Source organism: Epinephelus moara, chromosome 1, assembly GCF_006386435.1.
Source record: "Epinephelus moara isolate mb chromosome 1, YSFRI_EMoa_1.0, whole genome shotgun sequence".
Taxonomy (NCBI): Eukaryota; Metazoa; Chordata; class Actinopteri; order Perciformes; family Serranidae; genus Epinephelus; species Epinephelus moara.
The window spans coordinates 43053197-43122706 of record NC_065506.1 but is presented as its reverse complement, the minus strand read 5'-3'; the positions used below and the strand labels follow the sequence as shown (position 1 = coordinate 43122706).

Sequence of the window (69510 nt, the reverse complement as noted above, 5' to 3'; positions counted from 1 at the left end):
ATATATATATTATATATATATATATATATATAAATTCAGATTTGACAATAAACCATGCCAAATATTACACACTGGCCCTTTAACAGGAAACAGCGGGGTATATGTTTGTTTTTCTTCTTTTGAGCATTGTCACAATAAACCAAGAAATTAATAAAAAGTAGAACTGAATAACTTTCGCCCAGCTTGTTGAAATATGTAGTTGGCTTCATACAAGAGGGTCTGTCTGATGACTACCAACACCAACAACAAACTATTTATATAGCATCTTTCATACAAGAAATGCAGCACAAAGTGAATAACAATAAGGGCAGTATAGACACTAAGTGCTTCACATGAAAATAGACACATTAGACATAAAACAGACAAACAAGGCAATTCAATATTAAAGGACATTTTAAACAGTTTAAAACATGGCTTAACTGATTCATAAAATCATAGTTGTAAAACTATAAATCATAAAATCAAGTAAAGTTTTAAATGAGTTGCAGCAGCGTGAAGCGCAAATAGAAAGAGTTTCAGGCCTGAATCAGGAAAGTCAGAGCTGGTCAAAGACTAAAGTGGACAGATATGTTTTTAGCTTTCTTTAAAAAGTATTTAGTGAGTTAGCTTCCCTGATATCTACAGGTAGTGTGTTCCATAGTTTTGGGGTGTAATTGACAAAGGTGCATCCATGACCTTCTTCTGGCTGTTGCTGGGAACCTCCAATAAACCAGCAGCAGACGATCACAGTGTTCTTGGAGGCAAACAGTTAACAAGAATGTTAGCAATGTAGCTCAGTCCCAGCCCATGTAAGGTTTTATATACAGGTTTTGTATACAAGGAATAGGACCTAGATGTAACAGGACATCAGTGCAGAGCAGCTCAGAATGGCCTGATGTGCTCTCTCCTCTTGGAGAGTTGTCTCAACTGCAGAATTGCTTTCCCCCTCTTTTTGCCCCTTCAAATGAAGGCAAAAAGCCCTAAAAAAATATCTTAAAAATAAATATGCCTCCATTGTGATACAACAGAGCAACCTTGTGGGTGTGGCTACATCTGACATTAAAATACATCTATCAAAGCAATGCATCCTGTTGTTACAACATGACCGGTTCAATTCAGTAGCAGTCATTATCGCCTATAGGCCTCCAAACTCTCCCTAACAAACTGCATTATCACTTGGCAAAACTCAACACACACACAGTGAAGCTGGCAGCAACCACACGCTACAGTGACAAAGTCAATGTAGCAGGGAAAAAAATCCAACTTTGCCCCACCTATGTGATGCGTCACTGCCCCATGCAATTTGGCTGTTAGATGCAACAGTTGGTCTTCATCGTAAGCTCTCTGTCCCACCTCTTCTCTACTGTGGTTGAGGGGCTAGGTAAAAGGTGTCATTGATGAGTGCAGCGTTTTACTCACAGTTGAACATTTTTAAGCTCACAAAAGAAATGAAATGTTAAACATGCAGCACTCTATACAGAATAGATGTTTAGCGCCTCGTCACACTGCTGGCATTCACAGCATTGTGTAATTATGCAGCGCTCCTATTGTAAAGAATTACCAAGATATGCTGGCCTCTTTTCAATGAGGTGAGGAGGAGCTGTTGCTGTAGTTGCGCCTGTTGCCGTCTTCCATGTGTTGTTCTTTTATGCTGGTAGGTGTTCCTCCTCTTCCTTTGATAACAGACTAGAACACTTGTAGGTGTATATGTTGCCTCGTCAGGTCTTAGGAATTGCATCCCTGATACCTACAGCACAGGAGAAAACTGAGCTCTGTCACGTTTTCAGAATCTTGGCAGCGACATGGCACCAAGGTATCAATTCTCATGACATCCCTTCTGTCAAGTTACCCTGTGTGATGCCTGTAAACTGTCCTCAGATTGTTTCGTACCAAGTTCCCATCTTAACTCAATTTCTGTTGGTCAGTAATTTAATGTACCTGTTTGTTTTGCCAGGACCTGCTTATATAAAATTAATTAAAGCACACTAATTCTCACATCATCAAAAGAGCAGGTAATAATTTATGCCCAGCACAATCAGTCTGTTGGACAAAATGATGAGATAAATTAATTTATTTCCCTGCCACGCACATGCCCGTATGGAGCTGGCTGCTCTGTGTAACTCCCACTAGTCCAGATGGCCAGTTAACCTTGGCCACACATGTTGGCACATGCACACACAAAGTTTCCTACTTTTCACATTATCCATCTCATACGCTGAACAAAAATAACATGTCCTGCCTTGAACATATTGACAAGCTGTAGGGAGCTGTTAGCAGGAAACTCTGCTGCACAGTGAGGTCAGACTACACGTCCACTTACTCTGTCAGGTGAAATTGGTGTCTCCTTATGGATGCAGCAGAATCCTTGTCGAGTGTAATGAAGTGCCACTCTGCTCTGCCTTTTCAGAAACTGTACCAAGACAAAAAAACAGTCTGACTCTGATGTGTCTCCCTTGTCGCAGGTTCATATTATCGATATTCCTTTCCTTATGGCGATGCTTTACAAAAACCTCTCATGAATGGTCTCGTGTCTCAGAGGAACTTCCAATTACTGCCATCATTTTACTTTGTTGTATGACCTAATTCTGTCACAAGTATTCCACCGTAGACAGTTGTAGATAGTTATGACAGTTTGAAAGTGGTTGAAAAAGTGTCTGCTTTATCTTGAAGATGACATATACTGTTTATTTCAGAGAATGGGTGGAAAAAAGATGTTTCAGAAATGTAATTATATAAAATGGTATAATAAAAAAAGAGAAAGCGTATTTATTTAGTTCTCATTTACACTTCATACATTCTGGGAAGACCATAATTACTATCCAGTGCTGAGAACCCAGTACAGCTGTCAGCAGCTAAGAACAATTACAGATAGATTGCTGTCTGAGGTGGTTTGAGAGGCTTTCTAGTCTAATGTCTCTCCAGCCTTTACTTCCCACTGTTAACATCCATAAGTGGTGAATGGAAGAAGCCATGCTCAGGGACGTGCCCTTGTAATAATGGCGAGTGATAATGACACTGAAATTATGTAAAGGCTAGATAAATAAATAATTTCAGTTTGGCAGCAGAGTGTTTCCAGTGGTTTTAGTGCTCATGGTTACACAGACAGTAAGGTGCTGTTATATGTGGCTTTTATCTCACTTCCTGAGCAGTGAATGAGTGCCTTTGGGCTGAACAGATCTTTTGCCTCGCTTGAAGTCGATCCATGTGAGTCATCTAAGTGTTTGTTAGTAGATGGTTGGTTGTTAGCCAGCTAGCCAAACTTTTTATTGCACAAGTTATCCAGAAACATCAGGCAGCTAATGACTGCCGCCTCTTTTGACATCTTGGCAAACAGTTTTCGGTGCATTACCTCCACTGTGTTGACTGAAGTGTGTTTCGCCCCACTTAGATTTGCATCTAGCATGAATAGATGCAAATTTGATTTCTTATCTGGCTAATGGAGACACATGTGGCACGGTGTAGATGAATATGTATAAAGATTTTATCTGGATTTAAGACAAATTAAGCGACAGGAGATCTAATTGATCAAAAAGTGAGATTTTGAGTGTTTGGCCTGCAGTTTTTAAGGCCCTCTATCACTAAATTGATTTCAAATTGTTGACAGCTCATAATAACCCCCAGATGTAGCTCCCATCTCACCTGTCAAAGAGAAAATGTAAAGACCTTGGGTGTGTGTCTTTCTCCTGCTTCATTATTTACTGGTGAAGTGTCTTTTAGTTTTTACCCCTTTGGTTGTTTCTTGGCTTTGTTATTAATCTTGCTCTCCTACAAGCTATAGTGAAAATATTCCAAATTTTTCTTTTATGTAATTGTTGCCCCTCTTATTGCCAGAATACGTTTGCAGACAGATTGGTTTCACAGCCCTAAAACTGTACATCAAGTTGGTCCAAATTAATTGAAATAGTCCAATCTGCCAGAGTATATGTTGGCATTTCTGCAAACCGCAGATATGCTACATTTGTTCATTTTATATGTATTATATCAAGAATTCTAAAGTGACATAGTTCTGATTACGTGTATATGAGCTGACTTTGTCATCAGGGGGTAAAGGGAATGGTGGATAAACGCAGGCGAGATGGCTGCCAAACTGCAGACCACTGTTTGAAACCAACAGACAACAAAGCCAGGTGTTTTTTAGGGAGATATTGCGGCATTTCCAGCCATCACTGTGGCACCCAAACAGGGCATGATCTTTTCCAAACCATAACCAGGTGGTTTTATGCCTAAACAGAACCACACGTTAACAGCAGCATCGTTAAAACAAAGAAACCTACAGTTTTTAGCATATCAGCTTCTCTAAACTGAGATAGTTCTGATTACATGTATATGAGCTGACTTTGTTGTCAGGAGGTGGAGATGATGGCCTGTAGTGTGAAACCGATGGAGAAACTGATGGTGAGACAGCTGTCACACTGCAGACCACTGTTCAAGACCACCAGACAACAATACTGGGTGTTTTTTTCGTGAGACATTGGGGCATTTCCAGCTGTGATTGTGGCACCCACACCAGGTATTGTAAGCCAAAACATGGTCTCTTCCTAGACATAATCAAGTGGTTTTATGCTAAAATAGAACCACACGTTAACCACAGCATTGTTGAAACTTAAAGAAATGTATAGTTTCAGCTTATCTGCTGCAAATAATCAATGTTGTCACCGTGCATATCTGCACACTGCAGATATCTGTGGTTTGCAGATATGCCAGAATCGATGTCAACATTGATTCTGGCAATTGAGTTGATTCAAAATGTTATGACTCAAATTTTAAACCAGAGCATTTCTTAATCAAACTTGGAATATTAAACAGACAGACCTGACATTTCTTTTTCTTTTTCTTTTTTTTTTTAATGGAAGAATGTTTTGTTGGTTTTGTCTTTAACAACAGTTTGCTGTGTGTCCTCACCAAGCTGTGCCTCAGTGCCGGTTTGTGTATATTTCTGCTGCCAGTAAGTTGCTTATTATTGATAAAGAATGAACACGCCTCATTCATCCATATCAGCCTCTTTTTTTAGAGCTTCTCTACGCTGGTTTCATTACAGAATCGATTTTAAAGTTTCAGTGATTACTTGGCTCAGCAATGTTTGGCTGCTTACTGCTTGTCTCTTCACGAGCCCAGAGTGCAGCTGTAATTCTATAAAGTGTGGCCCCGCAAGTTTCTCTTGCTTGAAATTGAGGTATGAATAAAATTCTATCCTTTAAACACTCTCACAAACCATTTACTGTACTGGACAGTCTAGTAGCTGTCGTGTTTCCAGTGCACCTGCAACGGAGTGTGGTAGTGGAATAAAACCCTCATCAATCATAGTAGATGGCCAGTTATGCTGTCAGCCTATCAGTGGTAAAGAAAATGGGCTGCATTGTAAACATAGAGTTTTAAACTAGTGTACCACAGTCATACAGAGAAAACGCCATCATAGAGGACAAAGTGAGGGATTTTTCTCTTGTTTCAAGAAGGCAAAAAGCATCCTAACATAAAATAGTTTTGCTGCCGTATCTTGCTGTTGTCAATAATGTTCCCTCTGCTTTCATGCTTTCTTGCTTTTACGAGTGTTACAGTTATTGCTATCTTTATTGCTCTATCCATCTGAGCATAAAACCCAGATGCAACAGGTCCTGGCGAGCTCTCTGGAGCATGTCAAAAAGCTTATTTTCAGAAAGTTGCCTCGCTGATACGAGAAAAAAACCCCCTATTTGGTCACTTTTTCATCTTGAAACTGTTGGCAAGCACAGAAACCTGCAACATTCATTATATACTGTATGAAGGGAAAAGAGCATAAATGACAAAGGCAACAAAATTGCAGGATTGTTGGTTAGTGTTTGTCAACACGCTCGTCAGCGAAAGTGAATGTAAAAGCCAAGGCCAGATTCACTCGTTTGGCATTTCGCCTTGCTATGTTTGCATTTTTTTCTTTGGCCCTGTGTCTCTTGGATTCCTGCTGCTTATGGTTTAGTCATTTCCTTTTTATAATGCCTCGACCTCACCTGAGCACTGTGGGGGTACAAGCTCGTAAACATCTCAGAAACACAATATAAGAAGAGAAGAAGAAAATAGAGGCAGTGGGGAGAGTCTCTGTAGAAAAACACACTGCCACATACTTCTTTAGGGTCATAAGAGATGATTGAGAAGGATCACTACTGTATGAGTCTATATATTGGATTTTAGGAAAATCCAGGATAGTGTCGGCTATCTGTAAGGAATGCCTTGCTGTTATTTTAACCATATCTCCATGTTGCAGAGATAAAGATAAATACACAGTGCTGTAAGCCAACGCTCTTTTTCATGGTATAACTTGATCCAGAAAACCCCAGCTATGATGCAGTGTTATGCTGAAATGAATGCTTCATCCACAAAATAATACATTTGTGTATCAAGTACTCATCCTGTGTGACACCCCTGTTCATGAAGAAAACTTTGCTTTTCTCACAAGCCTCCACTGTGAATGAAGAATTCAAAAACAGAGAAAACTCTTGATGAATCTGAGTAAAAGGGGGCCTGTATTTAAAAACAGCAAAACCATATCAAACGTCTCTTTACAAACTCTCACCGGACTTGTGCATTATAGTCTAATCCAAATCTAACACAAATGGCGCACCTGAGCATAGACTGTGTAAAAATAATGGACCTAGCCACCGCAACATCACCCAATGATTTATGGACGGCATCTTGCATTTTTGGAGCCAGAATGACCATGTCTGAATGAGAGATTGTAGCTGTGGAGGAGCGAAGGGTAGATCTGACTCATAGACTGTTGCGATGCCTCACAGTATCGCAGTCTTGTCACTCAAAGCACACCTGGCTTTAATTATGTATAACTGTAAGCCTTTATGGCGGCACGGTTGTGCAGTGGTTAGCATTGTCCCCTCACAGCAAGAGGGTTCCTCTTATTGACTTATTGAGCTGTTTGAACACCAGGGTGGGGGAGCCCATCTTTGCAGAGTTTGCATGTTCTCCTTGTGTCAGTGTGGGCTTGCCCTTGGTACTTCGGCTTCCTCCCATGATTCAAAGACATATTGGCGAGGTTAATTTGTGACTCTAAATTGGCCATAGGTGTGAATGGTTGTCTGTCTCTGTGTGTCAGCCCTGTGATAGTCTGGCGACCTGTCGAGGGTGTACTCCGCCTCTTGACCAGTGTCAGCTGGGATAGGCTCCACCCCCCTGTGACCCCTAACAGTGTTAGTGGGTACAGAAAATGAATTCAAGCCTCAACAACATTTAAATGGGTGAGTTATATTAAAATTTACCCCCTGTACGGTTGTCAAGAAGCTATTGAGACCAAAACTGTTTTTGTACCAGGCTGTAAACACTATATTTCTGCCGTTTAGCTGGGTATTGTAACAAGGGTTTCTGTGGGATTTGATTCACTTTTGGAGTCAGCCTCAAGTGGCCATTAGATGAACTGCAGGTTTTGGCGCTTCTGCATTGGCTTCCGGGTTGCAGCTTGGTTCATATACATGTGCTTACCAAGGTGAGTTATTCGTATGTGGTCTCCTTTTACACCAATTCATCAAGATTTGTCTCACTTTTTGGATTTTTAGTTTACCATAAAGGGCATGCAAGACAAACAAAGTTTTCTTTACCAATTTAGCTAACACAGAATAAGTATTGGCATACGAATGATGGGTAAAGTTTTCCTTAAAGCAGATTCATAACATTTAACGCTGCCACTAGGGGCAAGAGTCAGAGATGGGCTCTGTGTATCCGAAGCCTCATTTCATCCACATAGCTGTGTTAGCCTAATGAAAATACAGAGACATACAATATATAATGCTATGACCTTTTTCATTCAGAAAAGTGTGAGCTTGGTTAGCTAATGTTACACAGCCCTTCAGAAAGTATCGCTTCATGTTGCTCCTGTTTTAAATAGCAATTGGCAGTCATTACAAACCCGTGCTTAAATTCTTACACTCCTTTCCTGGAGTCAGTTTCACAGCAATCTTTACCATTTTACCAGTGCAATGAATGTATCAATTTCATGTGTGGTGCTCTGAGTAGTCAGAAGTCACCACAGGCCACTTCTCTTTGAAACATCACCGACATAAGCTCTGTAAATCTGTCATGCATTGTCACATTATGTCACGTTTATTTCATGTAATGAAAACCAGCTATTTTACAAACCTGTCCACAAGCAAACACACTCTTCTGTGAAGTCCTTGTGATGTTGATCGGGCTGACAGTTACTCCTTTAAAACAAAACCAGGCGTCTTTATGCCTCCAAGCTCTCAGTGTAATGTTGTGTCCCCAGTGTCGAGCTGACAGTTGAATGATATGTTTCTGTTTGGAGCATCTGTTGTCACTACAGCCAAACATTTAATAGCACTCTGCTAACACAACTTAGGACCTGTCACAGCTAACACACTTACCGTGCTTACTATTCAGAAATGTTGTGTGTCCCAGATAACACTCCATAAAAATTTGTTCCCCTCCAGTACTTCTTGTGACCTATGGGTACACATTAGCCTCAGCTACACATGTAGACTTATTGTGCACCATAATCGTAAATCCTGCTAACATAGTAATATTAGCATTAAGCTCAAATGACAGCTGAGGCTCACAATATGAGTCAGGTGTGACAAGAGAATACCATGGTCTATGAACTCACTTTGGCATGTCATTTGGGTTTACAGTGCACAAATACATATCCCTGGCAATTTGGAGTGTATGCTTTAACATTACCACCAGGTGTAAATGCACTATATGACATTTTATGACCACAGGCAAGTACCAGCATTAAAAGACTGCAGTGAGATAAGTATTTAAGAGGTATTCAGTGAAGTGTGCTTCACTGTGAGCCTCCTAAGTAAAGCACCGAGCTCCGTGGACATTACTTTGCTTCCAGCACAGAAGATCACCTCTCTTAGAGATGAAAAATGTGTGTTCACATTCATTTTTATAGCAGATTAGCATAAAATAAGCACCCCGTAGTATAAAATGTTATTTATTTTAATAGAATTTCCATCTGCCCATCCCTTTTTAAACAAGTATTTTAAGAGTTAATGAACACATTATCTTCAGAGCAGACCTTGACTGTGAAATTAATTAGACAACATAAAATCCTTATGAGGCATAAAACTCCATTTTACGCATAAATATTGGGTATTGCTCAGCTGAAAGCTCGAAAATGGGTTACCTAAGGCAACAAATTAATAATGTCAGCGTTTTCAAGATGCACCGGTGTCAATATATGTCGGGACTTGGACAGAGTGCTCGCACTTATTGAGCTGCCAAATGGGTAAACAAATTAACTTTGTTACACTTGATGATAAATTGTTTATCTGATGATTTTTCAAGGGTGCTCTTATTCACTCTGACAAGCTGTAACACTCTTGGTTTAGCCCAATCAAAAACTTGGATATTTTAATCTGCTCTTTAGATTGTAATATGTTCAAAACTCGCAGCCATTAAAAGCATTACTATTGTGCCATATAGCATAATGTACAAGGAAAGAATAAAATACAGAAAAAATATGTATAGCTGAACATGTTAATACATTTAATGACAAACCTCCTTTGTTGGCAGAAAGGAGCACATACTGTAGGACTGGCTTATTTTTCTTTTATTCAGTGTGTTAACATGCACACTTCTAATTTGACAAAGGGGATACTGCAGTTGTTTTATCTGACAGACGGTAAAAACATCCAATCGACAAAATTGCTTGTTTGTGACATGTAACAGCGATACAGGCTACTGATTTATTTTTTTGTACATGTTTTTTTCCAGGCAGCAGTGCCGAAGTGTGTGGAGAAAACATCAAACACAATTTAATGATGTTCGAGTCCTCTGCTCACTGACACGCAAAGGGTGGTGAGGTACACTGACTCATCTGTGTCTAATCCGCCAACTGACTCTTAATACTGAAATTTCAATTTCAGAGAATTGGGCTCCCAAAATGTTTTTTAAAACATGACATTTTCTGATAATGTTACAACTCTCTCTCTTAACATTATAACCTTGTTCTGAAAACTACTGCTGCAGCCTTGTAATACTGTTATTTTCCTTTTTCAAATCATCACGTTTAAAAGTTTATCTTCGTAATTCCATGACTTCTTTCTTGAAAGTACATCTTTATCCTCTCAAAATACAACTATATTTTCTGTCTTTTTTCTTCTATTTATCTAAAAATACCACAAACACTCATGTCTTTCTTGTCAATTGCTTGTGATGGGGCAATATGAAACAAAGAAAATGCTTTCAAGTTAGCATTTCAAGCAACAGAACTTGGGTCCTAATAATGGGTTTTTGTGCTTTGTACATCCATCAAAGCAAACGACAAGCAACAAGATCCTAACAAGATCTTTCTTTTATTCTGTGCTGATAGAAAGATTATACCTGTAGACTAATCTCCACATCCTTCTTAAATGTTACCCATCTATCATGTAAACTTTTATTTATGGAAATCCATCCATGTGCTTCATTCAAACTGTTACCTCAATTTTGTTACACACAGTAATCGGGTGGTTGAGTGCATGTTAACATACTGATTTGAGTATTGCCAATACAAATTTACAGAAATTTGAATATTTTAAATTCAACATTTGCTTTTAAAGATTCAGTCCCTGAAGTAAAAAAACAAACAAAAAAGTCGAGGGTATAGTGTCAAGATGCGTTTGCTGCTGTGCAATTTCTATCGCTCATAAACTGAGTACATATTTGAAGCAAAGATAGTATGCATCCTGACTGCAGTTTGTAAGCTTACATGGCCTCCATTCGAGGTTCACATGATTTTCATGTTGAATTGTATGGGTGCCTCGGTCGGACTGGCCTCCTCTTGTTCCTCTTTACGTGGCACATATTCAACCTCTATACTCGACTTAGTATTGTCTTTCCCTCGACTCCAGAGGAATAATATTACAAGACAGAAGAGGACAACTCCGAGGAAAGAGATAAATCCCATGGTGGTTGCAATGATAAGTGTCTTAACATCAAATGGAAATGGAACTGTGGCCCGAGTCACATTAGCACCTTCATCGTTGGGCTGGTTGGAAATGAAGGCAAATGTCTTGTTTGGTTGGTGGGGCCAATTGGGGGAGTAGCTATGCACAAAAAGGTGAGCAGCTTTGGTGTCATTGCCCGCTGCATTGCTTGCAATGCACAAGTAAGTGCCGTTGTCTTGGATTTGGGCGTAACGCACCTCCAGTGTGCCGTCATGAGACACAGAAAGTCTTGACCCAGCAGTTTTGGTCGTGATGTATTCCTTCTTGGGGGATAGCCACATTATCACAGGGGCCGGATCACCCTCAGCATGGCAAGCGAAATGAACCGTAGTTCCTTCATCTACATGGCTTTCTTGAACCTTATAATCCGTGATCTTTGATTTCTGGCAGATGAAATAGTCAGAAGGAAGGATGTCTGGGAAGTCCTTGAACTCTTTTCCTTGAACTACCTCAGGCGAAGCACACATGGGCTGTTGTCTGTTAAAGTTGAGCCTCCACCTCCGACGGAAGACCCACAGCAAGCGGCAGTCGCAGGCCAATGGGTTGTCATATAAAGCCAGAGTCTCCAGGTTCCCCACTGAGTGAAAGACAGACTCCTCCAGGGTGTTCAAGCTATTGCTGGATACATTGAGGACACGGAGGTGGTTGAGTCCTCGGAAAGAGTAGGGCTCAATGGCAGTTAATCTCCCACCAGCCAAATGAAAAGCCTGGAGCTTCTGTAGATTGAACAGTTGGTTCCCTTCCACTGTATGAATAGGATTAAAAGACAGATTCAAAAACCGCAGATATCTTAGGTGACTGATGGCTTGGTAGGGGATGACAGTAAGATTACAGTTTGTGACGGACAATGATGTGAGGTTGAGTCCAAATAAGCATTTTGGCGTCATGGTATCCAGGGCAGGCATTTGAGAAATCTCCAGCACTCTGAGCCGATACAGCCTCTTAAAGGAGTAATCCCTTATGACAGTGACATTGAGATAGCGTAATCGAAGTGACAACAGGTTATGCAGATGGCTAAGGGCATCAGTGGGCACTGAGGCCAGATTGCATCCCTCAATGTTGAGGCTTTCAAGGTTGCTGAGGCCATGAAATGATCGGGGTGAGATGAATACTAGGTCATTGTCGCCAACCTCCAGAGCCCTCAGGTTGTACAGCTCCTGGAACATGTAGTCAAGCAGAATGACAATTTTGTTCTCACTAATATCCAGCTGGGTGAGGTTGGTCAGGCCTGTGAACACCCCCAGCTGAATGAGCTTCAGCTGGTTGTTGCGCAAACCTAGAGTTCGAAGATTCATAAGGTTGCCAAAAGCCCCAGGCTCGATGGATGAAATTGTGTTTTCGTTAAGTTGCAGCTCCTCCAGCTGAGGGTAATTAATGAACTCCTCAGGCCCAAGAGTTTTCAGACGGTTCTTGCTTAGGTCTAGCAGCCTTGTTTCAGTAGGTATGCCCTCGGGAAGAGCTGCAAGTCTCCGTCGATGGCACACAACTGAACGCTCCTGACCGTTGCAGTCGCATCGGGAGGGGCAACCGGTGGTGGAGCCAGAGAGGACGGTGCCCAGCATGAGGATCAGGATGGGCTGCCAGCATGCCACCAAGTAGCTGTGCCCTCCTGCCTCCCCAGACACCATCCTACTGCTTACCTGTGTAGACAAGGAAAAAGAGGAGTTATTAAAGAGGAGTGGTGGTACACAAAGGGCTTTGACAATTTTGAACAATGTCATGTCATGCTCTCAACAGATAGAAAAAGAAAAGTTTTGAAAATTATAGCTAAAGCCCTGTTTGCAGGGGACTAGTAAAACCAGGGGACCTCAGGTGATTTAGACATCACAACACATCTTTAGACATCACATCTGTGTTTTATGGGCCGCATTCGCACAGGAAAAGTGAAATCTGTATTTTACCCATTCTTGAGAATTGGGACAAATCATGTCCCACCAAGAAAACCCCAAAATTATAACTAACCAACACACTAATTTCATTTCTGGGGTGAAATGTTACTTTTAAAGGAATTGTATGCAAGAAAGGTTTTGACCAGTTTTCATTTTTTTAAGTTCTGAACTTGCTCTGTGCCAGAAATCACCCTTGCCCCAGACAAGAATTCACAACTTCAATTGAAAAATCAGTTAAAGGCCTTTAAAATCTAAAACTAACAGTACACATTGACAACATTAGTGTAAAAAAAATCTGCTATAGCCATCTTTGCTTTAAAGGAGCTATATGTAAGAAATCTAAAGCAAATAGTCGTAAAATCATCCTAATATGTCACAGAGACTAAGGAATAATGTTCATATAACATACTGATCTCACCGACAACAATAGTACGGCCAGAATATTTGCATCTAAAAAAAATTTTTGCGGTCCGCAAATCATGTTTATGTTTTGAATTTGTGTTTTGGCCTGCTGCGCCATCCACCGCCGTCTACCAGTCACGCAGTCAGTAGAGTCTCAGCATCAATTACAGTTACGACTGAGCTACAGCAGCACGGCAAGCAGCATTAGCAGTGTCCCAGCATGAGCAGCCGGCTTCTCCTCAGCTGTATCCCGGCAGCAGCGTTAGCAGCAGAGAAGCCAGACTTGCTCGAACGGTCCGCTGGAAAACCGAAGATCAAGGACGCAGCGACGCAGCTCTGCCACGGCAGCCGCCCGTGGGCAAACAAATCAGTCTCCAGCGTGCTGCTGTCCAGCAACCTCGAATCTGTAGGGGAGGGGGGGGCGGACACGACTCAGGGCAGTATTTTGAATTTGAGTGCAGTAACCCTTTTGGCCACATTCTTACATACAGCGCCTTTAAATTTTTTTAAACGTTTTTGTGAAAATGTTGCCCCTTTAAGGATGTGTCCCACTTTTTTGTCAACTCCAATCAGATTTCTACGAAAAACATAATCTTATTGGGCATAAAACGTGGAAGCTATATCCCAAGGACTCCTGTCCCACTCCCTGGTTTCCAGAAAGGCAGGAATGCTGCTCAGGTACTGGTAAGCTTTCTATTTTTTGATAAATCCATTGAATAGTAATTGCTCTCAGGTGTGTCTCAACCAACATGTCAATGCCATAGCCCTCCTAAATTGAAACTAAATAAGAATTCTTATTATGGTTTAAAATAAAATGCCCACTCACTACAACTTCTGTGAAATGAATAAATAGATAACTTTTTGTCAACTCCCTAAGACTACAAATCAGTCAGATCTTACTACCTTAGATTAAAAATCGAAACCACAAGTAAGTAAGGTTATATCCTAGTTCTCAAGAATGAGTGATTTACTGAGTGATTTACTCCACTTCACACAACACAAACACTACAGTGCACCACCAGTGGTGATGTACAGTGTTAACTGCCTTTTTCTTTTACATGTTAGTGAAACAAACAGAGCCAATTCTGCCACACATTATCTTATGTCATTTATCACAGATTTTGCTTTTCTGGGTTCGAGCTTTCTCTTTCAGTGAACGGGTCTCCATTCCGTGCAGTGACATGAGCCTTCTGCGCCCAAAATGCTGTCAAAACATTCATTCACATTTGCCAACACAGCCTCCACAATTCTCAACCTGGAAAGAGGCAGAAAAGAAGCGCAGAGAAATCAGACCACCTAAAAACGTCATAAAATCACAGAGATGCCAATTCGCAAAGGACTAATATTTACAAAGGCCCTTTTTTTTTTTTTTGGCAAATTGTGGTAGTCAAATTGCAATGAAATTTTTATGTGACAATTCACGGAAATGGCAGATTTGCACAGGATTACAAAAAGTTGCTAGAGGTCCCCAGGTATTACTAGTCCTGTGTGAATAGGCCTCATGTCATTAGTTTTTAAGAGAAAGAAAATGCACCAAATCAGGATTCCATTCAGCCGGATATCATGTTTTGAGATGAATGAATGCTTGAATAACTATCATGTGTCATAATTCCAACTGACGACATAAAATGAAACAGCTTTCAGGAAGCAAAAGCTCTGTCTTTTGACTAATAAGGTTTTCATTTTCAGACAGATCCAGCTGGATATGGCTGTCAAAATGTATAAGAATAACAATAACACATTTTATTTTCAGTGTTTAGTAATTGTTTCCTTAAAATACTTTCCTTAGATATCATAAAAAGATCTGAAATATCCTAGAAATGCTTTCATGTTTCATAACATACCAAAACAGTTTAATGAACTATTGTTTTGCAATTCACAATTTCCATGACAATACACCATTTTCTAAAACTAATGAGTCCTCCCAAGTCTCAAGCCCATTTTGGCTCCTTTCTTAACAGTATGAGCTGAATACATTTCTTACATCATGAAACCCTTTGAAAAACCTATTTTCAGAACTTTTGCAAAGTCAGTGGAAATCACAATTGCGCTTTTATCTGCACACCTTTACAAAGATATAAGCCCCCTTCCCTCTTTCCTTGCATAAAATTCCATTATTGTGACTTTCCTCACAAGTAATGAAATCAGCCAATCAATAGAAGGGCTTGGTCACACAGTATAACCACCCTGCTGCGCTTTTGACTTCTGAGCATGCTGAAAAACAATTACTGCCAATATCAGTGACACGTTGCCTCCGCTAGCACAAATGGTTTTTAATTAGCAGCCAAAAAATTCCATGGTATATCTTCAAATGGCTCCCTGAAATATTTGCAAACTTAACACATCCCATGCCACTGCTGAGCTGTTGACCTTGCAGTGATATAAAACAGAGATTGCTGCCAAGCGGTGATAAATGGAGAGAGGGAGATTGTCAGAGGACTTTAAACCCCTATTTGATTTTGACTCAGGGGAACTTTAACTTGCTAAAACCTTCAAGCTCTACTTCTCACATCAATCATGCGATTTAAGTCGCAGCTATGTCTGTGGGACACACTCTTAAAAGAGCCTCATGCAAAGTAAGAGAAATTACACTGTGATTTGTTTTTCTTTTGGCATTTTATCTGAGCCGAAAAGAATCTGAAAAATTAAGCCAAAAATTAGAATAATGTGATAGCCAAGTATTAAACATCGATCAGCCAAAACATCAGACCACTGACGGGTGAAGTGAATAACATTGATCATCTCGTTACAGTGCAGTTTTCTGCTGGGAAACCTTGGATTTTAAGATTTATGTGGATGCCACCTGACATACAACACCCACCCAAACACTGTTAAAGTCCAAGTAACCCCCATTGTGGCAACAGCAGTCCCCCATGGCAGTGCCCCCCACCAGCAAGACAATGCACTATGCCACACTGCAAAAAACTGCTCAGGAATGGCCAGAGGAATATGACAAAGAGCCCAAGATGTCAACCTAGCCTCCAATTTCCCTAGATCCAAATCCGATTGAGCATCTGCGGGAGGTGCCAGTACCACATAGGACCATAAGTCCAGTCCGCAGTGGGGCCTCTACCCTGTCAAGGCACGGACACAGGACCTCTAGTGGTGTCCTGTGGTGTCTGGCACCAGGGCGTTGGCAATGGATCTGTTGAGTCCTGTGGGTTGTGAGGTGGGGTTCTGCCACCTCCCATGGATGCGCGACAGTATTGGGATCTGGGGAATTTGGAGCTCAGGTTGATACCTTGAGCTCTTTATCACATTCCTTGGGCCACTACGGAGTAGTTTTTGCAGTGTGGCATGGCCCATTAGGGAGTGCTGTTGCCGTGAGGAGGGGTGTTTGGGTGGGTGCTACACGATAGGTGGCATCCACATGAATGCCAGGACCCGAGGTTTCCAAGCTGAGCATCGCATTGTAACAAGATTATCAATCTTCTTCACTCCATCTGTCAGTAGTTTTAATGTTATGGCTGATTGGTATAGATTGCTTTACATTCGGGAAACTAAATGTTTGAATTTATTTAACATAAATCAGTGATGTGAAGAAATGTTTCTTTTATTTTTCAAATAGGAAATTCCATTATGGGAATATAATATAGTCTACGTCCGAATATTCATCATGTTGTCATACGTGGGAGCTGAATAGGCACTGTGTGTTCTGTCTGTAGCTCATTCACCGGAGGAGTGTTTTTGTAAGAGCGCTTCAAATGGTCGGTGTAGTGCTTTTTAGAACCTCTCTGCCTGTCTACCACGCTGTCATGGTGTTAAAAAAATATTAAGCTTGATAGTGAAGATTAGACTCATTCTGCTTTTATTGCACCAACACAAATTAAACATCACTCTCAGTGAATTAAAGTCATGGGACTGAAGCAGCCTGGATTGTGGTCTGAGTAGCTGCAATGGAACAGTAATTGCAGCTTCCGTTTTCGCTTCCTCCAGAACTGTTAATTTCTGCTGCACATGTCAGACACATCGGGCATCAGTCCAGTGTGTATAGAGCATTGTGAAAAGCAGACTGTCAGAATGAAAGCCTAAGTGTCGATCGGTGGCGCCTTTGTGACCCTCCCACTCTGTTCCATCTTCCACTAATTACGTGAAAACTACAAATGGATAGCATGTAGCCTCATCCAGTGGGATGGTGAAATGTTTTCTAAAACAGACAAGCACGCGTTTTACTTTGATCCTCTGTGACAGATGCTAAACCTTCGAGTAAAATGAAACCCTACTAAGATAGTCGATGGAGAAAACGGCTGACATGTTTATCTGTTTGACACAGAATGAGATTTTTGTCTTGTCAAGTCAGGCATATGAATGAAGATGAGGCTCACTGATGTCCTTGCTAATCGAAAACAAGCAAATGCAAATGCAGTGGTGATTTTCTTACCAGAGTATCATGCATGATTTATGATTCAGAGTGTAGTAAGGGCAGGGGTACTATCTGTGTAGTCTGGCCTTACAGCTCAGATCTGCTCGCTGTATGACCATTTTGTTTTGACCTTGAGCTTAAAAGATAGAGACTTTGGCAAATAACCTCTCATTTACTGTCTTTACATACACTGCTTTTACTCTTTACATGTTCAGAGCAGGGTTTAAAGTCGTCTTTCCAAGGTAAAAAAAATTGAATTTTAGTCCTTGATCCATCACTCCACATATTTTCTGTCCCCACTCTGATTCTTACTATTTCTCTTTTTGATGGTATTGTGCAGGGGAGGAAGATGACTGGAAAAGCCTTTTCTCTCCTGCCCCTCTATGACTGCTTGCATTTTCTCTGCGGACCTCTCACCCTGTCATAGTCCTCTTTCAAAAGCATGTCTCGGCTTACCATTAGTCTCTTGTTGCCTTGAATCTCTGCATCTCTTCTCTTGTGGTGCCATGTGGTTTGATACAGGGCAAACTGAAGAGAGGTGTGCACTGCTAATGGGTCACTGAGTTTCTGCAAGGAGCATGCAGACAAATGAGCTTTACGCATCAGTGCATGAATGCCCTTGGGTTGTTTTTAGTTATTGTTAAGTACGGTTGTTGTGCAGCATAATGTTTGAAGGACTGTTGGGATATTTACATTAAAAAGGGAACTGGGCCATTTAATGATAAAGATTATTAAACATTTAAAATATACAGGAGACAAAAAAACATAAGTAGGTCAGGAAAAATGACTTCAACTCTGAAACACATCATAGGTGCAAATACAAAGCTTTGACATTAGTTGCAAACCAATTAGCATTATTTTTCAGTTGCCTGTACTCTGTATTTGTCTATTATTTCCCTGTTGGATAGTTTCAACTTGTGACCGCTGTCATGAATCATCAGTGCTGCTTGAGTTCTGAGAGTGTTTCCCTTGATAGAGTAAATAATTCAGCTTTCAGTTTGGGCACAGATGATTTGTCTTTTTTGTTTTCATAGCTGACAAATGCTGAAAATCAATCATATGACCAAGTCTTGTTTCAGCGATTGTAAATGTGATTAAATTATGTCAGAGTTAAAGTCCTTTTTCATAAAGGTCCTACGTTTCCTTGTCACAACCCTGTACACGTGAGCATTGAATTTTTGGGAAAGAAGCTGTGATGTCTTTGTGGACAAAGTTATCAGTTTATAGGAGGGCTGTCTTGAGTACCAGTTCTGGGGCTTTGAAGCTTAGTTTTGGAATGGTAGATGAGAGGACATTATTTAAGAAGGTTCAGTCATTGCATCTACAATAATGCGACAGTTAGCCACTTTGCCAAGCTGGTTGTAGATATGTGATATGCCAGTGTCCTTTGGCATCATTGGTATATCTGGCACTCCACTTTTTAAGGGTCATCTTTGTAGATTTTTGAAACTATTCCAGATGCTTGTGAGTCTGTAAGCTGTTCACAGGTGGTCAAACTGTCGGAGTCACAAAACTAGGTCTATTACTAAGTTAAAATGTTCTTGTCTGAGAATATTTAAGAATGATTGTTAATGTATAATCAGTTATGTTGCATTACTGTTCCTTACTTATTGGGCTATTTGGGATTTTTGGGGTTGTGGTAGAAAAACGATGCATTCAAATAATATTATGTTTTAAGTGTTGTCTTTTTTCTGGTTTAATGGCCTTGACGCACCAAGCTGACGGTTGGCCGTGCGTCAATGTTGGGGGTCCATGTCATTGGTCCGACAGCCCATTGGTTCGACATCCCATTAGTCCGACTGTCCGCGGTGCTGAACGGCTCGTGGCGGGCGTATGGTGCGCCGCGACCGGCTCTGGGTCAGCTGGGAAAGGCTTGAGGCGGAGCAGGCTTACGGCTTATGTATGTATATTTCTGATGTGTTTGTCACTTTCTTTTTCATTTTAACCCACACCATGATCTTTTCCTGACTCTAACCAAGTGGTTTTTGTGCCTAAACCTAACCAGACCTTAACCATAGGGCATCATGATGATTTCGGAACGGACTTCGGAACAATGGGTTTAATATGGTCGGAACAATGGGCTGTCGGACCAATGGGCAGTTCCCAATGTCGGGCTGTCTGTGAGTGTCAGTAACCCTAGGTTTTGTGGTGTATCCTGCACCTCTGGCGCTGTCAGACTTTGTCGGCTATATTTGAGCGGCTTCAGCATGTTGAATTGGTGTCCGATCAGGCAGAGCACGCAGTGAGTGAAACCACTCTGTTTAGCAGTTAAGCTCAGTGCACGCGAAGAAAAATGGAAGTGAGGAAAGGAAACAAATGGCTAATGTCAAGAGTGCGAAACAGACCTGTTTTATTAGGTTAGATTATTTATTAGTCTTTGAGCTATTGAGCAGACATGGATCATAATTGTTGGTGATATTGTTCACTAGCGCACGATACATTTTTGTTCTGTAAACATCTGGTTGTTTTGGTAATGTGCTAATTGGCTAACTTGCGTCTTAAATCTGCTGTGTCGGTCTTCCAATTTCCCTTTTTGAATGATGAATAAACTACTGCCGCCTGCTGCTATGGAGAATTGTCTCCTCTCAGGCAGGTTCAGAACATATGCTAGTTGGCTGTTGGCTGTAGTATTTCTGGTGTGTTCAAGTGCAACTTTTTGATCGAGACACAGGCAACGTGAGGCGACACAATAGTCCACCTCCATTGCCACTTGTTTTTTGTTGTCAGTTTAGCTGTTCTATTATTTGGCTTTACCTACGTGGCCATTTTAACCACATTACTGATAATTATTCATCAAAACTCTTACTAAAATATTTTGTGAAAGCACCAATAGGCAACCCTACAATATAGTGGCAATCAATATCAAAGTCAATATCAAGGTGTTTGGTAAATTTACTATCATATTTGATTTTCTCCGTATCGCCCAGCCCTAGTTTACAGTATGTATTAAAATTACAATCTTCTTAAGACAGTCAAACATATGCAATCCATAATTTATCTTGTACATCTTGGATATGTCTCAATCAGTGATGCTTTTCTGAATTTCCCCCCGGGGATCAATTTCTTCTCAATTAAGTCTTATCTTATATTTTATTTCTGTTAATGACAGCTGCTGATAAATGATTGCAATCTCTGGACGACTTCTAGCTTCAGTTTTCTTCATTACAGTCATGAGCAGTGTGCTCATTAGCATCTCTCTTAAACATAGCTTGATGTTGAGTGGCAAACATTTCTCCAACAACTTTCATTATGCCGTGACTGTTTAGAGAAAAGCAAGGATGAAACGGAAAAGGGAGCTACAAAGTAACAAGTAAATATGTATAGGATTTAAGAGATGGAGATTGCTTTCACTGGTGTGTTTGTGTTCGGCTGACAAACTTTAAAGCAAACATTTAAAAGTCAAATAGCAAACAAACAAGAAAACATTTTGGGCTGCAGAGAAGTGACAATGTTTGTGGGAGATCACAGTGGACAAGTCTCTAGAGTCTCACTCTTTTATGAGACTGCACTGCAATATTTAATATCTAAACAGCAAACATTTTCTGTGTTTTTAGTGCCGACTGCACAAAAGGTTTCAACATATATCGTTTAATTTACTTTGTAAATTAAAATTAGTTGTTTAAATCTATTCTTGAATTCATCACATTATAATTGGCACAAAGATATTTAAATTAAAGCTAAATCTCTAGCGTGCGCAGATCTAGGCATGCAACTGCTTAACATGCCAACAGTAATGCTACAACAGATATGCAATGACCTGCAATAATGATTGTATTACATTTAATACTTGCAGGGTAAACCTGGACACTTAAGAACTGTATTGCCTGCTAATCTACATCCTCTAGAGGATTGAGCAGTCAGATATAAGGGATGAAAACAAACCCTCCATGGAAGCCTAAGATAAAGCAAACAACCCCTGTAAACCTAAAAAGACACTGCATGGCCTGATGCTCCACCATGCCAGGATCAAATGCTTAGAGAAAGACAAAATGGTTCAGTGCATGCATGGGAACTACTCCTGTTGAGATGCAGAAACACACCTGCATGGGGTCAGCAAACTCCCGATCTTTCTTTTCTTGACAGCAGTATCCTCTAGCTCGCTGGGCTCTCAGCCACAAAGGCATACACATTTTGCCTCAGAAGTTACTGCACAGAACATACCCACACCCATACTTATCATGGAAGGAGATGGTGTCAAGAGAGATTAGAGGAGTCCGGATAATTATAGTGATCACTGTGGAGGACACGGAAATGCACAGAAGCCTCTTTTTGAAGGACTGGTTCATGCAGAAATGAAAGTGTTAGACGGTATTTAATTGCCTGCGTCAGTTTGTATGTCTTCATAACGGACAATGAATTCTCATGCTGTGGTTCTCTGAAAGCCTACTTCAAAACAAACCTACTAAAAAAGCCTCATGCCCCATAATCCAGCATAATAAGTGTTCAGAAGCCAAACAATTGCACTGAATCCAAAAGATTTACACCAGCATTCAAAGCATTTTTTCATTAAAACTAGTTTCCTGCAGTGTTTTTGCATAATGATTTTTCGGGCTGTTTGAGAAGCAGTTCACGGACGCTTAAGAGGTGGGGAGGTGTGCGCCTGCAGAGCTCTGTGTGACTGTGGAAACAATTATGACCACAGAATCATAATATTGTATGTAACGTTGTGTTGGCACAAAAGAATGTAGGGAGAGGAGCTGAGGATTTACAATGATTTACCTCAAAATCTTTTTGCGTTCTCCAAACAATTGCACGGACATAAAAACATGAGAATTAGCCAGACAGTTCGTGCTGGTTTTGGAGAATCGTAAGGTGATCTAGAGCAGAGGTCTAAAGGGTGTTTATCCAACAATTTCAGGCACATACTGAACCTTTGGCATTCATGCTGGATAGCTTTCAGTTTGACAGCTGACGCTGTAGATTAATGGTCTTGAGGATGCCAGCGGACATGGAGTAGTTGATCATAGAAGCCTGTTCACCACCTCAACATTACTGTGGTTAATGGAACTGAAAAGAACAGTCTCCATTAGGCTGTCTATTTGACTCTGCCTGGTTCAAAGTACCTCTACTGCACTCTGACCAACACAGCATTCATCCAGTTGTCACAAGTCATGGCTGGTATGTTGTGAAAGGTGGTCAAGCAGGTTGGCTGCTTTTATTGTAATGTAATACTTATTTAATCCCAGATGTCAGTATTAAAGTGCACTCAGAAGACCTCCACCAGGCGACTGCATCCTGGCTGCAGCATGGCTGCTGAAGCTAAGCCTGGCCACTCCAGACAATGCTTGTGGTGCAACTACGATGGAAATTGTCCCTCCTGATTTATTCATGTTGTATGGTGGAGGTTGTATGGAATTAATCTGCAGATGCTCGGTTCCGAGACCAAGCTTATATGGATGGGGCTTGGGCAATATATCAATATTATATTGATAGCGTGATATGAGATTAGATATAATCTTAGATTTCTAATATATTAATAGTGTTGTCTTTTCCTGGTTTTAAAGGCAGCATTACAGTAAACTTTCATTCATTTTCTGAACTTAACAGACTGTTCTAGCTGGTCTATTGTTTGTCTACTTTATTATATCCACATTACTAAGGATCTCTGTAAAAGCACCAATTGTCAACCCCACAATATTGTCGCAATATCTATATTGAGGTACTTGGTCAAAGATATCATGATATTTGATTTCCTCGATATTGCCAAGCCCTGTCAGTTTTTTGACCACAACAAAAGTTAAGAATGTGGCCTGCTCAGACTAGTTAAGCCTTGTTGTTTCTAACTGAGCCAATTTGATAATGCATTTTGTGCTTAGCTTTTGCTGCGTCATCTCATTGAGGACTTGTCATCCCTACTGGCTGGTTAAGAGAAGTGAGGAGTCAGCAGTCAGTGGCATGTAAAACAGTCATTAAACATGTCTTTCAACAAATTTGAATTGCTGTAACCTTGAGAAGTCCACACAAAATATTAGGCTGATTGTTCCAGTAGTTTGTGAAATTAGCTGTGGACAGACAGATACACAAACACAACGCGCAAACACAACCAAATGTATGATCCCCTTCAAGCTAACACCCAGCAGAGATAAGAAAAACCCAAACTATTTGTGCCATCACGTGAAAGGCTGTTTTTCATTTATAACTACACATAAAAGGGGGTATTTTCTCTGTGTGGTATTTCTCGCACAATAAAGCAATAACTAAAGCGAGCTTTTAACAGTGAGTGCTGCAACCCATTTCACTGCTCACCTTGCTGCATACGTGGTTTTGGAAATGAATTGTTCATGCTCTGCTCCTGTCAGGGCATACCCCCTCAGGTTAAGATTACAGACTGTGTATGCACCTCCAACAGGACGGGTGCTATGTTCAAAGGCACCCCAAGGGTGCTGGCCAATAGCAAGTCTGTAAGAATTGCATCTTTCTCACATGTTCATCCTCTACACTACTGATCTGGAAATAACCAGCTTGGAGATCAGAAGGTGTCTGTCATCTCCTGTGTAGTCAGCGGACGAGACTAATCATCTTTGATCCTCCATCTTTGTCAGTGCATCTAAAATAATTATATGGATCCTTTTTAATATGTCGCACAGTCACCTTATCATGACCTGATGAGCGGCAGTTCATCATTGGCTGCAATAACATTTCTCATGATAAGTGCCCAGGTCAACTCGCTCCAGTATTTTAAATTATCAGGTGTTTTTCACAGAAGACATTTTGACATATCACAGTAGGAAAAGCACATGGTTAAAAATAATGATGGCTGAAATCCATTTAGGTGCTTCGGTTTTAGGGTCCTACTATTGTGCATCCATTGTTTATGAGATTAGTAACAACAGCTTTTTCTATGACAACAAATCAAAAAGTCTGCTGTGAAAAAGACCCCTTATTATTCCCTAGAATTACAACATGAGATAAAAGAAGTGATGTGGCTCACCGCAGAAACAAGCATAAAGAGACACCCAGTACCACAGTGCTAGACAAAAACCCTAAAACACTGCAAAAAAAAAACAAGACCAAAAAAAAAAAAAATTCACATCACTCCAGCAACAAGAAAGGCAACACAAGACTTGGTAGTCTTTGTTGCATTGCTCATAGGTGCAGCAAAGACAACTTCGGTTCCACATGCCACAACAAAAGTAAAACTTGTCACACAGTTCTTCCCCAGTACATCATACGTGCGTCATCGTGGTGTGATGTGTTTTTAGTTTTTATGGACGTGCCTTTATGCTCTGATTGGTCCGCACCTCACGCTGTGTGCATTCTCAAAGTTTAGAAATTGTCAGTGTGCCACAATCACACATAAACAGGTCACAGGACCCTCTGGCATGAATGCAGACAAAGACTCATAATCCATAAATTTTAAAATGTCTAATCCTTACGATCTTTGTCTTTTGAGAACAATCAATAAAGTATGTTAGCATGGAAACGAGCAACTGGAGCGCTATCAAAACCTTTTGTTTCAAGAGAAAAAAATCATTAAAAACAATCTCACTCAGCAAACAAAGTTGGTGTTTGGAGTCGAGGGCTCAAGGCATGTAAAAAAAACAAACAAAGGGGAAATCCTAAGCACTCCGAGTTGAGCTGACACCTACGTATCACGCCCTGAAGACGACTCCTGCTGAAACGTGGGTGTCAGCCGTGCTTGAATAAAAGCTTTTTACTACACGCAGAACTCTGACTGCATCTGAGTTCTCTGTCTTTATTGTTCGTTGAATGTATGTCAATGTAACAATAAGCATCTGTCTTGACAGAGATCATTTTTAGAGCTGTTGACCCGGAGTTTTAGGTGACTTGTTTCTGCCGATCTAAAAATAATGATCACAACATCACTCGTAGGGAAATGGCTCATCCCGACTGGCTGAGGATTGACCTATGTTCATCAGAAAACTCCAGCTGTGTTCATAGATGTGTTGTTACAATGTGTAACCATTATTATTGGATTTCAGTGGTTGGATTATGTTAAATATTAAATATAGGTTCATCATGAGATTAAGATCACTTATTTTGTATTTGGTAATTGAAAATATGCTTGATTAAACTTAAATGATATTCCTTAAAAGGGTCAGATCAGGATGGGGCTGATATTGAGAGTCAGGATTTGCATGACTCCACTCGAGGGCTGGATTTAGAAGCATAGGGATCTATTTATGATTAAAGGTTCAGTCAGTTTGTAGGATTTAGGGGGATATATTGGCAGAAATGGAATATGAAATAATAAGTATGTTTTCTTTTAGTGTAGAATCAGCTGAAAATAAGAATTTTTGTGTTTTGTAACCTTAGAATGAGGTGTTTATGTCTACGTAGGGAGCGGGTCCTCATTTAAGAAGTCCGCCATGTTGCACCGCTCTTGCTCTTGCTCTAGATAGAGACGAGAAACTGCTTTAATCAGTTTGTTTTGGAGAGGAAGAGACCTCTGCAGATAATTTGGCTCCTGGTGAAAACCTCCTGAACTTCTGTATTTCAACTTATTAGAGAAAATAGCTGAGCCCACTCAAAGGTGCTGGGCTAGTGGCCCATCTGTGACGAGCTAAACAGCATTAGGAGAAACTCTGTTTTTTCTGTGGTGAGGAAGAGACCTTTGAAAGTAGTTTGGCTGCCGTAAAAACCTCCTGAGCAATGAACACTGAAGGAATCCTAACTGGGACTTAATGCTCGACGCATGGGAGAAATTTTAGCTGGTTGCAATCTCCAATCCTCACCCCTGAATGCCACTACACACTGCTCCTTTTAAGGTGTATCAACAAAACAGACCATAAACCAAAAATTCAGAAGTGTTTTAAGATTGGACTTCCATAATGCCCTGTTATTTTATGTTTCAAAATTGAAGCTGCATTATAGTAATTTTGAGCCAGTAGACTTAAAAATGAACCCATAGCCTTTAAGTACTGTGATGTTATTGTGACTAATGTGCTGGACTCTGCACTTATATTCTTCAGGGCAGTTTGCTCGGCCTTGTGAGAAATGTTCCAGTTATCACTGTTACTTGAGCCCTTTTGTGTGGTCTTTCAAGTCCTGATAAAAATCTCTCTTTAGGTTCCTCGACGTTCGACCGTCTTTACCAGGCACTCGACTCTACACAAGATACTGGCTCCTACTCTACTATTTCACACTGGGCAGGTAGTGTACAATCAGCGTGTGGGAGCTTTTGAGCGAGAAGCTTTTGAGCTGGGAGCAGCTGCCCACGGTTTTATATGGGGGGTCAGTGAGAGCCAGAGGGACTCAACCAGACGGGCTGGTGAACCAAAACAATTAACTGGAAGAGCCTGAAACCTGCGCAGAGCTGCAGACTGGGCTGTTCATTCTCTGAGATCAGCAGTACTAATAACCCGTTTACAGTCATTTGATTTAGTGTTGATATGGAAAATATTGCTTAATGGAGTTTTAATTTGCCAACCAAAGACGTTTTTATTCTACATTATGTTACATTATTTATTATATCAAGATCTAATTAAAGACGCTGAGATATTTTCATCCTGTTGGACTCATCAACAAGATCAGTCAGATTCACGATGAGGGATGTTAAAGCAGCTAAATGATCCTGATCCCTCATTAAAATGGAGGAAAAACAGGGGCCTCGAATGAACCTTGCAGTATTTTTAACCTGTTATCCACTATTACCATGCAGATCTGTTTCTTGGTTCAACTAAGTCTAACAGTAATACTACAAAAGAGGCTCCTTTCTTCATTAACACCCATTCGTCCTGAAAGTCAAGTAGGATAAGCTGGAAATTACACAAACCTTTATCCCCGACTCATCATCAGGGAATATAAGATGTTTTGGACTGGAATTGAAAAGAAAGGGCTAAATGCCACGCTAAAGGCAATTTTACCTCAGACAAGCCTCTTACGGCGCCTCGTGAAGAGCACAATAGGAGATTTTGAGAGATTTTCGTACCAAATCACTCAGGCAATAATCACCGGCCATGTTACACATATGAAGTTAGAGTACCTCTGCTTTTTTTTTAGCTGATGCAAAGAAACTTAGACAATTGATCCGAGTTGTGTGCTCGGATTGCTTTCTTTGAGTTCTTTGTCTTGGTGTCTTTTGCATCAGCCTTGGTGTTGTTAGAGAAATGTGGTATAAAGATTTCCAGAGACTTAATTACTTACTGCCCCGGTCCTTACAGTTTTGAGAATGCAGACATGCAGAGCAATAATCCATCATGTCCTTTCTTTCAAGTGAAAGAAACCAGACCACCGGTGTCAGTTATATTATAAATACCCGCCAGACAAAAGGACGGGATGACAGATGAACGGGAAGAGACTTCCAAGATTTCCACTGTGATGTATCACATTGTAGGCTCTGCTATCCAAGAGCTTGAATCCAGTCAGGAGCACGAGCATGAGGCAACCTCAGTCCTCCATCCTACCAGCCCCTGACTGTCTCATATTTAGCATAAAGCTGTTATTATTAAATTTAAATGAGGAAGGCTGCTGCAGAGCCGCAGGACTGTGACCTTCTGAATACATTTGTAGAACGCAAATTTGAGTATCCTGTGACAGATCTGCCTCTGTCTGTCACCTCGCCATCCAGCCGACACTGTATAAACACGTGGTCTGGCAGTCTTCACCACAATCACGCTCACCATTTCCTCCTCAAGGTGGCTGATGTTACCCATAATGTGGCAGCATCTGGATTCCAGATGGATCTTGTTTCAAGAGAATGCTTTAATAGTAACACCCTAGATGTTTTGTGGCCACTTCATACATTGCTCCTTTCTGGGGCATCGCAAATGAACTGTTATGTGCAGGAGTGCCCTAATTTTAGCTGTAAATAAAATGGGCTATAATTAGAAGCCAAAATCTTACATGGGAAAAATCAACCATAACAGAGCCCGCAAAAGCCTCTGATGGAGGTTGCGTTAATCATTCTGTATCAATCACAACGTTTACACGCACAAAATAATGTGGTTTTGGCTCTTACTCCATAGAAGACAATATTCCTACTAATCTGTTTACATGGCAAATGAAAATGAATATTCCACTGATATTACCATTTACATGCAGCCCTGTATACTCAGATTAATGTGCCCTTATGTCATCTATCATGTCAGTGTGGAAATGTGAAACGTCTTTGCATCAAACCTGGATTTTTTAAAGTTTTCTACCGCTGGCAGACATGTTAGATCGTGCAAACACAGCCTTCCTCGCTCAGTTGCTTCAGCCACCTTCTTGAAAAGGTTGGCATTGTGACATTTGTGCAGATCCAAAGGCTTCTTTCATTTAAAAGTTGCTGTGTTTCTTCCTCCGACCAGAAATGTGGGCTTTTCTTTTGGGCATGCATCTCTACAATCTATCCGTGACAATGCACAGAGCTGACCATAAACACACAAGAGGCCATGTGTTGCAAACTGCGGTAAAACCCCCAATTTAGAGGCATAGTCTGAATCTGATACAATTTAGAAAAAGTCCTAATTTGGAATATCTAATATATGCTGTTTACATGACCTTCGTCAAATTCAGAATATTTGTCATATCTGGAATAATAGTGGAATATTAGCGTGCTTGTAAACATAGCCATTGTTACTCACATATAGCCTACTGTATGTAGTTAACTCTGCTTTCATTTGAACATCCTGATTTATGCCCACAGATATTGCTGACTGTAACTTCCTCCAACATGTGATTTGTCAGTTTGACTATTATTCCATTTGAACTGGGAAGGAAACTTAAATCCATCTGTAAACACATTACTGTGGCTTTGATGATCCCCATTTGATCCTACTGTGAGAAAATTGGCTATTGTTCAGTGTTATGTAGACCGCTACGACACAGAATATTAAGCATATGACAGCGATGAACAAAGGCCTTTGAGAAAAAACAAACATGAACAGCAGCACTGCTTTGATTGTGCCTAGCTGTTGTGTTTTGTTTGGATTGGAAGATAGGCTCGATAGTTTTTATTGCATGTATGCACGTTTTCTAAATAATTTTGCTAGTATTAATAATTGTATTAATAGGGCTGGTAAAATGATTGCACAGATTTTTGCCTGTAATAAATAATATATGAGCTCCCGCAGAGAACCTGTTAAGCTTTATTTTCCTGAGATGTCTGAGTGAAGTGAGTTCATACTCCTGTGTGCTTATTATTTTTCAAGTATACACCATTTCTAAGCAGCCTATAGGTAAAAACCTCTCTGGATCCTACAGACCCCACAAGGTTTCTTTGTTTCAGTGTTTGTAGATGATTCAAATATATTATGGACTGCTGTTGGCCACTGAGCATCCTTGGAGGACAGTGGAAGTTATATGCCTCATACAAGTAAACAATAAGCATTTGAACTAAGACCACCCCAAAGTGTCTGTCATTCATAAGCAGCTGTTGTGTAAATTGAAAATGAGTAAACACACAATAGGTTTGTTTCTTAACAGGTTCTCAGGGATCACATGGATCATCTATAAATGCTCAAAATAGCTAGTACCATGCAAAACGATTTCACACTGTGCTCTGTTGTGGAAAACATTAAAAGCAGCTAAACTAGATATTTCTCTGTTGATGAAATTGCATGTGAAAGGATTCACTCATAGCGATGACCCCACGGAGAATGATGAACTCTGCAGTTCCCCTCCGTGTGTTGTAGTGACTCTTCGCTCACTGTTTTGGTTTAGTCTCATCAGCCTGGTTTCCAGCCTCAGCAGGCAGCTGTTTTCAGTAAAAATAGCTCTGATAGACCCACTGAACACTACCTGCCCAGCACCACATGGCATAGAGGCAAAGTTTGTGACTACAGAAAGACATTCAGGACTTGAAGAGCAAAGCCGAGCTAAAAAGAGTGAATGTTTATCAGGAGGATAATCTCCATATGCAGATATCTGCATATATATGCAGAATCTGTCGGCAGTGGGACAGGGTTTTGGTATTGAATGCATTCTGGTTTCTGTTTGTAGTCAATTATTGTGCAACGTGGTGTTGCTTAATCATGTTTGAGCAGGCTTATGTTGCATGCAGGTAGACAGTAGAGGTGGGGATAAAGAAGGACACAGCATAGTATCGCGATATTTATTATATTTATCGCAATATTGTATCGATACATGGATGCCGAGTATTGATACTTTTATTATGTAAATTGTTAACATTGCAAATACAAATTAAACTGTTGGAAGCCTATTAGAACAATACAATCAATTTTTTTAGACTACTAGATGCATGTTGCAATAAAAATGATTGAAGTGAGATGAACAAACTTTTCTTAATAGATAAAAACACATGTTGACCAATTTTTTCCTTAATTTGCAGTTTACAAAAAGTAATTAATTGCAGTATACAGTCTCTGTGAAGACTGACAGAGGCGGACAAACTGGCTGAAAATCAGTTCAGTGGAAATTCAGTTGAACCCATCGGCTATTGTCTGTAGACAACTTGGCTTTTTATTAGCTTTTAAAAATGTATCTGCTTTTATATGCAGATATCTGTTTGTAGAGATTAGTGCACAGTCAATTCCAACTCCATTCTCAGGTCCCTGGTTCCCAAGGTCATGGCCAACCTGGAAAAGTCATGGAATTTCACAATCTTCCGTTGATAACCTTCCATGTAATGTGACATAACGCCAAATTTATTTTCTGTAGCTGTTGACGTAACATTGTTCTAATATGTGTCGATGTGTGACAACATTTTTCTTAATTATCAAATTATGTTCCTTCTCGCTTTTCATGTGTGCCGGCTAACTGAAACTATGTTTCAATAGTTTGAATCTGACATGTTCAAAAAAAACCTGTCAAATGGGGCAAAACCTTTTTTTATTTTATGGAAAAGTTTTGAAATTTGTTCCATGAAAATTTGTGGGAACCCTGTGGATCTCAAGTTGCCGGACTGTAAATAAAGACATGGAGGAGGAAGGCCTGGATATCCGTTGGCTACCGGAACCCCCAGAAATATTGCCTGTGGCCCTCAGAAGCTAAATCATCATCAGACCGATAGTCGATGGGTTCTGAGATTGTTGGGAGGATGAAAACACGACTCCAATTCTTATGTTGCTCCGTATCTGCTGAATGTGTAAACATGTAATATTTGCAAATTTGTCACCTCTTTATATGGTCATAATATGTCAGAGTTGTGTTTGCTTATTTAGATCCCCATTAGCCGCTGTAACTTTGCGCTTGTGGACAAGAAAGGGAAGGACAGAAAAATCACTTGATGCAGGTTAAGTGTTGTGGTAATGCAAAAATACTTTGATACAGTGTATATTTGCATTATTTTACCAAATCAATGTTGATTAAATTGCGATGCATAATAATACTAAGTGGGGTACTTATAGATATGCCAATGAGACAAAGTGATACCGACAGCATGTATACTGTTGAGAAGCAGTATGCTCAGTAACAGTGAGTTTGTTTTAATCACTTATTCCTTCACCAGATGTAATCAGAAATTCCAGTCATAAAAATGCCTCGCTCATTTCAGTCCGTTGGAATTGATTTGAGTGCTCTGGAGCGGCAGACGTGCACACACAGTGACACGCATTAATAACTACCGGAGGGGAAAAAAAAAAAAAAGAAAAAAAAAAAGAAGATTCCAATCAGGTGTCATAACCTGATTACAGGGCCTCAATTAAGAGCTGCGTATGGCTCATAAAGCCTTGACGTGAAGAGCAGACCCTTCACTCAGAGACTGTCAGGGGTCTGTGGCTTGCAGAGGTTGTTACTGCACTGTTAAAAACAGAGTCCCCTCATCGATGTCTGCCTGCTGGAGCATTGCAGCCATGATTATAAAGATGCAAATGTAACAGGCAATAGAAATTAAACAAGGGGAGATCGTTTATTTGGCCTGCATAAATAATCATAGGGCATCATTCCCCCTCACCTACCCTCCTCATCACTACCACTGCCACCCATCCATCTAACCTGTGGCAAATCAAGCACCTGCATAGGATCTCTCAGACCCACTGGAAACAGCCAAGAGCAAAAAGGCTCCTGAGAATGAATAAGTGTGAGTTGAGATGAGTTTACTGGCATTTGAAGGAACATGAATGTTAATGAGGGCAGATTAGGAAGCAGCAACAACCACCCTGGCAAAAACACTCAGGGAGAAACACAAAACAGGCACTGCTCAGCCTCACACCTTCAGCTGTGATATAAAGAGGCAGGACATAGGTACATTCATCCATACACACACACACACACACACACACACACACACACACACACAATATTTACTAATAACTGTATTTAAAAGATACACCATGAAAAATACCCAAGCTTTTTCCTGTAACATTCAGATGATGCATGCACACGTACTGTACACTGTATGTGTGTGATCCCTACACAGTACAACCCCAGATTGCATAGCACACAGCAAAATGAAACCCATCTGGATGACAAAGCACAAATAAGATCTGGAGCCCTCCTCAGTGAATAATGCTCCCTCTCTCCGTCCCTTCCATTTGCCTATGATACACAATTTTATTCCTGACATTAATTTGCTCCCTGGCGATCCCCTGGCCCCACCACTGCACCATAATAAATCTGATCCAATGCCTCAGCGCTCAAAGCCCACCATAGAGACAGAGTACTTACCAGGACTGTCATGCAGAGAATTCTAATTCAGGCAGCTCCATGTTGCCAAGGAAATTCAAAATGCCTCCGAAAGCATGGAGACAGGGATGCAGGATTCAAGACAGGCTAGATTCAAATGGGAAAGAGGGATATATGCAGCGACGAGAATCCCTTGTCTGAGGGGCATTTGAGAAATGCCTTCGTCCTCTCCAGATGCGCTAAATCCGGCAGCACTGATAGGCTGACATGTAAACACACAGGCGGCTCTGCTGGCTCACACGCGCTCACATACATGCTGCACCTAGCAGAGACAGAGAGGGACGAGGGAGGGGCAGCTGATGAGAGAGGTGGAAGGAGGAGCTGCAGTGTACTGGGAGAATGAGAGGCACAGAGCACAGGCAGAGAGGGGAGTTGAAAGAAATGGAGAGAAATGTTCCCTGATTGCACTGGCAGCGTCCTCCTCTGCTTCTTTGTTTACCTGTACTTCTCCTGTTTATGGAGATATTGGAATGATGTGGTTAACAGGAATACAGGCTGCTGTTTGAGAGAGGGAAAACAATTAGAGTGATGTGTCTGTGTGTGTGTGGTGACAGAAGAAAGGAGGTTAGAGAGGGAGAACGTGCAAATAAAGCAGGGGAATGAAGACGAGCAAAAAAAAAAAAAAAAGTGACGAGGGGTTATGAAGGGGAGGAGGGAGTGATGAAACTACAGGGATATAGAGCTAATGAAATTTCTGCAGTATGCAAACCTCAAGCAACTCAAGACTGTGGTGGAGAGGGCTGGTTGAGTACTTTGTGTTTTAAACATTTCTTTGCCAGAGTTGAGGATTAACGCCACCCATAGTGCAACGTGAGGTAATCATCGCACAAACTCACCTTTGCTGTGAGGAGCAGGGGCCCGGGGTGAGAAGCAGAGGCTTAACGGTGCTAATGGGTATAGGGGGCTGGCACACACATGCTGGCAATGCCAAGGAAGCTCCACGGTCAGGGAGTGTTTATGGGAGATTAGGGGGCTGAGGATTTAGTGGAGTGGTGGTGGACATGAAGGGCTCCTGGCCACAGAATGAACTGTGTGACAAATGTTGTAAAGGCTTAGAAAAAGACATCACTATTTCATTTTATACATTTCACTATTTTATTTTTAAATCAAAGAGGTTTGTTTAATTTCTTTAACCCTTTAAAAACCGGCCCCCCGTGGACGGCCGCAGGAGATTGTTGTTTGCATGACATGATCGTGTTTATACAGATCTAAAACAACAACCATAATAACTGGAGCATTCATTCTTTTTGTAGCAGAAAGCTAAAGCTTGTGTCCTTCCTGTCATGGCGTCATGGGCTTATTTTACCTTACCTTACATGCCATGCAAACATGGTATTTTGCTACAGTTACATGGGTATTTTGCCATAATGGCTGCAGGAGGTTGTTGTTTGCATAATCCTGGATATATATGAGTCTGAAATAAAAAAAAACATACATGTTGGAGCCTTTATTCTTTTTGCAAGAGAAAGCAAAGGCTTCTGTCTTCCCCATCATCAAGTCATTACCTTATGTCACTTTACCTTACTGCGGTACAAATGCAGTATTTTGTCATAATTATGCTGGATATTTCACACAATGGCTGTGGGAGATGGTTGTTTGCATGATCTTGTTTATACAGACTCAAATTAACAATCATAGAAGCTGGAGCGTTTATTCTTTTTGAAGCAGAAAGCTAAGGCTTCCTCTTCTCCGTCATCACATCATGACTTTATCCTACTTTACCTTATGTACCGTGCAGACGTGATATTTTTGCAGTAATAACGCTGGTATTGTACTGTAATGGCCATGGGGGTTGTTATTTGCATGAGCCTAGATATATATATCAATGTGAAATAAAAATCACAACAGTTAGAGCATTCTTTCTTTTTTCAGCAGAAAGTGAAGGCTTCTGTCTTCCCTGTCATCAAGTCATTACCTTGTTACCTCACCTAACTGCGGTGCAATGGCAGTATTTTGCTGTATTATGCTGGAATTTCCCCTGGAATTTCCCTGTAATGGCCCTGGGAGATTGTTGTTGCATAATCCTGGATATATATTGATCTGAAATAAAAACCATTATAGCTGGAGCATTTATTCTTTTGTAGCAGAAAGCTAGGGCTTCTGTCTTTCCAATCATGAAGTCATTACCTTATGTTACCTTATCTTACATTGCAAACAGTACTTCGCCATAATTATGCTGGAATATCCACAGGAATTTCCCCTTAATGGCTGTGGAAGATCGTTGTATGCATAACCATGTGTATATTTATCTAGAATAAAAACCATAAAATCTGGAACATTCAAAAATGAGGATATCTCAAAAACTTAATAATGTACATTGTTCAAATAACTTATGGACTGTTAGGAAATATTGTCTTTATCTTTCTGCATTTAAAAATCTTGTGGATCATTCGTTTTTGTATTTTTATTATGTCATATCTGATTAAAGACATGTCCAGTATTTGTATTATTTCTTTTAATGACACAGTTTCAATACTTTTAGCAGTTATTATGGTTGATTGACCTCCACGACCTTTAAGCTTTTAGGTTGCACAGATTTCAGGGATATAAAGCATTTGAAGATACTTCCGAGAAATGACATCATGTCATCATATAAGCAAAAACAACCAATGTAGGCACTGGCAGACTGTTTTATTTATTTAGTTCAAAGTGTTGATTTATCTTTTTTTTTTTTTATATCAAGTTATGACACCCTCTAAGAGAAAGCTCACCCTGTTGTTGTTCTAAATCTGTTAGACAAATAGCAGTACACAGAGCTGAAGACAGCCAATGGCGGCACATCTCTGCCGTACAATAAAACACACAGAGGGAGAAAAGAATTATTCAGCAGTTGGAAAAGGGGAAGCACTCCACACCAATACAACATAAAAGATATTTATGGCTCATTTCCCCAACTAGAAGCTAATCTTAAAGAGATGAGTTATGCCTCTTGTAAGAAATAAAACTAGATGAAATGTGAGTGAGTGAAATTTGAATGGATGACGCCAAGGATAAGAACCAGCCGACATGGAGCAGGGCGAATTCATCTCATTTTTTTTTAACATTTTGAACGGTACTGCTCCCACTATGGCCACTTAGAAAAGATTGGACGGCTGATTCATGACATCTTCATTTACATTCAGCAGTGCTATGAATTTCCCTATTTCTGTGTTGAGCCCTTAGAAACCATGTGACTCACAACCTACTGGAGACAATCAGAAAAATGATTAACGTGTTTGTATTGTGACGTTACAGAATTAAAACCCAATTAAGCCCAAATATTTAATGATATTAAAAATGAAAGCACTTTTTTCCAAAAAAAAAAAATCTCCACATATGCAGTGAATTCCACTACTGCAACGCAATACTAGGAAGCATTTTTTTTTAGAGTAGCAAAAAACTAGCACAGAGCTATAAGTAACTTTCTTGAGGTGAGCCTGCCTACCCTGGATCAAGTAAGTTGGCAGCCCATTAAAAGCGTCTCATGCCAAAAATGTTGCTGTTGCTTCCCACTATCCTGCATGTGCATTAGTGTCTGTCTGTGGCTCTGCTCGGCAGACTGCTCGCCCACATCAATAAATCCAAAATAATACCTTCATGCAGCAGTTAATGGCCTATAAATTATATATTACACCTAATGTTTCAAGTTTTTGATTACCGGCCATTGGCTAAGCCCTGCCCTCCTTAGTTACTGTTGTTGTTAGGACTGTGCTGAATGTCATTTTATTTACATTTAAAGCCTCTATCGAAATTTTGGTGAAGTTCCAAATGTCTGTCGTCATATTTTATGACCTCGTCAAATAAATAAATAATTGAACAAAATCCTCAATTTGAATGAAATGACCTCATTAAATGAGTTTTTGTATGAAAGTAATGTTCTTTAATAGATAAATATAATTTATGGGGCTGTCAGATTGCTGCTATACCACCCAAGTTCTAGTGTTATTTCGGGCTGCAGTAGCTCAGTCCGTAGGGACTTGGCTTGGAAGCTGGAGGGTAGACGGTCCAAGTCCAGCGTGGACCAGGTAACGAGTGAGGACTGGTAGCTGGCAAGGTTCCAGTTCACCTTCTGGGTGCTGCCGAGGTGCCCTTGAGCAAGGAACTGAACTCCTTACTGCTCAGGGCCGCAGCTATCCATCACTCTGACATCTCTCCACTGTTAGGAAAATAACAGCAGAATGTAACAATGAATTTCCCAAAGAGGACAACAAAATACAATTGTTGTTATAATTGTTGTTTTGTTATTTTTGAGGCTTTTAGGATGAGGACTAAATGATTTGTTTGATAAGCATGACAGGATCTCTGGTAATGAGTTTGGCCAGGTTTGCAGCAGAGCAGATTCACACCTGTGCTGTTTAGTTTTGGAAAGGCTGAAAAATCGACACCACCTTCCAAACTCTTTACATGCAGAGTTTTGCTCTCGCTGCAGGCTAGGTTTGGGCAATATGATAGTATATACTGTGCAGTGGTAGAAATTTGTCCACTGGTAGAGATTCCGTTTCTGTCATTGGAGGTATTCGGGGCAGGCTGTATAGCAAATCAGGGCTGGAGTCATGTGTGATCTTGTGATTCTTGCATGATCTTCTGATCAAGGTAACAGGATTTTAGCAGACATGGAGGAGGAGAGCGTTGTTGCAAATACAGAAACCTATAACACTTGGAATTATTGTTCTCAGAAACCTGAAAGCTTGCATTTTGAAAGAATTTTAGTTTTACTGTTTCGATCTTTTGTTTTTAACTAGTGTTGTCTTGTGTGAGGCAGTTGTTTTTTTGATTGTTTTGTTTGTACGCAGGTTCCATGTTTACGAACTAGTATTAGTTGTGTTGAACCCTTGAATGTTTTTTATACATTGTCTTTTAAGTGCGCAATATCACAGATGACTTGTTTTTATATTACTGGAGGTGATCTGTCGTAAGCCCTATGAGGTTTTCTTGCCTTTGAATAGTTAGGTTTGACTTTATCCTTATTGTCAAATCCTTTTGTCTGTTATCATGAGTGATGCACTTTAAAACATTTTTACTTTATACATGTTATGAGTTTGTTGTGCGTTCACACATATTGTTTTTGGTCCTTGTCATACATACATTTTTTTTTAGTTTCTGCCATTTTATGTGCAGGTCTTTTATAATATATAACAGTGTTGTTTCCTTTCTATTTATTTGGCACTGAATCTTATTTCTTGTCACTAAATGTGTTAATTATTTATATTTTACATATGTCATTTTCAGTGAGGGTTTTTTGTCTAGTAGGGCTATACCAGAATATCATGTGACCTGTGTTTAATTTGCATGCCTGTTTCCAATGCATTTTACACCCTGATGAAGACTCTCTAGTCGAAACGTGTTGGTTATCCATGTATTGATTAAGGATTTTTAACTACAGTCAGAGTGCCTCGGATGCCTCAGGTGGACTTTTACACTAAGTGAGCTGGCCGACCGTCGTAATTGATCTTTAAAAGAATAAATAATCAGATGTGCTGAAGTACGGTATGGCTATTTTAAACCATTTCTTAATTGAATTTACAGAACAAATACTGCATTTTGTTGTTAGCCTGTGTATCACGATAGAGCATTATGGCCATATCACCCACCCCTACTGCAGGCCAGAGGAGGAGTTTAGTTACCAACTGGTTCAAAGATTCGCTTCTGAATCTGTTTGATGATCCGCATTTTCCTGTCACACTGTTACAGCTCCTACTTTTGTCCAGTTCTGTGTATAACAGAATGTCTTTCTTGAGTCGAGGGTCTCAGTTGACCCGCATTGCAGATTTCGGCCATGATACCAAAATCTTGCTCTCAGCTCTGTCTCTGAGGGCTCCGGGCCAGCTGAGGAGCTGCTGCTTTTTAGCCCCACATACTTATTCACAAACTGAACATGGAGACTGTGTAGGAACATGAAACTGCTGTGAAAGCTTGTAAACATCTGTGCCTGAGCTTTTAAGGTGCTCTGGGGTTTGTGCCCGGGCGTGTTAAATTGTTGACTTAACTTTAAAAACCTGCGACAACAAAGTGATACAATGTGTTTTTGTAAATAATGGATTCGCTGAAAAAAATTCATGTTTGTATACAAATTCCTTTCAGCAGTGTGCATTTCAGCATACAATATACATACTGTATGACAGGGTAAAATCCTGGGACTACACTCCCAAACTACACTGATCAAAACACAGCACCTTTGTTTTTGCTCCCATTTTTCACAGGTGACAGTTAAAGCTCTTAGAGATTTTTTTATGTACTGAGGTTGGATGTACTGCCAAATTAATGGCAATGACATTAGAGATGTGTTATGGTTGTGAAATGAACATTCAGTTCACAGGCAGCAGCTCTGGCAGACATTCCTGCAGTCAGCATGCCAATGGCACGCTCCCTCAAAACTTGTGACATCTGTGGCATTGTGTTGTGTGATCAAACTGCACATTTCAGAGTGGCCTTTTATTGTGACCATCCCAAGGCACACCTGTGTAGCTGTTTAATCAGTGTCTTGATGCCAGCACCTGTCATGTTGATGGATTATCTTAGCAAATGAGAAGTGCTCATTAACACAGATTTTAACAAGTTTGCAACCAAAATTTATGAAAAATAAATCTATTGAGTGCAAGAAAAAAGTCTTAGATCTTTAAATGAAACCTATAAAAAATGGGAGCAAAAATACGTGTTGTGTTTTCATTTTTGTTCAGTACATAACCCTTTACCCAGGAAATATAATAATATGAAAATGGAAAAAAGTGTAGTTACGTTCTAGGAAGGGTTGCAGTTGCGTGAGATTTTCACAGTTCGATAGCCGTTTCGGAAAATGTTGCGGTTTCACGTTATCACAGTATTACAGAGTTAAATTTTTTATCAGTCAGAGTGACCCTTAAAGGAATGACAATGGAAAGGTTGAACAAACCTTTTATTATTGTAATTGAATCTTGAGACTAGGGCTGGGCGATATGACCAAAATCTCATCTCACAATATAGGTCATTTCATATCCCGATAACGATACATATCACGACATAGCACATTTTAATCCAATGAATAAAAAGTTTCTCTTTGTCAGTGCTGTGGGGCTGAGCCAGCGCAGCAGAGACAGACAGTGGTGGAGTTATATAAACTCGTTTTGTTACTATAAGTGCCGTAAAAGCTTTGCGAATTAAAAAGCCAAGAAGAGTAATTTATCAATGTGATTCCAAATGACCAGAAATATTGCCGTAAAAAGTGTAATTTGTGTCACAGCAATATAAACAATAGAGCGAAATATGAAACGATAGACATTTTTCTCTCGTCACACGATATATATCGTCATATTGCACAGCCCTACTTGAGACCATTTTGTTAATAGAAATTTGTGTAAAAAGTCTCCCCTTAAAATTAACTAAAATAATGGGGCGATTCAACATTCAGTTGCATTTTTTTCTTCTTCAATGTTGTAGATAAGCAAATGTACCCAGTATGATAACCGTCAACTTTTATATCACGGTGTACCCTGAAACCACCAAAGTTATGTATTAAAGCTAGCTTAATTTATAAATTAATTAAGTGACAGAGAGAGGGGAAGAGAAGGTGGAAGGTAGACTGTTGCATGCACTGTTTCTTTCAGTTACTAATAACTTACTTGGAACGCTGCTTTGTCACTTCTTGACCCGCCTGAACCTGTGACGTTTACTGGTGAGCTTAACCGAACCTGCCCCACGTGGGTCCTGTTGGTTAGGGCTTGACCTACGCATCGCTAGTTGATTAACATAAATGACATTACTTAACTATAATAATTATTAATGCCAAAATACACTGAAGTGGTTATGTCTTGAGCCCATAGGTTTATGCTTATTTCTCCTTGTTGCACTAAGTGTTGCTTGAACTATGACCTGTGTGTTATGGGAAATAAGCCAACAGATGTAAGTTTAAGATATAAAAAGGTTGGTCTCTGGACAGCTGAGAGAAACAATACAAAAGGTGTTGCAACTTCCCCCAGTCTCCTCAAAGTATATGTTAATGACACTATGAATAACAGTCTAAGTATTAGAATATAGCACCTCTCAAAACACAGTTGCAATAAAGTGTTGTACAATAAAACTGAACACATTTAAAACACAAGGAGAATAAAACAACATGTCATAAAATGTCATCTAAGTAAAAGATAGAAATAAGGAAGGCCAAAACTAAAATCAAGATAATTATGGGAAATAAAATCAATAAGATATCAATTAAATAGGCAGCTCAGATAAAGTCTGGATATGGTTTCCGATAGAAGTACATTTTTAGGAGAGACTGAAAGGAAGCCAGTGACCCAGACAGCCTCATATCCTCGGGCACTGTGTCCTCAGCTCTTAAGAGAGAGTGAGCTGATTACATTTTAAGGGTTTTAACTTTTTTTTTTTTTTTTTACCTCCTATGTGCTTTATTGACTTGAGTGTGTTTGGGATTCCCAGTTTAGTGTGCTTCTGCTCTCAGGACAGAAAATGTCTCATTTTTGGTTAAAATAAATATCCCAACTATAAAACATATATGTACAATACCTGCTGTTACTGTAGAGATGCTGCTCTCTCCAGTCATCTAATGCAGTGTCACATGTTTTTTTCTACATAAGATCATTTAATCACTGCACTCACAAAATGGATATGATAATGCTTTTAATTTGGTAGTGGTACTCTGTTATTGTGGGCATGAACTCTTGCCAGTACATTACAAATTCATGATCGGTTAAGTGCTGAAATCTCTGGCGCTAGACGCTGTGAAGTTACAACCTGGAAGGCTCCTTTAACCTCTCAGCCACCTCTTCCAAAACAAGCAGCCGAACAACTTAGTAGCTTAAAGACACACTCCCTGATTTATTTATTTTGCCTCCCAGTTCACTGTTGAGTCCATTTTTACCTCTTAGCATCTATAATAGCTGTTAATATATTTTCCATGGAGAAAGAGGGTTTTTTTTTGGTGCTCTTTATCATTTCCTGCTGATGTGATTTATAATGTTCAAGCAATCGCTGCAAATAGGTCAATGTGACATAATTTATTCTGCATCTATCCAGATATCTACAGAAGTAAGAGAAGCTAACACGACACAGCATTACGGTTAAAAAAAGATGCCCGGGGACACGGCCACTGACTGCTTGGTTGCTGTTAAAGTGTTGTAGGGTAGGGTTTTCCATTAAGCCTGATCAGCGAGGATTTAACACCAAACTGTGTTGTGTATGTGTTTTCAGACCTGCTCCAGCTGGTATTAAGTGTCTCTCAGGCAACTGCTAACATGTGGTGGGCTTTTCCAAAAATACACACAGCAGCTTCGCCCTAAGTCTGCAGGAAAAACTGCCACAGCCCTACGAGGACCCAAGTCGTTCAGAGAGCACGAGTGGTCAGCTGTAAAGAGGCTTTCCTCCGCTTGCACTCAGCACTACACGTGGAAGCCTGAAGGGCCTAAAGAGTTGTTTTGTCTCGTTTATGTCATGCTCAATCATGGTGATGAGGAGGAGGAAGCACACACGTTAAAAGTTGAGCTTTGGGAAACAAGAAGTTAAACGTAGGGGTCTTAGAAAACAAGAGGAGATTGTGTGTTTTTTCTTTGTTTGAATACAGAGAAATAAAATACAAATTAATATGCAAAATGCATCTGTAGAAAGATAAAAACAAAAATACACTTAGGGCACTTCATGAGGTTTATTTACCTCTAATATTGACTGAAAGAACTGAAACATCAAAGACTCTTTCACAAGCTTAATGAGAGCAAGTCTGAGTTTGTCATATCTGGCCTCTCTGACTCCATCATTATCACCATTAAATAGCTCGTCAAGCCATTTGCCAAAAAAATCTGGGTTAATGTTTGACGCAGTCCCAGCTTTGATAAGCATAATGAACTCAGTAGTTAGTTCTTACTTCCTCCAGTTGAGGACGGCACCTAAAATCTTTAACCTACAGTATAGATAACATTATTCATGACTTAATTTCCTGCTGCCTTGGCTACTGTATCTCCCTTTATTGGCCATTAACTGCTCTTTACTGCTGTCCCATCTGCACCTAATTGTGGAAAATGCTGCTGCAAAAGTTCTTCCTGGCACCAAAAAAGACAATCTCTCTCCTGTGCTGGGCTCTCCAGTGCATCAAAAAATTGATTTTTAGGATCTCGCTGTTTGTTTTTAAGGCACTCAACGGGGCCCTGTATATCTCAGAACTCTTAACCTGTCAAATCTTCAAGTCTTTTAGGTGTCTTAAAGCTGCCGGTTGTGTCTCGGTGTGGCTGTGGTGTTTGGCTGTGTTTGGGTTTATATCAAAAAGCAAAACTTTACTGTGACTGAATCTAAAACTCCTGAAGGTACTGGACTAAAATGTAAATGCACAGGGGTGATGGCAGGTCTGTATTTAATGGCCATTTGATGATAAACTGCTCTGATCAGCATTTGTATATTAACAGTGGTGTTGCTCATAGTGATAAACCCACAGAAAATCATCACCTGACACCCTCGGCTCTACAGAGTGTTTTGTCGCCTCTCAGCTCATTGTTTTGGTTTTCCGGCTGCAACTTTGCTGCTTTGATTCACTCTCACAGCTCTCTTTAACTCCTAGAGTGCCAGATGTTTTCCTCAAGACTTCTTGGAGACCAAAACAGAACTAAAAGGAGTGTGATTATTTATCACATTTTTATATTAGTGGCTGGATTTATGTAGGACTTCTGTCCAAAGTGTTCCACAACGTGCAACCCAATTATCAGAAGAAAATATTGGCATTATACATTTCTGCAAATGAAAACTTTACATTCACTCATTTCATATGTATCATATCAACGTTTCTCAAGTGATGTAAAATATGAGCTGACATTGGGAGCGGGAGGGGACGGTGGGTGGCGTGGCACCTGGGCAAGATGCCTGCTTTTCCTGCCTGAATAGTGGCATGAAAAGCAGTTGTTTTTTGTAGAGACATCGCTGCTTTACCTGCTGGGATTGTTTCCCCCAGACTGTGTATTTTTAAGCCAAAACATGATGTTTTTCTAACCATAACCAAGTGGTGTTTGTGCCTAAAGCTAACTGCAGGTAAATTAGGGGTGGGAATCATTACACCCTATGTGCCTCCAGAGTTGCCCTAGATGCAAACTGGACTTGAGTAAATGTTTGTCATTAATCTTTTTAAAGCGGATCCTGCACATAAAATCATTAGCGTTGCTTCTTAGCACAGCCAGCTAACATTAGATATGAACTGTTAATGACCAATGATTAATGGGACATTATAATATTCTCACAATATTTGAGTCACAATACAATATTATTTCAATTTCATTCATTTTGCGACATGTAAGTTGGGATAACATATTGAGAGATATTGCAGTTTATTAACTTCTTTTCAACAGCAAATTCTGTCCCCAAAGGGAAACTAATACAATAATTTTCAGACTGTTGATTTCACTTCAGTCATTTTCTCAGTAAAGTGGATCTAACAGACTGAAAAAGGAATTGATTTTTAGTATTCTTAAAGGAAACCAAAAGCTTAACTTGTATTTGCAGTAGTATTCATTTATATTAAAAAAACAATTTGTGGCATCTGTGTACTGACTTGATATTGCTACTGAAAATATTGTGATACTGTAACTGAGCCAGACCCAAACCTGACAGTCAGTCTGTTTTTTATGCCAAACCAACCTGAGCCCAACATGTGTGTCTGTGTTTGTGTATGAGACGTGTATGCAAGTTTTTGTGTTGTGTTGTTGTGTTGCTGTTAGGTCAGCTGTGGCTCAGAGGCAGAGCGGGTGGCGCACTAATGAAATGATCAGCAGTTTGATCCCTGGATCCTCCAGTCTGCATGTCGAAGTATCCCTGGGTAAGATACTGAACCCCAATTTGCTACTGATGGCTGTTGTATTGGAGTGTGTGTGTGCGCATGTAAATGGTTACTCAGGAGCAGGTGGCACCATGAATGGTAGCCTCGGCTACCAGTGTGTGAATGTGTGTGTGAATGGGTGAATGTGTGATGTAGTGTAAAAGCGCTTTGGGTGGTCGGAAGACAAGAAAAGCACCAGACAAGTGCAGTCCATTTACCATTTGTCATAAAAATACCAAACCCCAGCAATGAGCAAGAAGTAGCGTGACACAGACAGTATGTCCATCTTTTTTTAAGTTAAGTTAACATTGTATTTTCACTAAAAAGAACTTAAAGCATTATGTCAATTAGGCAGAACCCAAATATGACTTGTAAATATTTGTCTGAACCCAAAGGGGCCCAGCTCGGGTCCCATCAGGTCCGGGTTTGGTATCCACATCACATACGTGCACACACAGTAATGGAAACAAACTACCACACAAGGAACTGGGAATGAGACCACCACAATACAAGACAAAGGTCCAAAACAAACATGGCATACAAAAGCAAACCACACACTGATCGACCGTGTGTTTGTAGTTATCAGGCAGCTTAGACTCCGGTTATTACACACTCTCATCACACACACAACAGAAGATATCTTTGTAGAACTGTGGTTGATTTGTTCTCCAGTACACAGTCGATGTTGTGGCACTGGTGTTGCACAGTAATCTAACAGTTGATGGCGTCGACACAGGTTGACAGGAGTCATAAAGTTACATTTTGAAACAGGGACAGGCAGACTGGCTAATTAGTGCAAATCCAGGAGGTGTACTTGGGAACAGACTGTCTTGCAAAGACAATCACTCACATGTACCAACACTTCAGAGCTGTAATGTAGGTGAAGAGTTGGATGGGTGAAGTGTGTAACATGTTCATCACAGGATTTGTACACACCAGCCTAAAGGTAGGACAAACACAAATTCAACTTGCTTACGAGAGCCAGTGCAGTTTGTTTTGTTGTGGTTGATTATCAGTGTCAGAGCACAGATACAAAGCTCAAGGACAGCCCTCACAGGACCTGAGTGTTCTGGGTAAAGCAAATGTTAAACAGCGGTAGATAATGGTGCTCAATTATTTAGTTTTTGACAGATGGTGACTAAGAATGTGTGAAGAATGGCAACGATGCAGCTGGATAAAAAGACAGCGGATGATTGGCAGCCAGATATGGATGGAGTAATGAGGCTAATGTTTTTCAGTGTTTAATCAACTGTTTCTCAAGACACAGAAAGCACTGAAAGTGTATCACTGTATGGAGCATGGATGGACTGGATGGATAAGATCAAAATGGTATTTATGTTTCAATTAAATCTTCACGCTCTGTCATCCTTTTAGAGGCGGCAGGACATTTTCAAAGAGTCCTGACAGTTTGTCCGCTCAGATGGATACATTCAGACGAGCTGTGAATTTTAGATTTGATGAGAGTTGTCACAAAGGCGGTGGCGGTAAATCTTTTATTAGCTGACACCTTTGTTCTGGGCACACAGTAAGGATGACTGACATGATGTTATTTGGTCCTAATAAATTGCTGCATGGAAGTTACCATAGTATCGGTGTAGAGCGTCTAGTGTACAGTAGTGTGGGGCGATATTGAAATTCCCCTACTGATGATATGTTTTTAGGAAAAACAATGATATACAATATTATTATCAATAGAGACCAAAAACAAAGCTGAAGCGAGAGTCGCACAGATATAAATAGATATGGACTAGAGAAGCATATGTTCGAATCCCTTGAGGGGCCACAAAGTGTAGTGGCTCTAAGCGCTATTTTGTGCAAGGGCATTCTGAGATCAATAAATAAGATCAATCAAGGGGAATAAATATACAGTAACATGTTTATCAACATTAATGAATGGAATGATGATTATACAGATATAGGCCTCCATTTTGTTGCATAAACAAACCAACTTGCAGCAAGTCGCGAACTCACCAAGGTGAGGTTTTGCAGTGATGACTAAACAAGCAGCGGAGTACTGTCTGTTACTTTTAAGATATTACCACAGCTATTATCTTGGTGTTTCTTTTGTTTTCACATCTAATTCAGTCAATTAAGGGTTTATTTTGACCAAACTAGAGTTGGTGGTTGTTGGTAAGGGGGGTAAATCGCCAGTTTCGTCACGATATTATATCAGTTCTTTGGACAATGATGCGATATTTGCTGATATTACAAAGTCTGCCACGATAGGATTTCAATTTGATGTGAAAGATATGAGATGATATCATATGCAGAAGTTAGCGCAGTGAGATGCCCGGCCAGGCAGGTAATGTTGTGTTTTATTTCATAACGAGTGTACATATGGCATGTGGTTCGTCTGGTGACACGTATTTTCTGAAATCTAGAATGTTTCCACTCTGCTGATTTATTCCAGAGTAAATAGCATTAACCTTGTTGCTTTTTTCTTGGCTGCTTGTCATCTGCCTGCTGCTGTTCGACAGTGACACAGAAAGTCAAAATAAAGACGTGACTTAGAGATGATAATATGGATTGATGTTTTCACTTTGCATCAGTGATACTAGATTATTAATCATGGAATTGATATATCGAACAGTGGACTAACTAACCAGATGACTAATAAGACTCACTCAGACAGTTTTAGTAAGATTGGTTTTGTCTCTGTCATGTAGAATGAAGTGTGTTTTACGATGAGTTAACAAGGTAATGACGCTAACGTTTGTCTTAGTTTGATGAACGAGAGAAACTTGGATTGGTGTGTGGTTGTATTTGTCTGATTATAAAGGAAAAAAGGTGTCATAATAGGCCGAAACAGAGCTCCCAAACTAGTGAGTGTGACACACATCACAGCCCCTTTGACAGCTTCCCCAACTAACTACAGTCATTATTTTTCTTTTGTACTCATCAAATGATTGCGGCAAACAGTTCAGTGTCCTCTCTGTTCATTCTTTTGTAGATGTGACACAGAGAAAGCAAGGGTAAAAGAGGAAGAGAGATGCTGAATATAGTGCAAAATTCATAATAGGCGTTGCATAATTGAATATTGTTTTGTTATCATGGCCAACAAATTTAATTTTTAACAATAATCTCGTCACATTGCCCAATCCTAGTAAACAGCATCCAAATACAAACGTAAATTTTCACCTAGAAATTATTTCCTATTAATTCCCCATGTTACATACCTCTATCATAATAGAATATAGTGTGAATCACTGAACAGAAGAGCCACAGTTTAATTTGTCCTAATGACATGTATCGTATATCTTCCTGAAGTTGGAGCTACTGTCCATGAATGAACTGTAAAACTATATCCAAAAGATCTTGTCTTTTTTCATATAAGGAAATTCACTTCAACACTGTGTTGGTTTTAAATTTTTAATATTCTAGGTATTTATTTAATATGTTAATATCTATTGCTCTATTGTGATCAATCAAAACTTTAGAATATAAATGTCAACTGAATTGTTGTATAAATGGCCAAAAAGTGACTTTTGGAACAAAATAAAATGTAGAGGGAATATTTGGTGACAGGGCATATAATTACTTTTCAAGTGACTTCACTGTCAGAGACAAATTTCCAATGTCAGAATAAAATTATGAGAGTTTAACCTCAGTTTGTGCACTCAGCCGTGATCTTGATTGCTTTGTGTAAAGTAGACATAACTCATTCCAACTCTCATAAGTCAGTCTTCTTCTTGTTTTGATGTTCTGACAAAATCAGACATTTTTAATATTATATGAAGTTTTTAGTCTTGGCTGGAGGAGAAACTTTTAGAGTTGTGAAGTGAACAGTGAATTTGTGGTGTACATGATCAACCAACCAGCACTTATTATAGTGAGAAATCTTAATTTCTCAAAACAGTTAGCCTGTTACTCTCACTGTCTCCTCCCACTTAAACGGCACAGCTAACAAACGGAGACTGGCAGCAACTTTAAGCAACAAAATCCAAAATGTAGAGTTGTACGCAAATACAGTTTGTCTTTATAGATTGTTTTGATGCTGAATTGACAAGAATACAGTCGACATGTGACACCTTTTATCTCATGTTGTTAAAGTTATGTGTTTTTGCCGACGTGAAGAATTGTTAATACTGTTAAAGGGAGATTTGCATAAACTTTTCCATCAGGAAAACATTGGAAAATTACCTCAAAGGGAAATCTAGAGGAAGTCTTGCAAACAGTGACCCTGCAAGATCCCCAGCCCTCTTTTTTTATGACTTACTGTAAAGTTTATTGAATTTCAAACCACCTCAAAAGAAAATAATAATAATAATGATAATAATTCAATAAAAAAACAAAACAAACAAAATGAATAAAATAGGTAAGGATTGCCTCCAACCATACCACTGTTAAATGTCCACTCACAGTTCATGAAAGATGAGTATCAAAGTAATGTTCACGTAAAGGTGTCCATATAAATACTTCCTCCAGCTGTGCCATGGCCACATCCACCCTCCTGCAATTATTACAGTGCCAGCAAGAGCTGTACGCACTATCAACAACACATTTCAAGTTTACAACTTCATATAACATTTTGTAACAAACATATCAATATACGCACACTGTGTATTTTACGAGCCTGGTGCTTAGCAAAATCATATCCCCAGCCTTTCAAAAAAACTTATAGTGTGTGACTAAAAAAATGACATTGTCTTTAGATGTGAGAGGGTGTCAGACATTAGTCTTTCAAAGTATTTTCAAAGTGTTTTCCTCTTCTTCTATTGTTTTATATCATGTGGTACTGAATGCATGAGTTGTTCTTGTGTTGCCCAAAACTGATAAAAGAGCACCACCATGTGGATCAGAGCAGTTATGACAACTGTAGTGGGTACACCTCTGTATTTCTGTATTTATTTCTGTATCTTTGCTTTTTTCTCCACATTTTCTTCAGCATTTTCATGCTTTTGTTTTTGTGAATAAATCAATTTATCTGCAGCTGCTGGCCACGGGCCTGAAGCCAAACAGAACCAGAATGAGAGCCATTACATCCAAAACAAAATATCTTATTGTCTACAACTCATTACAGCTTAACTCGCAGTATTATTATCATGCAGAAAGTAATTTTTTGCATTTATCTTGCATTATGGACTGGACACTCGTAGGAGCAGCAGTGTTGTCCTCGTTATCATTTGAGACAATCATACCAGCTGCACAGCCGGACACACAAACAAGTCCACATCGCTTCTAATATTATCCAACGCAGCTGAAAATGTTTTGCAGGGACACGTGCGGTTCTATTCAGTGAATAAGGCTCAGGAAAAACAGACCTCTTCTTCCTCTGTCTTCCTGCTGACTGTGCTGGATGCATGTCAAAGAACAGCCTATGTGTGCGCTACTTGAGCGTGACATATCTGCTGAAGACGTTTTTTTGTTGTTGTTTTTTTTCCATTTCATTTTCTGCTGCAGTGAGACAACATGAAGAAGAAAGAGAACACCTGTCCCCAAAATTACAGAGAATGCCAGTGAGCACAGGACTGATTGTGTTCAAACTGTGTATAATTGTGTAAGCTGTGAACCATGTCCACCTTCCATGCTTGGCAGTCATGCACCATTTCCTGTGACCTCGCTCTACATGAGAGAATCTAAACTGATTCTGTGTATTTTAAATCGTCTAACTCCCCAGTTTAATTATATTTCTGAATGTATTATGTGTTGGGCTCATTGTGCTCAGATTTATGCCATATTTAATTTGCCGGAGTCCAACCTCAGTCCACCCAGGTTCCTACATTGAAATGCATGATTTCTGCAGACACACAGTGAGTTGGCTGGCGCTTTGTGAAGGTTTGCGCTGCATGAAGCACAAGCTGAAAAAAAGAGAACATCCTTTTTATAACTTTTCTTTGCTGGAAAAAGACACAAACAAGCAAGAGGGAATATTATCACTTAGCATTAAAGTGATCATCTTCTTTATGTCACTGAAAGTCACTGAAAAGGTACGGGCATTGTAAATCTGGGTCTAGTTGCAGGTGGCATAGTCAGAGAATTGAGCAGGAAATCACAGGATGCCACATTAATAATAACACCTTTTCTGTTCAAGTATGTAACAAAATATATTTATAATATTGTTTAATTTGTAAAGAAATTAACAAATACATATACTGTAGCCTATAGAAAATACAACATTTAAATGTAAAATGATGGCAAAAAAGGGACAAGACTAAAAAAGCTAAAATATATGTACAGGTGTGACTGTATATACGTAAGGGATAATGTATAATGAGGATAGTTACAGTTACATCTGTAACAGGAAACTGATGGAATTGGGAGCCGGCGATGTTTTTATTCCCACAGCTGTTCGCACCATTTTGGTATTCCTCTGTTTACCTACAGCAGCTGACGAGGGTGTGTCGTGAGCCTGAGCTGGTGTTTGCGCTGTAGTAGTAGGTATATATAGGGCTAGTACATCTTTTTCCTCACTAATAATAGCCTACTGGTTCTCTGTTGGAAACAGCCGATGAAGTTTTCGTTAGCCGTTGCTATCCTGCGCACCTGCACGGCGTGGTGATGAACTGTCTTATTGATTTCTCAGAGCAGGAGGCTCGTTGAGAGTAGTGACACCGTCACATCAGAGCTAGAGATGGTCAGCGTTTCACACAACTTCATGTCCAAAAACCTGAACTATCACTTTAATCTGTCTTTTACTTTCTTAATTAATTGATTAGTTTTTTGGTCTATAAAGTGACAGAAAATGGTGAAAAATGTTGCTCAGTGTTTCCCAAAGCCCAAGATGATTTTCTCCTCTGTCTTGTTTTGTTCACCTCCCAAAGATATTCAGTTTACTGTCATAGAGGAGTAAAAAAACAGAAAATATTCATATTTAAGATAGAATCAAAGCATTTTGGCTTTTTTATTTAAAATAAATTGTTTACCAATTAATCCATCAGTTGTTTGGTCTATAAAATGACAGAAAATGGTGCAAAATGTCAATCAGTGTCTCAAATGTCTTGTTGTATTCAAGACCCAAAGATATTCAGTTTACTGTCACAGAGGAATAAAGAAACCAGAAAATATTCATATTGAAGGAGGATTTCAGAGAATTTTGACCTTTTTTTTTTTAATGTTTTCTTTTGTTAATTACAAATGAATCTATCAGTTGTTTGGTCTACAAAATGTCAGGAAATGGTGGAAAATGTCGATCAGTGTTGCCTGAAGCCCAAGATAATGTTCTCATATGACTTCTTTTGTCCACAACCCAAAGATATTCAGTTTGCTGTGACAGAGGAGTAAAGAAACTAGAAAATATTCACATTTATGAAGATAGAATCAAAGCATTTTGACTTTTTCTTTCTTGATGCACCACTCCACCCAGCTTGGTCCTGGGAAGGTGCTGGAAACACTAACACAATAAGTCGATTCACTTTAGTATGAAGCACTGCATAGATGTAAGTGCATGGAAATCTTTTCTACCAGTTTGCGCTTTTTCTTTCTTTAAAAAACAAAAACTAATTACTCAATTATCAGATTATTCGATGGTGAATTTAATAGTTGACAACTGATCGATTAATTGAATAATTTTTGCATCTCTAACTACAAGTTAAGTCTTTAGCAGACTCCATTTCATACAAGTATTTGCTCAAACACACAAAATAATAACTTCAGTTGTGTTCCTTAGTACCATGTCACGGCAGTGCGTGCAAAATGTAACCATATAATCAAATGTAATGTGAATTTGTCTTAAGTTACTGTAATAAATACTGAAGAGAGAATGGACAAAATATCATCGGACACCTAAAGCCTTAGAAAGTCCCTTTAGGTCCACTATGAGCCAAGTTTAAACTGTTTAATGCAGCACTTATTAACATTTTCTGGCCTCTCAGAATATTTGAACTCCTAATGTTCTTAAAATAGATGGTATTGATGGCATATATGTGTATTTAAAACCTCCCTGTCTGCATATGAAAACGTATTAAGAGCCTCTGGTGCAGTGGGACATTTTGCTGCACTGCACTCTGCTTTACCCTACTTCTCTTTGCTCCAAAACTTCCCACCAAGTTTTAGATCCTGTGATCGGGGAGCAGCTTCCTGGTGCTCGTCAAACCACTGCTGATTTTGCATAACGGTTTCTACAGGGACTTTATCATCTTTGAATAAGGGAATAATGTGAGGGAACAGAGGTTGCACCATACGGCGATTATGGCCCTTTAAAATTGCTCTTAATTCTCTGGTTATTATATGACGATTCAGAGTAATCAGTAGTGTAATGATTCCAGTTAGTCTCCTTGACTGTGTGATAATAGGCTGAATAGGAAACAATTATAGATCTATGTGTTGAAATCAAATTAATAGTTTTAAAACAAACATAAACTGAGAGGGCATGGCAGAAAGTGACAGATAATAAAATTGAAAATAGCTTTAATGTTTCCATTTTAAGAGAGAGGAGCCGTTTTGCACATTGCATGTTGTTAAGATTATTTAAGGCAGTCATAGTAGCCTAAAGTCTGAACGTGCCAATTGGTTGGGTCAGGTTTCGGAAAATAATCATGGTTAGACGTCGTCATGTTATGTTGAGTATGTAATTGTTGTGTTTGTTTGACCTGTTCACCACCCTGACCACCTCCTAAAGCAGACAACAGCCTGCAGCTCATAGGTCACATGATCCCTGGCTCACTTTTACATGGGTTATATACAAATTATAGTGCATTATTCATCATAGGACAGGGCTTCTGCAGGTCCTTAGAGTGTCTTAAAATGTCTTAAATTCAACGTTACAACAATAAGGCCTTAAAAGTCCTTAAACAGTCTTAAATTTGTGAGGTCTTAACTGCTACAAACATTTATCTAATTTCATTTATCCATTTCTATTTTTTCTCCTATTATGTAAAAGTCCACATTTCTAATGTTACAAATCTTTAAAAAACAACAATAGTCATTTTATTTCATACTTACATTTACCTGTTGGCAAAATGTAGATCGACTTAACTCACTCAAATAACCATATTCCTACGTAACACACACCTATATACTGCTTACCTGCAATGCGTAAATAAGTCAAAGATGATTCGTCCAAAAATCTACTCACCCATATGCCAAGGGAGGCTCAGGTGAAGTTTCAGAGTCCTCACAACACTTGTGGAGATCCAAGGGGAGAGGGGGTTCACTACGGATAACTACGGACGAGCAGTATGGAGATATTTTGTGGTTTCAATTATGTGTTTTTGGACGTTTGAATCTGGGGCGCCCAGCCTCCATTAGGTGGAGTTGTGCTGCTACCCACTCTCCCCTGGGATCTCCGCAAGGGATGTGAGGACTCTAAAACTTCACCTGAGCCTCCCTCGGCATATGGGTGAGTAGATAATGGCTGAATTTTCATTTTTGGGTGCACTATCCCTTTAAAAGGCATGTCAATCAGGAGAGACTCGTTTTTGTAGTGAAAAAAATATTTATTAATGTGCACATAAGAATGAAAAAATTAAAATAGGCTTTGGCGATTAGTCCCCATCAAGATGGTATGATATAAGGAGGGTTATGAATCCATTGTCGAATAGGAAACTCCTCTGGGGTCTGGACGCTGGTGGTGGTACAGGAGGCGGTGAAGATGTGGAAAAGAGAATGGTGATGATGTGGATGAGTCGAGGAATGTGCCTTTGTTGAGCTCGTCCTGGACTCTAGATACGATGTCTGGAGGTGAAAGGAGTGGAGGAGGGCGCGAAGATTCTGCCTAAAATGACAGTTGACAGCAGCAGAGGAGAGAACGGAGAGCAGATTTAAAATTTTGCAGTAGCATCCTGATTGGCTGAAAGAGATTGTGGCGAAGTTTGATTGGGTAACTAGAGGAGTGGACACCCATAGTCAGCTGATTAAAGGGAGCAGTGGGAGTGGGAGGGAGAGAATTGTGAATGGATTAACACAAAGAAAGTCTTCCTGATTGAACTTAGGCTGAGCTCCATTAAATGTAACTGTGTGATACCTGTAGACACCCTGTAGGACTAAGTACAAACAGTGAATGAGAACAGCCTGACATAGTATACAGCAGCGTTATCACACACTGTGTTATCTACAGAAAGTATAAAGACATCGGTGCGGAACATATATCTGTGGTATAGTGATATGAGACTATTAGATTTGGATATCTAATATTGAAGTCTTGTCTTTTCGTGGTTTTAAATAAATAACAGTAAAATTAGGAAAGGACATGATGTCAGTGACAATGTTCCAGGTGCCAGACTTTGGTGTCAGCTCTGTTAGAGTTAGAGGGGCGAGCAGGACAAGTCTCACTACAACCCATCATATCTTCGTTTCACCTTTGACCTTAAATTCTTCCACCAAATAAAAAACACACTCTATGTGATGTTAATTGATGCTTTTAATCCAGATGTGCATGTTTTTCTTGTTATTGGTCTCCAAACACAGCACAGATCTGTCTCAAGCCGGAGTTTGGTCCAAGATAGCAAACACACCATTATGAAACATAAACAAACAGGCCAGGTGCTGCCCTATAATCACTGACTAGACTGCAGTTATAACCAGATCAGGTCTTAATGGCTCTAATTATTATGCTGGCTGGACTTAATGATATGGTCTGTCAGTTAGGTAAATGTCTGCCAAGCTATAGGACTTCACCGTATGCTGAAGTGCCTTGCAGTTTGCCTCAGTGATACACATTCACACTAATGTTAGTAATCTGACATTAATTAGTTAGCACACATAGAAGTCATGACAGAGATTAAGCCTGAGAGACTATAACATTTGGTATTACTCACCAGCATTGCAGCTCTCTGTTTCTTTACACCCTCAAGAGGATTTCTTCTTACTAATGTTTATGGGTCAAATTAGTGTAGGGTGACTCAACAGAGACATTACTGGCTTGCATCAGCTAAACAAAGTGCAAATGCAAGTACCAGTAAGTTGATAAAGGATCAGATTTATGATAATTTGTCAAGTAGTGCCACCCCCTGACAATGATAGAAACATGATCTAAAGTTAACCCTCCTGAATATTATTAAACGTGCAATATGTAATTTTCTGCCACTAGGGGTCTCAAACCAAAACAACAACAGAAGACGGAGTTGGATGACGTCACAAAGTAGCGTGGGATCATGGGAGTTGTAGTCATATAACAGATACAGATCTGACGTTCCTCACTCCATGAATTTACCGGCATCAGCTCAGCATTATAGAAACCTATCGTTAGATGTTGTGGTTAGCCAGCCTCCGCTCCACACCGCTCCGCACCGCTCCGCAGCGGAGGCTGCTGGCCGGAGCGTTGGTGCCCCGGCGGGCAGCAGTGCTTGCAATACACTGGTGGCAATGATTAATATTTCGATAACATCAGCCAGATGTTTGCTTACCTGTCTAGTAGAACACACGTAAGGTCGGTGTCGAATTGTAGTCTTAGATTTTCACGAAGCTCTCTCCATCTCGGAAAGGCCACACCAATTATTTATCCTTGATTTAGCTCTCTTCTTATCCCAAATCCTTCTGGGATCGCTTGGTTGACCCGTACGTTTCCGTTTTACCGGCTTGTTTACCGGGACAGCTTCGGTGTTAGAAGGTGCAGCAACCGTCAATGCATAATCATGATCCATGACGAGTTAGCTTAGCCTAGCAACAGTAACGTTCATTCTCTGACATCTCATCCGGTCTGCTTCTTCTTCTCCTCCTTCATTTAATAGCTATAGTAACTGGAGTTACGCCGCCATTGCTACCTAATGACACAGTCCGTAACTTTTATTAATATTTCATATTTATCTGGGTTTGAAAATTTTTTGGAAACATTTCTGATAATCAAAGTACACAACTAAACAAAATATACAATATTGTTTTAGTCGTTTTTGGACATTTTTATGTGGAAAAACTACATATTATACCTTTAAATACCAATAACAGTTTGAGGTTTGGTTAGCTGTTGATAACCAAATACATGTACTTGCTAACAGCAGGTAGCGTTAGCTGCCTTGGATCCAACAGGGGCTTGAGATGCAGCTGAAACGTTTTTTTCCGCAGTGTTTACATTTGATTTCTTTCTGTACGGTGTCGTCTTCACAAAAACCAAAAATTCGTCCACAGGACAGACATGGCATTTCTCTTTGGTACAAGATGCTCAAGCTGCTCAGTTGTCTGGGTGTTTGAGTTCTACTCCATGTTGCTTCCAGGTCGCAGACTGTATGGGGTTGAGTCATGTGACTACACACACAGTAGTGCGTTTTTAAGGGGACACTACTTGGACACAAACAGTTCGGAAAGAATTTTTGAAATAAATTACTGACATGGGCAAGATTATGTTGGTTAGAGGTTCTGAATGTCTGTTTTGATTAATTTTCGATTAATTGCCCAGCTCTACATGACAGTATGAACCAAATTTAAGACAACTCATCTAATAGTTGTTAGAGACATTTTACTCAACACCACAAATGTACCTTAAGGTGACGCTAGTATTAGAGTCATGGCATTGCTAAAGTAAGCAGTCTTCATCCTCTGACACCAGTACTGTCTCCAAAACTTCCTGGCAATCCATCATATAGTTGTTGAGATATTTTGGCCTGGACCAAAGTGGACCGATGCCACTTATTCAGCTAAAAAGTTAAATAGATAGTAACCGAAAGCACAGTAGGTTGGTGACTACTTACAGAGAATAATAGCATGGTACGCAGTTATGCATCATTTGGTGTCCAAGGCATCTCACATTTTCCTAGTCTCTCATGTTCAATCTGTTCAGTCTTGCGCCAGCTAGATTTAACAAAATATGATAATTACTGGGTTGGTTATCATATTGATACCCATCTGCTGTACACTCAGTAGTGAGATATTTGAATTGCATGTCTTGTTCAAAACATTTCTGCATTGGGAAATTTAGAACTTGTGAGAAAAGAAAAACTGTCCAGACCCTACTGGACCCATAGTGGGTGATATAAAAAAATGATTTGTAGATTCTTTTTATATTAGAGCTCCATGACTACAGTCTCAGCCGGGGTTGTTGACTAATTACATGATAAACCTCTTCCTCTGCAATGACTGTTTAAAATGCTGAATTGAGTCGCTGTGGGAAAAGGCACCTCACACACTTCACAAAGTACTGGCTGGTATCCTAGTGACGGCTGAACGGAGATTTAACAAAGTTGAGTGTTTTGATGAAGTGGGCAGGACTGCTGACTTCCTCTTTTCTGTCTGCTTAGTTGGAACAAAGAGCTTTTGTAATGCCTCATCACTCTTAAAGAGCCCGCTAAAGTAAAGCTCACACACCACCATCAGTATCTGACGCAGGCTGAATTACATGACAGCTGCTTCGGGCTACTTGCCCCAAGTGTTTCTCTCCCCACATCAGCAAATGGGGCTGTGACTGCTCCAGAGAGCTGTGGTAGGGACCTGCCTCCCTTCAGAGCAGTACAGTTATGTGGGATCCTGGAGGGCTCAGCCCAAATTTACTTGGACCTGTCACAGCCACGCAGCGGCAGGTTGTCAGGACAGCCAGAGCTATGCTGGAGTGTCCTCCACAGCTCTTTAATAGGGAATTCAAGTTTCTTCCCTCTGGCACGACACCTAGTAGAACAGAGTGAGAAGCTAGTTTCCTATGCTATGAATATGCTTAGCTCCTCTTAATGTCTTTTACACAAAATAATCAGGAATCTGTTGTCAACAGTGTTTATTAATGAGTTGTTCTGCCATAGTTGTGTCTTGGTTGATGTGTCTGGTGTGTTTTGTTTATATTTATGTATGAACCATAGGTGCAAAGAGAATTTATCTATTTGAGACAAGTTGAATTGAATGCAAATGATTGAATTGTGTCGCTGCAACATACAGCTATTTGCATCTGTCATGTCATGTCATTCAGCTCAACACGCATTATGTAGTCACAATGGTGTGGAGCATCCTGAGAACACATGACCACACTCTCCATTCATGTGTCCTTACTTGTTAATTAGACTGAAAATTGTTCTCTCTCTGCTGCCAGTGGGCTCACAATTTGTTATCTGAGGTTGAGTTGAAATGACCTGCAGAGGAGTGACTTAATCGGTTTCATAATTTTCACTTGTGGACTGCATGTGGACGAGCTAATACATACTATGGATAGAATGTAGGCATAAAGCATAAAGAAGTGGTAGAATAAGTATTCATTAAAAATGACTACAATGCAAATACTAATATACTTTATTTATTTAGCAGGGGTGGCACAGTGGTGCAGTGTGTTACCTCTCTCTAGTTGGGAACACGCTGGCTTATTAACATTAATTTTAGCTCGGGTTGTTATTAGCTGGTAACTAGCTTCTAGCGGTCCGGACCACTCTGCAGAAGGAGGGATGGCGAGGCGTTCAGGTGCTGTTCACCAACAATGGCCTTTTTTGCAGTCTTCGAAAAAGAAAAAGATGATCCGCACACCAAATAGAGCTCCCATTACTTTATAATTTTATTTTGTCATTCGTGACGTTTCAAGCACGCAGGCTCTTCCTCAGACTTATTAACAAGTTGGGTTAACAAGTCTGAGGAAGAGCCTGCATGCTTGAAACGTCTTCACTTGAGTTTTCTGATCCAGCACACAATTGAAATTTTCTTTGGGATGTGCGCGTCGCCACCTCTTTATTTTTTGCAGTCTTCACCATAAAACAATAAACATGGCCTTCTCATGAGGTCTAACAGTAGCCCTGAGCTTATCTAGACACTTAGTTCTACTGCTGTCATCACTACTTGTTTTATGCGTCTTCACCATGACACACTGAGAGAGCTACTTCCCTCCATACACACTCAATGAAGTACACTGCACACCCTCACAGGTTACCCACAAGGCCATCGCCCTTGAAGGGGGAAAGGGTGAGCCGGTAACAAGTGGTCAGCATTGTTGCCTCACAGCAAGAGGGTTTCTGGTTTGAACCTGGGGTGGTGGGTTCGAACCCTGGGGTTGAGGGGCCCCTCTGTGTGGAGTTTGCATGTTCACCCCGTGTCAGCGTGGGTTTTCCCACAGTCCAAAGACATGCAGGTTACAGTAATTGGTGATGCTAAATTTTCAGTAGGTGTGAATGTGAGTGTGAACGGTTGTCTGTCTCTGTGTGTCAGCCCTGTGATAGTCTGGTGACCTGACCAGGGTGTACCCTGCCTCCTGCCCAATGTCAGCTGGGATAGGCTCCAGTCCCCTACAACCCTCAACAGGATAAGCGGTTAGAGAAAATGAATGTATTTAGCACCGTCCAAAACTGCCTTACAAGGGAAATTTTTAATTGAAACATATTTCAGTTACATAAGATCAGACAGATAAAAGCACAGAGAATGAGTGAAGAGGTGGGGCACACCTTGGACAGGTAGGCAGTCTATCACAGGGCTAACACTTGTAGACAGACAATTCAGGATAGAACATTTTGTTAACAGCAGAATCTTTTTTATGTATCAAAAGAAAAAGTTCTCATTACAGTGAATGGTCCCTTTCACAGTGATATTGATGTATTAACCTGCAAGCTGCATTTCATTGTTGTCACTGGTCCAGGTGGCACTGAGTCTGACTACTTAATATACTCGTTCATCATACTTTATGGGCTTATCATATATTTTTGGATGTAACACCTTAATCTGCAAAGTAACTAGTCCCTACATCATGAAATAAAGATAATGGATGGAATTGAAAGTGACACCAGTTGCATTAAATTAAAATTGCATAAAGCACAGAAAGAATATTGTACCCAAGTACAGTGCTTGGCAATGTTTTACCTTTTGGAAAATATACAAAGAGGATACTGCTTTCATCACAGCGCTGCAGGAAACTGCTTCACTATATGGGTGTTTAGAGAAGGTTAGACGATTTACATTCACACGTTAGCTGTATCATTTAGTTTCCATCAGCAGCTGCTAGTCATTTAGCGCCCATAACCCCAGGAAATGATACATTACACTGAAAAAAATCTGAAGGGTGTAAATGTAGGGTAATTAAATCTAGGGCTCAGGAATATGTTGATATGATGGTGATATAAAACTAGATGTTGTGATAGATTTTGGATATTGTAATATTGTAAGTGTTGTCGTTTCCTGGTCTTAAAGGCTGCGTAACAGTAAAGTGATGTAGTTTTGAGAACTCACCAGACTGTTTTTATTGTTCTATTATTTGCTTGCACCCACGTAATCATTTTACCCACATTACTGATGATTATATATCAATAGTCCCATTGTGAAATTATTTAGTGAAAGCACCAACCCCACAGTATCATCACAACATTGATATCTGGGTATTTGGTCAAAAATATCTAGGGCTGCCCTCGACTAAGAGTTTTCCTAGTCTACAAAAAGTCGTCATTTAGGGCCATTAGTCGACTAGTCGCCCGCATGGTTACGGTATTAATTTGATTATTGAATTATATATATTTTGGGCGGGGCAACACAATGGTTTGAGTTGAAGGTGTGAGAAAGAATAGTATCAGTAACATTGTTAACACTGTGCTACATTACAGAGAAATACAAAACCGTACTAATGAACCTTCATTAATATAGGCCTATATTTTATCTACAAGTGCACGTCACACACTGAGCGAGCCGCCTGTTAATGACGCTGTGGGCTAATGGGCATGTAGCTACTTCCATGTTTCAGATGATACGTCATGTTTGTAGTCGACCAATGAAGATGAGTTTACATATCACCTTGGGTTCGTCCTTCACCTTCTCAAAATGATCCCACACTTTGGATTTCCTGCCCGACATGTTATTAACTAGCCTGTGGAATAACCGCAGGTACCAGCCCTGGAAATTAACCTGACTCCTGTCTGACTGCTGAGCGTGGACACTTCCTGTGTCTGTCCTTTCAAATTAAATTCCCACATGGTCCAGTCATATAAGTTTTGATTTATTTTGACAAGGCACAGCTCCTAATAGAGTTTGACGTTCATTTGTTTCTTTCTGCAGTCAGTGAAATCTTGCCGACTAATAACCTTTCTGGTTGACTGACGTTTGGTCGACTATTAGGGGGCAGCCCTAGAAATATCTTAATATTTATTCTTCTCCATAAACATGAATATATCCAGAAGGTAGCGACTAGGTGCCAGACTGTAAGCAGCAGGCATCCAAGAGAAACAGCACCAAAAATAATGCAAATACAGTGAGGCGAAATTGCAAACTAGAGTGAAATTGGGGTTGGCTTTTACTGACATTTTAGCTGATGAGAGTGTTTACAAACAGTAACCAACAATCCTAGTATACCTTTAATATCACAGATTTAATCATGCTACATTTAAATCTGTTCAGATCTATTTTTTTCAGTGTAGCTGAGGTTGTGGAAGCACTTACTCAGAAGTGAACCCTCTTGGTCTCAGTGGCATTTGTTTCTTTCAGCTTGTCTTTGAGGAAAGCTCCCAGTAGAGTCACTCAGTGTTCCTCCGCGGTGTCATCGGCAACAGAATCTGACAAAAACAATTACAAGTTAAAGTCACTGCAGCATATTAAGTTTGGTTCTGCTGGTTAGAACTGCTCCCATCGGCTGAACCTTTATCTTCCCTCCTAGCTGCGCAGCTGCAGTTTGTCACTCCTTATCATTTTGTCAAGCAGTGCGGCTGGCTCACAGATGCACAGATAAACCTGCATGTTTATGTCCTCCTGGCTCATGCTGCAGCTTGTTGACTGGAAGTCTGAGCTCTGTGTGCAGTTATTCATGTCAGTTCCCCTTTTAATTGTGTGTTGCCTTTTCCTACTGTCGTCCAGACCTCAGCTGATCAGTTTTTGACTCCTCTCTCCCAATGTCCCTCTTCACTGTTGTATGTAGGAATGGATTTCTAAACCAAATCCCAACAAATTCCCTTGTCAGTGTTTCTTTATGTTGACCATAGCTGACTTGCAGCTTATGATGTGTTTAACAACAGCTGCCAGAGTCCATGAATGTTAGCCACTTACCTTAAAGGTTAAGTGTGTAGGATGTAGGGGGATATAGTCCCAGATATGGAATATAATAATATGTTTTCTCTAGTGTATAATCACCTGATAAAAATTGCTGTTTATATCTACATGTGGAGTAGGTCCCCAGCCGTGGATTCAACCATGTTGCACCATCATGTTTCTACAGTAGCCCAGTAGGGGTGTACCATTTTATCTGGTTCATGATAATATAAAATTCATATTGTGATACTGCCGATATTTCAGCTTATTGACATATTGCCGTCATACTGTTACCCATGTCAACAACAAGCATGACTAAAAGAGAAATTATAACCGACTCTGCTTCAGTAGTGTGGAATAAACTGTGGCGTCCTGAATGTTTTATGAACAGCCCCGGACTTCTCAGACTCTTTTAGTGACTCACCGCTCAGAGGGAACTCATCCAGTGGCTCCTCTGGCAGCAGCACAGCGTCTCTCCCTCTCCTCTCTCGCCGTGCGCACACAGGAGTCGTGTCGTCAGTCCATTTTGTCATAAACCTTTGGTAATGTAAACCTACGTGGCGCTCCCAGCTCAACAAACAACTCCATATATGTGAATGTGTGATAGTTGTGGTATCATAACAGCCTGTCACAGCGTGATGATTAGCTGAGAAATGGCAGAGCATAAAGGTCCAGGTGGAAAAAAACCCTCAATCATTTAGGATTTTACTAAAAGAAGGAAATCACCTGCTGATTTATATATATAGATCCCAGGGGACATTTTTTTTTGTATTTGGGAGCTGTTCATTTTTGTCTTGTTTTTACTGAATATTTTCACTCATTTTGTTGCAATTCTATGTTCTTAAATTAATAATACATTTTTTGTACTACTTTGTCATATTGTCAAGAATATCGTTATCGCAGAAATACTAGGGATGCACCGAAATGAAAATTTGTGGCCGAAGCCGAATAATATTAAACGCTTGGCCGAATACCAAGTACCGAATACCGAATGCCGTTTTTTAGTTTTTCATTAGTTTTTGCAGATGAACCCCCTCCAGATTAGTGTTGTCATGGTACCAAAAATTGGGACCCACGGTACAATACCAGTGAAAGTATCATGGTTCTGAGTAGTATCACGATACCACAGCAAAAATGAGGCAGATGTGCCTTTTGTCATTTATATAAAGATAAATCACTTTTCTATAATACATCTTATTGACTTATTCATACTTCAAAAACAGCATCAATGAGTGATTAACATAGGGGGGATCAAAATAAAATAAATAAATAAAATAATACTCAACCAGCCACCCTCCTCCTCGTTACCTGCCACAAAGAGAGAAATGTGAACGGCTCGTTTCTCCTCTGACACGTCACATACCTGTGTGCTGCCACGGCTCGGCTGTTCAGGTACTTTTGGGCAGTCATGACAACAAGTTATTCACCTGGAGCCGGACTTCTCCGTCGCCGGTAAGCCGTTATCATGCGCCGCCGTATTTGACAGGAATACGTATTCCTGTCTGTGTCTGTGACCCCCGTTCAACCCACAACCGGCGGGATTCGCCGTTTCGTTTCTGCTGCTGGTTGAAATCTGTACTCACACAGCGTGCTGAATGATTTATTTTGCCCGCACAAAACTATTTTTAGTCGCAAATGTGAGTGCGGTGACGGACGGAGTAAAATATTGCCACACTGCCGTCATTTTAATCCGTCTGTCACCGCACGCTGTTTGATTGCGTTATCAAAACACGCCGCTATTATTCGGTCTTGCTTTTCACTCGTTCCACCGAATACCGAATGTGTGTTTTTTTGCAATATTTGGCTGAATATATTCGGTTACTGAATATTCGGTGCATCCCTAAAAAATACCCTGAAATATTGTGATATTATTTCAGAGTCATATCGCCCACCCCTATAACCCAGAACAGCCAAACCAAAGACGAGCTCTAGGTACTACCATTCCCATTGTTGTGTTGTTGCGATTTTTAACGTTTAACAGCCTTTTTTTGTTTGTCTGGATAATTTCTGCCAAAAAAAAAAAACTCCTAAAGCATGAACATTGAAGAAATTCTGACTGGTAGTTTCAGCTGGTTGCAATCTGCAGTCCTCACTGCTAGATGCCCCTAAAGCTCCTTGATGCGGACACACTGCTCCCATGGGCGAGTTTTTGTAGTTATTTTTGTCCCTTTGCAGCTCCTTTCTCTTTGTGGTGTTTGTGTGTCTCCTTGTGGACATTTTGAGTCTCTTCCTGGTCAGTACGTGTTAATGTGAATGACATTTTGCAAGGAAAGGCCAGGGGGCCCCCTGACACTTTGGGCCCCTGGGCCTGTGCCTGGTCAGCCCATTCAGTAATCCATCCATGAATGCTTCTCTAACTACACCTTTGGGTGAACATTTCTTTTCAAAGTTCCAGTAACTCTCCACAGCTTGTCTGTATAATAAAGAAACAAAATGTCATCTCATTTTAATAGCTGTCAGTTTAAATATAGTAGTGTAGTAGGATGTGGTATATTATTCCACACAGTTGACATTTTGCACCCCAATCCCTGTAATAGCATCAGATGTTTCTTTCTTTCTAAAAATACTTTATCCTTATACTATAAAGCCCATGTCCCTGTCCTGGTGGGTTATCTGACATAACAGCAGTATGCTGTTAATACTGCTGTCTCTGCAGCATTTTGTTTATCCAGGTCATGCAGCAGCTGTGTAGCAGAAGCAACTATGCGAGGTCTTAAAGATGCCTCACTACCTATTTGTGAGGGTTCAGTAGTTTGAGGATAAAACCAGAGCAACAACAGTTTTTATAAAATACACACCATGATGCATGTTGGGACATATTTATTTTAGAAAAAGAGTATTTTTTCCACACAGGTTGTAGCTGTACTGCATCTTGTAGTTCTATCATAACACAGTGAGATATTGTTCCTGAGGCTGGTTGCTGCGGTCAGTTGAGACATTACTTGCAATTTAAGGAGCGACCTGAAGATGGAAGTAAAAATCCACCAGTGAGTTTAAAGCGCAGCCCGCCTCTGAGTTATGAGCATTGTTAATCCTTTCACCTCAGACAATTCAGTCTGTATTCTTGTAGTACTTCTCTGTTCCCTCCCCTCTGGAGTAGTGTATTAAGGACACCCACCCATGTAATGGTGGAGCGGTGTGAACACCATAACAAGTGAAAGAACCAGAAGTTGAGTGATTTATTTTCTCTTTTTGGCTCATACAATAGTCCTACCCAGAGGGATACCTCATTTCAGTGCAAAGTAGATGCTCAAATCAATATTATATGCATTCACAAATTCAATCTCACAATTCTCCATCTATGGAACAATTCCAATTTGTATTTTGTAGCATGACGGATGAGATTCTTGGCGTCTGTCTGTTTTTTACATTTTGAAATTGAAACTGCAAGTTAATGTTATATTATGGAAATTGAAAAGTCGCTATCCACAGGGATTAAACAAAAAATGTTACATATTTTGATAGATACAATATATATTTTAATGACTTTTTGAGGTAAACAGTCACCAAGAATGCATTAGGCTATATAGTGTTTGTAAACCTTGTGTCTTAACACTCCCATCACCTCTTATATAGGCTCTTGGAAATTTGTCTTTATGGCAGAACTGACATCACAAGCATTTAGGAACAATGGTCTCCATAAACAGTAATTCACCTCTACAGCCCAATATGTGTCCTGTGGGGTCATCCTGTAAAGGCCATGAGCCGACTCCAGTGAGAGCGAGAGCTGGTAAAATGGCGAAAATCAGTCCTAGAAATGGTCATTTAATGGTACAAAACCAATCGAACGTGGAACACACAAATGTCCGAACATAAAACCTGGGGGTGACCACATGGCAAAGCTGCTGACGTTACAGAAACTGGAAATCTATGTTTTATAGATCTGCAAATAAATAGATCCTTTGCCCGTAGCTACAGCACATACAGCACAGTAACTATCGAGTTTAAGGCCATCTCTGTGTTCTTATCAAGGCCAGAAGACACGGAAGAAGTGGGAATTGGATAACTGCCAGATTTTATATCTCCGTGGAACAATGCAACCACATAATGGTTGTTAATGATTCACAATTTTACCCTCTTGTTGGTCTTGACACTGTGGGAGTGCATCTACGCTGCTGACCTAAGACAGTTTAATGCAAACGTGTTATGAGCTCGTCTCACATAAGATACATCTGACCTTCAAGGAAGTCGACTCACTGCACGCTGGTCTTGCAAGTGAATGGAAACATTGATACTGATGATAAAGTTAAGATCCATATTATCCACTCTGCTCTCCTATATATTCCTCCCACGCTTCTGAAAACACACGCAGGATAAATATTCTGTTATCAGCCATTCTCCATCAAAATTATCCTTCCTTCATAACAAAAATATGTATTAGTTCTGTTATCATTAACTTTTGGCCCCCACCACTTCCACTCCTCAAAATTAGATGCATGTAATGTTGCTGATGCAGGACTTTGAGGGTATTCTGCCGTGAGTTGCTCTTAGTAAGATTACCAACTAAAGCTCTAAAATGTAAAGTATAATCAGCACTTCATTATACATAATTAACTTAATTAATAATAGCCTTCTTTTAACAATCACATGGGTGAATAATTTGTAGAAATTGTGAGCTGTTTAGCAGGTTTTGCCTCGACTCAGAGGAGGCAGGGTAAGCAGCTCACTGGCTAACAACCCCACAGAATCACAATAAACTGAGGCACAATCCCACACAAATGCTCGTCTCCAGTGGCAGCATCACCATGGTTTAAGGCCAAGGCTCTGCTCCCGGGGTCTTGCTGGAACATTACAATGCGTTGGAGTGAACAAAGCCGGGGCTACAATGACTGAGGTTGTCCTTGCTGGTTTGGATTGTGCAGGGTTTTAAAGCGGCCTGTACTGCGTTATTACAGTCATACAAATCCTTAGCTGCTCTGCCACTAAACATCGATGTCCTGCACATGTCTTGTTGCTAAAAGTGGGTGTCCTGGCATCTTTCTGCAGCTTCGTGTGGGTGGCAGTTTATTGGCTTTAAATGTGGGTGTCCTGGCATCTTGCCTCTGATTGTGGGTGTCCTGCTACTCACTTTGGTTGTTCTACCACTGTAGCCTTCCTGGTTGCATGGCCATGTTTAGCTGTTGTACAGTTATTAGCACTAATATGATGGAACTGTTGCTTCACAGTCAAAAGACTTATGAGACTGATCAAATATGCACTGGATCGAATTTTAATGATCTATATATGGGATTTTGAACATGAAAACAGCAGCAAATTTGCTATGTAAAGAGATAGTGGATTATATAACAGTTAGGTCCGACCACAGACTGTATGGAGGATGCATCTCCTCTCCCTCCTACTGTACAAAAATGAAAGCAACATGTCCCTGATTCAGCTGCTGCCATCTTGCTCCATTAATGTCATTTGGAGCCAGAGTGTGTGCGGGCGTGACCTCCTCAGTGTCAAGTTCCGGCCCATACACCCTCTCTCAAACTAATGACAAGAAGCGCTGTTGATCACAGGCACACAGAGTGGTACACGCAGCTGTCAGTCGTGATGTCAAACCCCCCATTATATCAAATAGCATCAAATAATTAGTTATAAACAAACTTATTTGAAACACTTGAACATACGGCAGAGTGATAAGAACTACCTAAAATGACAGAAACCTCTTATTTCACTGGTCGCACGATAAAAAGAAACACATTATCATATTACCTGCGGCCTCATGTCTACAAGTGAATCACAGCCATGCTGATATTCAGTACAACAGCGCTCCTGAGCAGAGGATGAAGTTCACACTGCCTCTGTGTGTATGATCTGAGCTTCTCTGTTCTTTGTTTTGATAGCTGGGCTGGCCACAAATCCAAGTTAATGCCTGTGAGTCCCTCACTTCATGCCCCATTGGCTAGCTAATCACCACCAATCTGGACTACCCAAGGTGATGGGATGGCATCATCACAGTGGTGTAATGCTCACCTTTCACTTCCCTTATAGAACAACACTGTCAGCTCTGTCAGCACTTTTGCCATTGTTAGCGCTGTTAGTACCATTAGCGAGGCTAGGGTTGCAAGCCACCAACACTTTGGCTCAGCCACCTTTTTGTTTACTTTTGACGTCAGAGGTGAGAGCCGAGGCTTTGAATGTGGTATAACACCTTTAAAGATTCAGTGTGAATATGGCCATCATTTGTATTTTTAAAATAACTGTCAATGATTTAATGATTCAACTTCCTGAACCCATATTTCTCCTTTTAGCCTCAAGGAACATGTAATCTTAAGCACTGTATTTAAACCTCATTATGACATTAATGACAAAGTGTTATTCCAACACCCAAATGAAGCTACATGAACCTCAATATTATATTAGCTGAACCTAACGTTATTGGTTGAAATATTCCAAGATATATTATCACAGCTTTGCTATTACATTGGCTGGAAATGGATAAAGTGTAGATGCTCAAGCAGCATTGGACACAGCTCCTTCAGTGCAGCCTGCCATGTTTTGTATCTCTGCCTTGACATCTTCTGTGGGTTTAAAAAATGCTTTCAGCATGTTTTAAAGAGGTTATGGAAAGAGTTCCTGTAACATAGTTTAAGGCCTCCACAGGCCAGGACCCTGTGTTTTGTCTTTATGTGTTAAAAATGTGAATTATTGCACTCTTTGTGTTCATTATGTCCTTGAGCTGACTTGGTTTCATTTGATATTAAATATACATGCATTTTCTTTTTACATTTTCTTGCCCCTCAGCAGCAAATTCAAATAAATTCCAAACTTTCTTAAAAAAGGAAAAAGGATGTCATTATAATTACACTGTTGTGGTTGTGCTACATTAAGTTTTGTTTTCACAGTTAACATAAAGGATGAACCCGTCATTGTACAGATGTTGCACATGTGTGCTGCACATGTGTG

General features: G+C 40.1%; 2 protein-coding genes across 2 annotated transcripts in view; one reads left to right on the top strand and one right to left on the bottom strand.

The window, feature by feature from the left end:
- Positions 1 to 8991: 8991 nt before the first annotated feature.
- lingo1b (leucine rich repeat and Ig domain containing 1b) lies at positions 8992 to 33315 on the bottom strand. Its single transcript, XM_050042344.1, has 2 exons — positions 33075 to 33315; positions 8992 to 12550 (listed from the first exon to the last, which is right to left on the bottom strand). The coding sequence occupies exons 1-2, from the start codon at positions 33084 to 33086 to the stop codon at positions 10691 to 10693; spliced, it is 1872 nt and encodes a 623-aa protein (XP_049898301.1). The 5' UTR covers positions 33087 to 33315; the 3' UTR covers positions 8992 to 10690.
- An 11440-nt stretch (positions 33316 to 44755) lies between these two features.
- luzp2 (leucine zipper protein 2) overlaps positions 44756 to 69510 on the top strand; it is a 284343-nt gene continuing 259588 nt past the window's right edge. The window contains exon 1 of the mRNA XM_050042392.1: positions 44756 to 44850. Within this exon, the coding sequence (XP_049898349.1) occupies positions 44796 to 44850 (55 nt within the window). The 5' untranslated portion in view covers positions 44756 to 44795. The remainder of the gene's footprint in view (positions 44851 to 69510) is intronic.